Below are 72,089 nucleotides of genomic sequence, written 5' to 3'. Positions count from 1 at the left end.
TAGCCAAGATCGTCCTCCTAGCCAAGATCGTTGCTTCATTAAATCAAGAACTCCAAGAGTTTTCATACGCGTATGAGCTATCACGCACGGTATTTCAACCGTTTTTGCCACACGTCCTTTCCCTATTGAACCATACCTGACACGCGCCATTAAGTCGCGTCACATGTACGTGCACCGCCTGACAGACACATCATCCTAGGCACACTAATTGCGTTTTGCCGCCTTTTTCGTGTTTTGACAAAATCACTTCCCTCTCTCTATTCGCCGTTTCACTTTTGCATCTTCGTTTTTGTTCAAACTTTCTCTCTAAAATCCTCCATTGCTTCAAGCTCTCAAGCTTTGCAACCATTCCGTTCACCTCCTCCAGTGAAGCTCTTGCTGCTCCTCTCCGTTTACTGCCACCGTCTGACCTCGGTGTACCTCACATTGGCTTCATTTTCTTCGATGAGTTACTATTTCCCCCCCTTTTTAGTTTAAAACTCCGTTGTTTTTGTCTATTGCCATGGTGAATGTCTTCATGCTCTTCAATCTTTATCTGTGCTTCAAACTTTATCATGCGCGTGTTTTGAGCAAGTCCTGTCTTGTAATTTTTTGTGCTTGTCTAATTAGTTCTTGATTCTTGACCTTTATGTACAAATTGCACACACACTCGCTCCACTTTGCTACTATTCTTAGCCTTGCACACCTGCACAAATTTATTTAGTGTTCTTTGATTTCTTGTTTGTCTTCCTGAGTCTGAATCGTGCTTGTCTTTGTTTTCTGTGTCTTTTTCCAGATTCTTGACTTCAATCCTTATTTATGTAGTCTTAGGTTTGTGACTTGTTTCTAGAACTTACAAACTTTAGAAAAAATTGAAACAAATTCCTTTTAGATCCTCAAAACTCTTGCCCCAGCATTCGTTTAGGTTTTGCCGAGGTCCTCTAAACCTTAACAAACCACTTCTTTCTGAAATCCAACTCCCTCCCCACTTAACCAACATTATGGGAATGTTTAGGTGGAGGGTAGACACCCCAGAGAAGCTTGAACACTTTAGGCAGGAGTTCTCCATCCCGTCGACGTCCACCTTAGGTTGGCTGGGGATGAGGACTCAATCATGCCCAAAGACAATTTCATGCCCTTTCCAGTAGTAGCCTTTATTGAGTGCGGGCTCAGGTTTCCCCTTGACATCCTCTTCCGCCAAATCCTTCACTACTATAAGCTTAACCCGATGTAAATAGCCATCAACTCTTTCGAGTTATCAACGGCATAATTGCCTTAGCCAAAAAAGAGAACACTAGGATTACCCTAGCCGACATCTAGTACTGCTATAAATGTGTGGCCTTAAGTCAGAAAAATGCTACATTTATTACTTAAAGCCGAGGTCGACCGAATACAAACTCATCGCCGACCTCCCTAATTCCAACAAGGGTGCTGGAGATAATTATTTCATCATTTCGGGTAACTGGAAGTTCCCACCAAATGATGATCTCCATTTGTACCCTTTAAGCCAATCAGTATTCAGAGAGGGGGACGGTAAGAGCCAAGTGTCACTTTTTCTCGTTCTAAAGTTTTTATATTTTGATACTTTTGTATGTGCTAACGTCTGCTCGTTTTGTCTTTGCAGCTCTTCCTCAATCCCCAAAGGACTTTCGAAAGAACTTCTTTCCTAATAGAGATTTTAAGAGGTTGTTGGACTTGCCTGTTAATCAGCGCAAGGCTCCTTTGCTTCTGATTTTCATCCTAACATACAAATCAACTTTGCCTGACATCCCGAAGAAAAGTAAGTCCCCCCCTTCTGCTATAACTCCTACCACAACCTCGTCATCTCGGCCAGATCAGGGATCAACTTCTGCCTTAGTAGAACAGCCATCAACCTTACCTCCACAGCTGATTTCACCTTCTCAACACCAATGTCGACGTCGAGCAAGCTAAAGATGAAAAAGTGTTGAGGTGTCATCTTTCGACCCAGCAAATCCACCAACAGCTTTACCAGCAATTCATTTTGGTACAAGGGTCACGATCGCTGCCACTACCAATGAGATGGGCCAAAAACCTGCAGTTGTCGAAGACTTGCTCGCCAACCTTCCTGGCGTTGTCAATGTCCAGTCTTCTTCCTCCCCTCAGCCAACCCCTAAGCCAAAACGCATGAAGAAGGCCAAGGCCAAGGCTACAGTGACTCAGATTGATTCTGAGGACACTGTTCATATCTCCAAATTAGCCAAGGTTGAGAAGACCGCCCCTTCTGCCGAAAAGCGTCTCGCCGAGGACCCAAATTCCGAGGCCCCTTCTCCTAAAAAGCCGTGGTCAGACCACCAGGAGGGCAGTAGCTATCCCCGTGGTATGGTCTGGGCACCTGAGATCATGCTCGACGACAGACCTCTTACCGCGGGTGATAGTGCTGCTAATCTTGAGGTCGGCGCCGCCCTCTCCATGACAGTTCTTCTGCCCGAGGACATGAACAGAATGACCGAGCTTCATGAATATGAAGATTTTGCCTTCATGATGCAGCACTCGGTCTGGGTAAGCATTTTTCCTTCCCCTTTGTCAACCTTTCAATACTTCGTGAAATTTTGCTAATTTGTTTTTACTTCTTTGTAGGCCACTCAGCACACTCACTCCTACGCCACCAAGACTGAGATGATGAGGAAAGACTTGGCGAACAAAACAAAAGAAGCAACCAAGCTCATGTCCTCTCTTAACAAAGCCGAGGCCAGCAACCGCGCCCTTATGGACCAGGCCAAGGACGCCAGGACTGCTCAAAGCTTGGCTGAGGAAAAGGCCAAAGAGGCAAGAATTGAAGCCGAGGCTGCAAGGGCCGACCTTGATGCTGCTAAGGCCAAAGCAGTCGATCTGGAGGCCAAGTTGCAGGAGGCCATTGCAAATAAAGAGGCTGAGGTTAAGGTGGCCGATGAAAAGGCCTTCGAAGAGGGGTAGGCTGTCATTCGCAACCAATACAGCGAGCAAGTCAATCTGGGTTGCAACTGAGGTTACTACCTCGGTTGGACGGCGGCCCTTAACAAGTTGGATGTTTCTATGGACTCCGACCTTTGCGACATCAGTAAACTCCAAGTGCCATTCCCCCCAGAGAATAAAGAGGACGATGTTGAAGACGAAGATGATGCCAATGATGGCGAGGTCGACGAAGAGGATAGGGAGGCTGCCACTGATAATAAGTCTCCTACCCTCAACGAGCAAATAGACTTAACTCAGGATGAGGAGGATGACTTGGCATCCAAGGGCGTCTCCCCTACTCCAACAATTTCTGAAGCCGAAATACGTTGTGCCAAAAAGAGTCTTGACAAAATCTTGTAAGAGATTGATGTTGAGCTTGAAGCAGAGAGGATTGCAATGCTCCCCTCTGATCAAGCCAAGTCAAGTACTTAGAATTTTTTTTTTCTTTTTCTTGTACCTTCTTGAACAATGTTTTTCTTTTAATTGGCCGATGTGCCCTTTTCTGTAGTCTGAACAAGTAATCCTCTATAAGCCGAAGTTCCTTATTTCCTTTTGAATGCAAGTCTTCCTTTTTGAATAAGTGTTTGAATGCTTAGAATATTTTGCATGTCTTTAATTGATGTCTTTTAGCTGTATAATCTCCTCGGATTAACATACTTCGGATATTCATGCGGAATGCTTATCTCCGTGTTGTCTTAGTACTTGAAAATCGTTGTAAGAAAGTTTTCTCAAGTGTTTATCTAAAACATGCCACTTTACTTTCAGCTATCAAGACTTCTGTCTTCCATGGTAATCTCGGCAAGTACGTAGATACTTTTTTCAACATAACCTCGGCTTAACTTCGACTTGTAAATTTTCTTTAAAATTTCAACAAGTGTTTAAACCAGCTTTCTTTTAACATAACTTTGGTTTAACTTCAACTTGTAAATATTTCTTAAAATTTCAACAAGTGTTAAACCAATTTCTTTTTGACATGACATCGGCTTAACTTTAACTTGTAAATTTTTAAAATTTCAACAAGTGTTAAATCAAATTTAGCTTGTAAATTCCAACCTCCAAACATTATTCTCCAACTCTCTGCCCCCTAATGTGAACTTAAGTTTCACTTATGTTCGCATTAAGTATGTACCTATGGTCTTGTCGCCGAGATCAGATTTAAACAGAGATTGGCCGAGGTTATCAACCTCGGTCTCTGATATGTATTTAGTGTCATTCAAAGTTTTCACTCTGTTGATATAGCAAATCTAGGTTAATTCAACTTGGTTCAACTTGATTATATGCAAGTATAATTCAACTCTGCCATATAATAAATCTAAGTTATTCGTCATGTTTCAATCAGAAACATCGCTAACTTAGTTCAACTCTATTATATGCAAGTATAATTCAACTCTGTCATATAATAAGTCTAAGTTATTCATCATGTTTCAATCAGAAACATCGCCAACTTAGTTCAACTCTATTATATGCAAGTATAATTCAACTCTGCTATATAATAAGTCTAAGTTATTCGTCATGTTTCGATCGAAAATATCGCTAACTTAGTTCAATTCTATTATATGCAAGTATAATTCAACTCTGTCATATAATAAGTCTAAGTTATTCGTCATGTTTCAATCAGAAATATCGCCAACTTAGTTCAACTCTACTATATGCAAGTATAATTCAACTTTGCCATATAATAAGTCTAAGTTATTCGTCATGTTTCGATCAGAAACATCGCTAAATGATTGGTCAATCCTTTTACACAAATTTGAAATAAAAAATCGAGTAAAAATTTTATTAATTACTTCGGATGATAAAAAAAAAATTTAAAACAAAAGGAAATCTTAATAATAGAAAAACTTCAGGTTGCAAATATTTCGGGGTCTTGGCAACTCTTTGCCTTCACTGTCTTCAAGCCGATATGCCCCATTGCCTAGGACCGAGATGATTCTATAAGGTCCTTCCCAATTTGGGCCAAGCTTGCCCTCCGTGGGATCCTTCTTGTTGCCGACGACTTTTCTCAGGACGAGGTCCCCAACTTGAAACTCTCGTGGGTTGACCTTTTTGTTATAAGTCTTGGCAAGTTGCTGTTGGTATGCCCCCAGCTGAATTGCTGCTTTCTCTCTTCTTTCTTCGAATAAGTCCAAATCGCGGGCTAAAAATGTATTATTAGTTCCATTCTCTACTCCATGAGTTCAGATCCTTGGGATGCCAACCTCCAGTGGAATTATTGCCTCTGTGCCATAAGCCATCGCAAATGGGGATTCTCCAGTTGATCTTCTCGGCGTAGCCCAATATTTCCAGAGTACACTGGGCAACTCATCCACCCACTTTCTCTTTGCTACTTCTAGAATCTTCTTGATCCCATCCAAGATAACTTTGTTGGATGCTTCTGCTTGGCCATTACTCTAAGGGAAGCTTGGAGTAGAGTAATAATTCTTGATTTTGTATTTTGCACAGAAACTCTTGATTAGCTTACTGTCAAACTGCGTACCATTGTCTGCTATTATTACCCTTGGGATCCCAAATTTGGTGATGATGTTCTTCCATATGAAGTTCTTTACATCAATGTCCCGAATCTTTACAAGCGGTTCAGCTTCGACCCACTTGGTGAAGTAATCTGTTGCCACTAGCAGGAACTTCCTTTGTCTAGTCGCTTGAGGCAGTTGTCCAACAAGATCCATGCCCCATTGGGCAAATGGCCAATGGCTAGACACTAGGTTCAAGTCTACTGCTGGTTGGTGTATCAAAGGTGCAAACATCTAACACTTCTCACACTTTTTGACATAGGCTTTAGCATCTTTCTGCATATAGGGACACCAGCACCCCTGAGTAATGGTCCTATGAGCAAGTGACCTACCCCCAGTGTGGCTTCCACATACTCCTTTATGTATCTCATACAAGAAGTCTTCAATTTGTGAAGGATGCACACGCCTCAAAAGGAGACCAGTAAAAGATCTTTTGTAGAGATGCCCCTCTGCTGTCAGACTGAATCTTGCCGACTTCAGTCTGATCTTGTGTGCTTCTTTATGATCATCTGGCAGTTTCCCCTTTTTAAGGAATATTATTATTGCATCTCCACATACATATTGCTTCATGCTCTGTGTTCAGTGGTTCTACACTTGGACCTGATAAGTAGTCAACCATTATTGTCCTTGTCTCTCCTGGTTTTATTGCACTAGCCAGGTTGGCCAAGGCATCAGCATGGCTGTTGTCACCTCGGCCGACTTGCTATAGTCGGCAATTTTGGAACAATGCCATCAGTCTGCCCACCTTCTTTATATAGGCCATCATCCTTTCATCTCGGGCTGCATATTCGCCTATTGCCTGGTTGACGATAAGCTGGGAGTCACAGAAGACCATTACCTCGTCAGCTTCTATTGTTGCTGTCAATTTTAATCCTGCAATTAATGCTTCATACTCTGCTTTGTTGTTTGAGGCCTTAAACCCCAAATGAATGGATTGTTCCAGCATCTGCCCTTCCAGTGATACCAGCCCTACCCCTGCTCCTTGTCAGTTTGAACTTCCGTCAACAAACAGGTGGAAGGAGTCGCCGATGTAAATACTGCAGGGCCTGAGTTTCTCTTCTGTCCTCTGTTCTGTTATCCCTAGCTGGGTTTCTCTTTGTTCGCCTGAACATCGTATACCTCGGCTCAACGGAGCCCGATGTACGATGGCGCCTGGTGTGAACTCGGCCATGAAGTCGGCCAAAACTTGGCCTTTGATTGCTGTTTTGGGTTTGAGTTCTGGGTCATATTGGCCCAACACCACTGCCCATCTGACTATCCTTCCTGTTAGATCTCCTTACTGTAATAGGAACTTCAAAGGATGCTCTGTTAACACCACAATCTTGTGGGCTTGAAAGTAATGATTTAGCTTCTTAGAGGCCATTATTAGAGCCAGTGTCAACTTCTCTAAGGGCAGGTATCTGGTCTCTGCATCTGCTAGGGTTTTACTTATCTTCCCTGATTATTACTGCACTTACTGTATGCTCTGAGACCGCCAAGTATAAGAACAGCTCCTCTCCAGGTACTGGATTAGGGAGAACTGGAGCTGTGGTCAAATATTTCTTCAAGTCGGCCAAGGCGACTTCACACTCCTTTGTCCATAAGAAATCTGTGGCTTTCTTTACTAGACTGAAGAAAGGTTTGCATTTTTCAGAACTTCTGCTTACGAATCTGTTTAGGGCTGTAGCCTTTCCAGTCAACATCTGCACTTGCTTTGCCGACGTTGGGCTCTCTAACTCCAGAATGGCCTTGATTTGATCCGAACTTGCCTCAATACCCTTTCTGGTGACCAAATATCCCAGGAATTTCCTTGACCCAACTCCAAATGCACACTTCGATGCATTGAGTCAGAGCCGAAATGTCTTTAGGATGTCAACGACTGTCTTTAGGTTGGCCAGATGATCTTCAGGTTCCTTGGTCTTCACGACCATGTCCTCAATGTATACCTCCACAGTTTTTCCTATTAGATGCCTGAACATCTTAGTTACCAGTCTTTGGTAAGCTGCTCTTGTATTTTTCAACCCAAAAGGCATCACTCTGTAGCAATATATCCCTTTTGGAGTGATAAATGCGGTCTTCTCCTCATCTGGGGGGTACATGGCTATCTGGTGGTTCCCTCTGTAAGCGTCCAAGAAGCTCATCCTTTCATGCCTTGAAGTGGCATCCACCAATTGGTCAATTTTGGGTAGTGGGAAATTGTCTTTGGGATAAGCCTTATTCAAGCTGGTGAAGTCCACGCAGACCCTCCACTTCCTATTCTTTTTCTTCACAACCACTGTGTTTGATAACCATGTCGGGTAATTTACCTCTCAAATAACTCTGGCCTCCAAAAGCTTATCCACTTCCTCTTCTACTACTTCGACATGCATCAATGTCGGCCTTCTTGCTCGCTGGATGACAGGTTTAGCTGACCTGTCCACATTCATTTTATGGCAAGTGACCTCGGGGTCAATGCCAGGCATTTCCTATGGTGTCCAAGCAAACACCTCAAGGTTTGCTTTCAAGAATGCTTCTAATTCCCTTTCCTCTTCCTCGGCCAAGCCTGAGCCGAGGAGGAAGAAGCGTTCTTCATCCCCTTGCTGGACAAAGATTTTCCTCAAGGCTTCCTCACTTTTCTCGGCTGGCTCTTTGCCGGCGTCCTCAAGGACCTCAATGTCCTCATCTCCAATCTCTGTTGCTTCTGCTTCTCTTATGTTGCAGGTGGATTTCATTGCTGCCATGGAGAAATTCTTTGCCTATACTTGATCCCCTCTAACCTCCTCAATTCCATGCTCTGTTGGGAATCGTAACAACTGGTACAATGTTGAGGGAACAGCTTCCATTGTATGCAGCCATGGCCTTCCTAGGATAGCATTGTAGGGGGAGGGAGTGTCAATTATTGTGAACTCAGTTTTTACCTTCTTGGTGCCAGCCTGTACCTCCAAACTCACTGCTCCCAGGGGCTACGTCGGCGTTCCATTGAACCCGACCATTGGACCATTGGATTGTTCCAGATCATCTTGGTGAAGGCCAAGCTCCTTGTAACACCTGATATACATGATGTCATAAGAGCTACACTGGTCGATTAAAATTCACTTTACTTGGCACTCTCCAATCTGGAGGGATATCACCAAGGCATCGTTGTGTGGATGCTGCACTATCTCTAGATCGTCTTCAGTAAAGGATACCACTGGTTCCTGGCACTCGTTTGCCCTAGGTCTCTTCTGTCGGACCTGATACACATGTTGGAGGTGTTTTACCTTCTGAGTTTCTCCCCGTATTTCGTTCTCATTCACCTTCAAGTGAATCACATTGATCACTCGAGGTCTGCCTGTCTATGATTGTGGTGCTGGCGGGGGTGGTGTTGCTGGTGCCTGAGGCAATCTTGCTTGCTCTTTCCTTGTCCTGGTCTCATCTAGCAGGTCTCTTAAATGACCATGTCTTACCAGGTCTTCCAGATGTGCCTTTAGGGCTTTGCACCCTTGAATTAGATGCCCATTCTCATTGTGGTAGGCACAATATTTCCCCAAACTTCTTCCCATAAATTCACCAGCAAGCTTTTCTGGTGCTCTGTAATAGGGCTAGCTCCGAATTCTTTCCAGGACTTTGTAGACCGGAATTCAGAATACGGTTGTGACTGTCTGTGTAGCCCTTAGTCCTGTTTCTGGTTTATTGTATCCACCATTACCTTGGCCTCGCTTCGGCGAGCCGTTTTTCTTCTTTTGTTTCAACGCCTTTGTCCCCGGCGTGTCCTCTTCGACCTTGGCATACTTTTTGGTAATGTCTTTGCCAGTGATTTTCGAAGCAGACAATCATCTTTCAGGCCGTTCTTAAAAGACATGACCGCCACCTCTTGGTTATATCCTGGTATCCGGTTGAACACCTCATAATACCTTTTGGCATAGGCCCTAAGGCTTTTATCCTCGCCAATTCTCAGAGCCATCAAGGCGTCTACCCTCAATGACTGTAGTTTGTTTGTCACAAACCTGGCCACAAACATCTCGGCCAGGCCTTCCCAACTTTTCACAGTTCCTTTCGGCAACTTGTGAAACCAATTTGATGCAATTTTCCCAAAGGATGAGGGAAACACTTTACAAAGCAATGGCTCGTTCCCGGTGTACAGTGCTGTTGAGTTTAGGTATAAGCCGACGTGAAAGTTAGAGTCTGACTTACCATCGTATATCTAGAACCTCGGCATGTGAAACCTTTTTGGGGCCTCAAATTTGTCCAACTCCACCGAGAACGGCGTTCTTGGCTTGACCGGAGAGGTTATCTCGGCATCTTGTCGGTTCCTCTGGAGGTAATCCCTCAGATCCTCCTTGGTCCGTCCAGAGGCTCGGTTATCAACGGATTTCAGCCTTTTCGGTGCGCTACTCCCCGTGTCGTTATGAGTCCTCTTAGACTTTTCTCCATTAATTGTGTTGAAACATAGTTCCTTGCCTTGAACATGCCGATGTTCTTTGGGGCCAGCTTCCTTGGTACGATGCGTCCTCCGAGAATCTCCCCTTCTCGACTCTCCTCGCCCGACCTCTCTTGAAGGCCGGTGAGAGTGTTCCTTGGTCCTGGTGTGCTGGGGGACTGTAGGGACTGTTTTCTGCCCTCCATTCTGGGCATTGTTGTTGGCTTTTAGAATCGACGTGTCTTGTAACGGGAACGGTGGCTGTATGACGTTGTTCTGCATCATGAAATTGACAACCGACTACAGGTCCACCAATTTGTTCGCCCGTCCCTTCATCTCGCCGTCCCTCTGTAGGCATCTATCCTTCCATACCTGAAGGTCGTCCTCGTTATAATACCCGCCCCTGTCTGACTTCTTTGGTATATCACCCTCCTTACCGACGTCTTTCTCTCCGGGATTCTGATCCCGAGTTTCTTCGTTGCAGTTATCCTCCTCCACATTAGGGTCAATGTGCTTACCACTCCCAGTAGGGATGTCGTCCCTAACCTTTTCTTTCTATCCGTCGTTGGCTATCTATTATTCTTTCTTTCCCACAGACGGCGCCAAATTGTGTGTGCTATTTTCTAACCACACTGCCAAACAGGTACTCAGCTGGAGAACACTGGCAGAATAGATTGTGCCCAAACGACCTATTACAGAAACATAAAGACTCTGGCGGTGGTTCGTCCACCCGGGGGCACTCCGACGATCAAGTCAGTTATCTCTCCAAGATAGCAAAAGTGCTTAACTCACTATTCAGAATACAAAAAGCGTACCTTAGACCCACGAGAGTGCCTTACTTTTATATCCAACATTGACTTGATCCCTATAGAAGCCTAACTTCAATGGACTCTGGCTCAATGCCTATCCAGGACTCTTAAATAGATAAAGATAAACTCCCTAAGAGCTTTATCCTTACCCAGGCTGAAGTCCTCCCTCATTCTAGGACTCTTGTAACTTATCCGCTCATCTTGGATTTCGGTATCTCCGCAAATAACCTCGGCCTAGCCGAAATTACCTCGACATCAAGTCAAGGACACGTGGCACCTCAGCTGGCACTTCGGTGCCACCTTGGCCATGTGTTGCTATCCAAAAAATATGTCCCCACAAGAGGGTACCAGTGGTGCAGGCACATGCTATTCCTGTAAATGAGGGTCCTAGTATTATTGGTAATCGAAATGATATCGATGCTATTAATAACACTCTGGCTCTTAGTTCACAAGCAATGACTGTAGTTTTCAATATGGCGCAACGATTACAAGCAAGAGTATCAACAATGGAGAGATGAGGTGTGCTTGTTAAAATAACAACTGGTTAATATGTGCAAGAAGAAGAATGAGCTAAAAAGGAAAAATGCACAGTTGGAGAATACGGTGCAATATTGTGCAACGGTTATAATGCCAAGACTCACAGAAGGCGAAAATAGAGAGAGGCATGTACAAGAGGCTCATGAAAAATTGTTGAGAGAAGTGAAACGGAAAAAATCTGTGAAGCCTTTTGAAAACTTACATGTAATCGAGTAATATTTTCTCTTTCTGAAATAAAATTGCAAGTATTTCTCCTCTCTCTTTTTTTTCCTTTTTTTTATTTATATAAATTTTGTCTTTGCAAAAAAAAAAAATTGGTGGTGCAGATAAGTGGTGCAAATAAGGAAATATATATACTCCCTCTAAAATTATACACAGAATATACACACGTCCTTTTTATTTATTTATTAATTTTTTTATTTTTTTATTTTTTTATTTTTTTATAATAATTGTTAATATCAAAATATATGAGTCTCCTCCTAAATTAATGCACTAAAAATTATATAAATTATGAAGAAATAAATTACCAATCTATAATACCAAGGGCTATTAAGATCTGGCCATAAACAACTACACCAAGTGCACTAGCATAAAAGGAGAAAATAAAAATAAAAACAATTTCTTCAGACAAGGTAGAAGCAATCATTATTAAATCTAAGAGAGTTTGGAGCACATACAACAAGTAAAAAAATATAACATAGTGCAAAAGGAGAAAATCGTGTAGATCAGTGACAAATTTTTGTAGATCGACAATGGATCTTGATGGATTAGTCACAGATCTTGATGGATCGGTGATGAAACTTGATGAATCGGTAATGATGGTGATGCAAATTTTGGGTAGAGTAGTGATGGATCTCGATAGATTGGTGAGGGATTTGGGTGAATGATGGTAGTGACGAAAGTGATGGATGATGTTGTGGATGGTGGAGCTGGTTATAGACGATGGTGAGGATGAGGATGGTATCGGCTGAGGATGAGAGGAAAAAAGTGAGAGCGAGAGAGCAAGAGAGAGAAAATAGAGAGTAAGGGAGAGAGGAGGTGAGAGAGAGAGAATATATATATATATATATGTATATAATTTTTTTTATTATTATTTATAATGATAATTATTATTACTATAGTTATTTTATTTAATTATTTACAAAAAAAAATTTAATATAAACATTATATTGGAGTATTCATGATACCAAGCTCAATTCTAATATAATAAAATTGTTCTTCATTTAGAGGCTCGGTAAATATGTCAGCTAATTGACAATTTGTAAGCACAAATTCAAGTTCAATATCACCTTTGAGTACATGATCTCTTAGAAAATGATGCCTTATTTCAATGTGTTTAGTGCGTGAGTGCTGAATAGGATTTTTTGAAAGGTTAATGGCACTTGTATTGTCACATTTTATAGGAATATGATCATAGCGAAGTCCAAAATCTTGAAGTTGTTGAGCAATTGTGCATAACACCTAGCGGCGATAATGTATTCTACTTCAGCAGTTAACAGAGCCACTGAGTTTTGTTTTTTGCAAAACCAAGAAGTGAGTGAGTGTCCAAGAAAATGACAAGTGCCACTGGTGCTTTTTCGGTCAAGTCTATATCCCGTAAAGTCGGCATCTGAGTAACCAAAAAGTTCAATGGTGGTTCCCTTAGGATACCATAATCTCAAATTTGGAATGCCAACAAGATATTTGAAAATACGTTTGATTGCGTTGATGTGTAACTATTTCGGTGCGGATTGAAAACGTGCGTACATACAAACACTAAACATTATATCGAGTCTACTTGCAGTAAGATAGAGTAGAGAACCAATCATGCCTGGATATTTCTTTTCATCTACAGTTTTACCTTGCTCATCTTTGTCGATTTTTATTGATGTGCTTATTGGAGTTGCTGCTGGCTTTGATGATTCCATTTCAAACCTTTTGAGTAGATCCTTGATATATTTCGTTTGATTTAAATGAATCCCATTATTACTTTGTTTAATTTGTAGACTAAGGAAGTAATTTAATTCCCCCATCATACTCATTTCAATTTCACCCTGCATATCTTTAGCAAACTCTTTATACAAATTTTCATTAGTAGCACAAAAAATGATATCATCAACATAAATTTGAACAATTAGTATATCTTCCTTTTTTATTTTTATAAAAAGTGTTGTATCAATTTTTCCTCTACAAAAACCTTTGTTAAGTAGAAAATTACTCAATCTTTCATACCAAGCTCTAGGAGCATGTTTTAAGCCATATATGGCTTTTAAAAATTTAAAAACATTTTCAATATAAACTTCCTCCGAAATGTACCCATTTAAAAAAGCACTTTTAACATCCATTTGATATAATTTAAAATCTTTAAAACATGCAAAAGCAAGTAACATTCTAATAGCTTCAAGTCTAGCAACTAGTGCAAAAGTTTCATCAAAATCAATGCCCTCTTCTTGATTATAACCTTGAGCTACTAATCTAGCTTTATTTCTAGTAACAACTTCGGATTCATCCATTTTATTTCGAAAAATCCATTTTGTACCAATAACGGGATGATCCTTAGGTCGAGGAGTTAAAAACCAAATTTCATTCCTTTTAAATTGATTTAATTCTTCTTGCATTGCTAAAATTCAGTTTTCATCATTTTCAGCTTCTAAAAACGATTTTGGTTCAATTTGTGAAATGAACGCTAAGTTACCACAAACATTTCTAATAAAGGAACGAGTTTTTATACCTTCCGCCGCATCACCTATGATGAGGTCTTTGGGGTAGCCATGAGCATACTTCTATTCTTTTGGTAAATTTGAGTCGTTTTCTAGAAGAGCATATATTTCTTGAAATTTTTTCATTGTCATTTCTTCTTCATGTTCGCGTAATGGATTTTCTTTATTTTCTTTTATATAAATGTTCTCCATGCTTGGTTGTTTTTCTACAATGTCATTACTTACAAGATTCTTGAAAATAATGTTGTTAGATTCATCAAAAACAACATGCACAAATTCTTCAACAAGTAGAGTTCTTTTATTGAATACTTTATAGGCTTTACTGGAAATTGAATACCCAAAAAATATAACTTCATCCGATTTAGCATTAAATTTTCTTAAGTTATCTTTATTGTTATTCAATACAAAGCATTTACAACCAAATGCACGCAAGTGACTAATATTAGGTTTTCTACCTTTCCAAATTTCATAAGGGGTTTTCTGAAGAATAGATCTAATCATAACTCGGTTTACAACATAACATGCAGTGTTAACAGTTTCCGCCCCGAAATATTTAGGCAAATTATTTTCACAAAGCATAGTACGGACCATTTCTTCAAGAGTTTTATTTTTTCTTTCAACTACACCATTTCGTTGAGGAGTTCTAGGGGCAAAAAAGTTATGATTAATTCCAAACTCATCACAAAACATAACAAAATCATCATTTTCAAATTCTCTATCATGATCACTTCTAATATTACAAATATTAAGATTTTTTTCATTTTGAATTCTTTTAAAAGTCTTGAGAAATTATAAAAAGTTTCATTTTTGTGTGTTAAAAATAATACCCATGTATATCTAGTATAATCATCAATACAAATAAGTGCATATGATTTTTCTCCTAAACTTAATGTTCTAGATGGTCCGAATAAATCAATATGCAAGAGTTGAAGTGGTTTAGCAGTAGAAATGATATTTTTGGATTTAAAAGAAATTCTAGTTTGTTTTCCAAATTGACATGCATCACAAAGTTTGTCTATTTTAAAACAATTTTTGATAAGCCAATGACTAACTCATTTTTTGAAAGTTTGAAAATTAAATCAAAATGACCATGTTCTAATCTTCTATGCCAAATCCAACCATTATCATTTATAGCAGATAAACATTTAATGTTAAAATGAGAAGACAAATCATGTAAATCAAACATATATACATTCTCATGTCTATCAACTACAAATAAAGTTTTGTTTTTAGGGTGTTTTCAATAATTCAATGAGTTTTCTAAAAAATAACTCTATATCCTTTATCACATGATTGACTAATACTAAGCAAGTTACGTTTTAAACCTTCAACAAGTAAAACATTTTCAATAATAGGAGAAGGATCTTTACCGATACTACCTACACCTATGATTTTACCCTTGCTATTGTTGCCGAAAGTCACATATCCTCCATCCTTTGGTTGAAGTTTGGCGAACATAGATTTATTTCCGGTCATGTGCCTCGAACATGCACTGTCGAGATACGATCTATAGTTACTAGATTTTGTCTTGAAACATACCTACAAAAATTTGATTTTTCTATTGGTACTCATATTTTATTGGGTCCATAAAAGTTAGAATTTGACACTCTTGAAATGTCCTTAGGGACCCACATTTTTTTTTATTTTAGCAAAATGATTTCTTTTAACGGGACATGAAGGTGAAATATAACATTTTGTACCACAAAAATGACATGTGAGATGAGAGCGATTAGAAGATGCATGCACAAAACCATTTTTGACAGTTTTTACTTTTAAAAAAGGTTTATATCCAATTCCGGCTCTACCAAAACTACAATTTTGATTTTTAAGAATTTTATCTAAAGCCTCTCTACCTTGAGTGAATTTGGAAAGAGTATTTTTTAAGTCTTCGATATTTTCTTTCAAAACAATTTGCTCATTTTTAAAGACTTATTTTCTTCTTGCAATGCAACTAATATTTTTTCAGAAATTGAAGACTCTTTTCGAGTTAAAATATTATTTTCCTTTTCCATTTTCATGGTTTCATTTTCTAAATCATTTATTTTGGAAATAAAGGATTCATTTTCTTTTGACAGTTACTTTTCAAACTATGCTTTATAAATTCAGCATATAATTCATCAAAAGCTGATTGTAATTAATTAAATGTAACAGATTTTTCATTTACCTCATCTTCGTTTCTAACTACCATTAAGCATAGGTTAGCAACCTCTTTTTTGCAAATTTCGGTTTCTGAGTCGCTTTCATCACTATCTTCTCCCTATGCTGCAATCATGGCTTTCTTCTTGTCCTTCTTAAATTGTTTCTTAAGTTCCGAACATTCTGATTTATAGTGTCCATGTTTGTTACATTCGTAGCAAGTAACTTTAAATTTTTTGTGATTTTCTCCCTTTTGAAAATCCCTATTATTGAAATCTTTTCTGAAAAATTTTCGCACACCTTGTTTCTTTTTCACAAACCTTTTGAACTTCCTAGTGATGAATGTTATTTCCTCATCATCATACGAATCATCTTCCTCATCCTCTTGATGTTTGGAGGTGGATTTGAAGGCTATTCCTTTCTTCTTGTTGTTGTCCTCCTCTTCTTTTTCTTTTTGCATTATGAGCTCATGAGTTAAGAGAGATCCCATTAATTTATCTAGACTTAGCTTTGATAAATCCTTGGCTTCGATAATGGCAATGACTTTTGTCTCCCAACTTTTTGGCAATGACCTAAGCACTTTTCTTACAATTTCAGCATTAGTATATATTTTGCCAAAAGAAGTTAAACCATTAACAATATCAGTAAAGCGAGTAAACATTTGAAGAATAGTTTCATCAGGCTTCATTTTAAAGAGTTCATAATTATAGACCAGCAAACTGATTCTAGATTCTTTAACTTGTTCGGTTCCCTCATGAGTCACTATAATTTTATCCCAAATTTCTTTTGCGGTTTTACATGTGAAAATTCTGTTGAACTCGTTGGCATCTAAGGCACAGTACAACGTGTTTGTGGCTTTGACATTAATTTGGGTCATTCTAGTATCTGATTCATTCCACTCATCTTCAGGTTTGGGAACCCTAAGTCCATCTACGGTTTTGGTAGGAATTTTTGAACCATTGCAAATAATTTTTCAACATTCATAATCATTAGATTGAACATGTATGGTCATCCTAGTTTTCCAATAGCTAAAATTTGTGCCGCTAAATAGTGGTGGCCTATTGGATGCTTGTCCCTCAGGTAAGAAATAACTAGTGGTTGCCATAATCTCCTCTAAGACGGTTAAGTCACACAGACTAGAGTCTAGGCTCTGATACCAATTGTTGTCCTAGGTAGGCAACCCAAGAGAGGGGCGGTGAATTGGGTTATTTAAAAAAAATTTACAATATTAAAATTTATAAACACAATATTCAGAAATTTAACAAATAAAAAAGGAGAAATTATTGGAAACTCCCATTTGGGAGAGTTTTAGGCTAACAGATCCTCTTTTTATATTAATACACATCAAAGTCCTGATTTTTTGGTAACGTGACCCGAAGGGTCCCACTATATGGTTATAGAATGGATTTTGTGACTAATGTACCCTTTCTTTTTCTTTTTTCTTTTTTTGTGGCTGGAAACGTTTTTTGGAAGGGTGTTTGAATTCTCTTGATTACGTTGATCTCGGTGTGCACTATATGGGAAGATCATATATGGCTAGATTTTTAGGGATGATGAGGGTCATTAGTATTTGAATGCTGCGTGGGAGGGGGGGTTAAGGCGTGCGCGTTGTGTAGTGGTGTAGTTAGCTATCTGCTTCAACGTTGAAGGCCATGGTGTTGTGTTCTTGGATTGCGGCAACGGTAATGTTGTTGGTTATTTATTCGTTATGTTAATGGATTTAGTTTGGGGGAGTAAACGTTGACATGTGTTCGCGATGTCGGCGGTGTGTAAACACATGTATAACGTTGCGATGGTTACACCCCACAAAAAAATCGATGTCTTTGATACGTGTTTGCGGAAAGCATAAACAAAATGCACTGCTGATTTGGAAACTCCAATCTGACATATCTACGCCCAAAACAGCAGCGTCATAACAGTGCAACAATTTCATTGGAAAACCCTAGACCAGTCTCACCACATCATGTTAGCCACCGAATTCCTAGGTTGTGGGGGATCACAATTCAAATTTGAGGTGCTGGCACTTCACAAAATGGTCAGAATGTGGGGCTTCAGAGGCTGGTTTTGAAAACTGATATAGTCCATCAAAATGTGGGTTTGCAAAATAATGTGGTCCATCAAAATGTGGGTTTGCAAAATGATGTGGGCCAACAAGATGTGAGTCATCAAAATGTGAATCACCCAACATACACTATTAAACCCATAAACCTCTATAGTACGCTTTTTTCAAACGTTACGTACACATACATCATTCAAACATAATATCATAAAACAAATATAATACATAAATGGGCAAAACTGTCAACCACCAAAGAATGGGACCTTTGGCTGTACGAAATTAAATATGGGACTGATTAGATTACAATTTCACATTTTAGGATTTATGGGTCAATTCTCCAATAAAAAATAGAATAATAATTATCAAAATGAAAAATAAGAGAGATAGGGAGAGAAAATCAAACACTGAGATTTATAGTGGTTCGACTCGTCAGGCCTACGTCCACTCCTCAAGGAACCTCCTTGAGAATTTCTTTACTATCAAAATAAATTAATAAACCACCAAGTTTTCACCAAGCTTGTGAATTTTGCACAAGATTTACTCTTATCGATTGAGCCTCACTCAACAATAAATGTCTCACCCTTACAAAAATCTCTCACAAAAATAATGAAAAAAATAAGTAGTACTTAAACCCTCTTTTACAATAATTCTCTCACAAATAGTAGATATGAAAGTGTAAGAACAAAGGTTACACTTAGATCTGAAAGTGAAAGAGCAAAATATAATACTCAAAATTTTGAAGCACACAGAATTTTTTCTCTTCAAGTTCTTGATTTTTCTCCATACACAACACTTTTATTTATACCAAAAAATATACTTGTTGGAAGACAAGACGCTTCTCGACAGCATATCTTTTTTTTTTTCTTAGTCCACTTTTCCTTTGTCCAACTTTTACACATTTTCTTTGTCCACTTTTTTCTTTGTCAAACATTACACATTTTCTTTGTTCACTTTTGCAGGCAAGTCATCATAATTTTGAGTATAAAATTCAATTCACACTCATATATATATATATATATACATATCAGATAATATATATATATACCCCTCTTAAAAGTTTTGTAATTATTGAAGAGATTATAAATACACTTAAATAAAATAAAAATAACCAAACTTCCCATGTGAGTATATCAAAAAGAAATAATTCATTAATATCACATTTGTAAAAAAAAAAAAAGATTAATCAATTTTAATTTTGACAAAAAGTGAATAGTGACCAGTCAACCAATCAATCAATTTTGTCAAAATAATATAACTAATCAATTTTAAATTTGCCAAAAAGTGAATAGTGATATTTTCAAAAAATTTCCATTTAAATAATATTTTTAACAAATATATCATACAACCTATATTTTAAACAGATTATATTTTGTGTCAAATAATATAGAGTATGTATAAAAAAAATTCGAATTTTTCAAATAATCTTTTAGACATCATCAAAATTAAACAATATGATTAACAACCCGCAACTGTAACACCCCAAAATTATAATTATAATTATAGATAACCTCATAGCCCATTCATTAAGACAATATTAGCAAAACATTCTCTTTCATTAATTCTTTTAATGTAGTACAAAGGTGACATCACATGCATTAACACATTCATTGACCCGAAGCTATGAATATACAGCATGTGATGGATATACATAGGACAAAGAAGAAAGGAGAAGTTCTTGTCCAAAGGGTTATATATTTCTAAGACGATACTTGGTTATAATAAAAGTGGGTTAAGCCCAATACAAATAAAAAGTCGGGGTTTGTACAAAAGATATTTACAACACAAATAAATGAGCTTTCAACTCTAAGATCCTCCCATGCTAAGTTCTTAGCGGAGGCATACCATCAGTACCTGAAAGTTGGTTTCCACATAGAGTGAGCTAAAACCCAGTAGAGATTATTTTAATACACCGCATGATGCTTAACAGAGTCATATGGTGAATGCACATGAATGCCATTTACCAAAATGTTGTATTTTCCTCTTTCAAAATGATACAATGCCATGTTTATAAATCAATTCATAAACCGATACTTTTAAATCAAAAAACAGGGTAGTTGATACACAATACTGGGAATCTCTAGGTATGTATCTGCCAATAGGCTATACAACCACTATCAAAGCCATTTTACCGGCACTAATCGGAAGGATCAACACCTAACTGCACGGGTTCCTAGACTTTCACCAAGGATACGCAGGCCAACATAGATAATACCACAACCACATTTCCTAACCAGACTCACCAAGGTATTCACTAATTTTTTTTTTCAAACGATACATTTTCAATGTATAAATATGAAACGATATTCAATGCAAAATGTATGAGTAGTTGGTTTCAATTAACCTAATCCTCATGCAATTTCTACAATAATCAAAGCTATCATCCACTAATAGCCCAAAACAAATATCTTTATACAAGAAATAAATTATAACTAACAGAAAGAAACTTCGAAATTTCAATATAAGAATAACAATACATATTTCATTCCACTTTCCAACTCAACAAGAGTCCAAACATATCCCCATCATTCATATCCATATTCAAAAACAATGATTTCTAAGATTTTCTAACAAAATATCTGTTTCCTTTAAAAATTCATTTAGAATAGAGATTTTCAAGATTTCAACTCAATTCATCAATACAATTATTCCCACAGCATTTCTTATGAACTCATTTGAAAATCCCTCTTTTATACTCCTAAAATCAACCCAAATCAAATCCTAAATCAAATTCACAACTCCCAAAAAACTACTCTTTTCAAGAAACACATAATAAGATTAAATACCATACAAGATGCTAAAGAAATCCCTATATCAAGGTATGAAGAGAATATGAATAATTTCCAAAAATTTGACGGAGACCAAAGCTTGAACTTCTCCGATTAAAACGTTTACCTCTACGAGCTCTACACTTTATCCTAAAACACCAGGATGGTGAGATTAGCGGATTAGGGTGTATGGGAAGATTTGTGTGAAATTTTAAAGAGAGAGAGAGAGAGAGAGAGAGAGAGAGAGAGAGAGATATTGGCTAGAGAGCTTTTAGAGATAGAAAAATCAATATGTAAAAAAAAAAAACCTCTTTTCCCCGTACCTTTATACGCACAGATCGCTCGAGCGAATAAACCAAACTCCTAGAACATCAATCCTACTGAACAAATCGCTCGAGTGAAGAATGCCCCCCTCTTAGAAGTTCAGACTTGAAAACACAAATTCTGGGAGAAAGGAAAGACTGCTCGAGCGAAGAAATGACAGCTGGAGTGAACTCTACAAGACAAAATTCATTTAAAACACTAACTCCCAATCTGTTCAAAACCAAATCTAACAACTCCAAACAGCCAATCCCAATTAACAAGAAGACAAAAAGGAGTATAAACAACAACAATAAGTACCAGATCCCGAATCAAAGAATATAAAAGAGTCGAGTCTTAACCCAAGTCACTATAGCAACCATGCGGGTTGAAAAAATTGGACCTACAACCGCCCGCAATGCGGTTTGCGATTTGTGTGAGGGGTCAATCGGGTGTACAGGTGGGTGCATTTGGTTGTGCGGATTGACATTTTATTATAACCACAATAATAATAATAATAATAATAATAATAATAATAATAATAATAATAATAATAATAATAATAATAATAATCGAGCTATTCATGAAGCTCAATAATTTGTAGCTCATTCAAACTTGTTCGATTACTAAACAAGTCAAACTTGCGCTTTACTTTCAAGCAATTTTTATTTGTAAATTTACAAATAATTAATACATTGCTTATTGCTTAAAGGAAATTGATAGGATGAACACACTTTTATAAGCGTTAAGAATTGTTCAAGTATTCTTTCTTTCTTTTTTATTTATTTATTTTATTTATTATGTGGAACAACCACAGGTACTTAAATATACATATATATATATATATATATAAACAAACATTATTTGGTCTTAAGTTTTCATTTCTTTGCATAGCACATTGTTTTTTTAGTACTTATAGGCACAAAGACTTCATATAAGTGGGAAAAGATAATGAAGTTGAGATAAAAAGGTTGGAGAAAATGAATAACCCATGTAGGAGGTTAGAGAATTTTTATTTATTTAATAATGCGGGCGGATTGAGTGTAACCCGCACGCCCGTAACTCACAATTTTATCTGAAACTCAACCTACATCCAACCCTACCTATCTCTCGATAACACCCAATACCTTGCAGTTAGGGTGGGATTGGGTGAAACTGGCATGTTGACTTGTAAGATGAAATATCATTTGGCCCCTCACACTTTTAAGCGTTTTTCAATTTGACCTCCACATTTCATATAATATCAATTTGACTCCTACCATCAGATTCTGTTTACAATTATATTGAATTTATTGACGTGACACCAAATTTCATTTGGAATGAATTTTATTTTACCCTCCAAATTATACCTTAAAAATCTATTAGCCCTCCAAATATTAAAAATAATAATAATAATATTTAATTAATAAATTTTTATCTCAAAAATGAAAAAATTAAATAAAAAATTGAGCATTAGTCTTGTTGAGTATTCTTTAGACAATAATTGAATTTTAAAAAATTTTTCCCATTCAATTTTGAAATTACTATTAGTCGATCAATTCTGTTAAAATTAATTTGGGGAATAAACTAGTTACAATTGCGCATGCGCACACACATAGAGTAGCCAATAAATTTTCAGCTCAATAAGTTTCTCCAGGACCAACTCAAGATAATTTGAGACTTATGAAGCACAAGAAGGGGTATGAGTACTGGTACTAGTACAATACGAGCACGTCGATACAATAAAATCCAAAAAAAGTAGGGTACAAATACGGCTTGATACATTTGTAAAAAAAATATTTATTTTTAATTTAGAGTAATATAAAAATTGATTAATAGTTTAATTTGTCGAGATCCAACATACAATTGATATTTATTGCCAACAGTACAGGTATAAGATAAACCAAAATTAAATGTCATTATATTAAATAACTTACAAACCATAACTTAATTTTAAAATCATACTAAGCATAAATCTTAAATGAAAAAAAAAAAGAGTCTAGTAAAAAGAATTTTATCTCTGAAGTAGAAGAAAATATTATTTCGATTAAAGTACCACAAAGTACATATGCAAAAATATCATACGTCGATAAGTACCCAATACAAGTACGATATGTTTGTCGAAGTATCCATACTTTATAGTTTCCAGATAATTCTAAATGAGGATTTATATGTATATATATATATATATATATTGCAAAGCATATATTAATTTAATATTAATTTTTTCATTATTGAGATAAAAAATCATTTATTAAATATTTATATTTAATTTTTTATATTTGGGAGGCTAATTGATTTCTAAGATATAATTTGGGGGTAAATAAAATTTGGTGCTATGTTAGCAAGTTCTGTTTGATTGTAATCTGTTTGATTGTAAATGAAATGTGACGGCAGTAGCCAAATTGATCAAAATTTTGAAAGTTTGGGGGGCAAATTCGTATTATACAAAGTCTAAGGATCAGATTGAAAAATGCGTGAAAATTTGGCGGACAAAATAATATTTCTCGACTTTTAATGTTGTCCAAGCAAAGCTTTGGTAATTAGTTCATAAACTGACTCTAGCAAATTTATCTATCTATTTATTTATTTTAATATATAAAGTGAAGACACTAGCAAGTTTGTGTCTCATATTTTGGATTTTCCCAAAATATCTCTATAGTTGATTTCTTTATAATTATTCTTATACTATTATGTTTTTTTCAATTACACACGCTGCAATCCGCTAATTTATTTATATTAATAAATTTTCTATAAGTAAAAAGGGCTGTAGCTAATCATTTGTTTGGAGCATATCACCACACTCACTAAGTTGCCTACACAACATTCCCACCAGAGGAGAGTTGAGATATTTGAGGCTAACGAAAGAATCCGGTACCTCCCAGAAGGTTTGAGAAAATGCAAGAATATAATACATCACTTTAGAACTTATATTAAACACTTTAGAATAGATTATAGATAGTTCTAATAAGGTGGTGGAAGGTTCCAAGAGAATTTCATACACTACATTAATTGTACATTCTAGAATAATTTTAGAAGGCTAGCCTCCTATATAAAGGGGAGGCCTCATTTAGCCAAATCATCCAAAGAAAGTATAGAGGGAGTATCAATGTTTAAACCAAGTGAATCCAAGAGCTTCTCTCTAGAAAATGTTTCTCTGTGTAGAAATTTCTTGTGTGTGCAAAGTTTTCCTGACTCTTTTCTAAGCAGGCTGACTAAGGTGCAAATTAAGCAAGTTGACAAACATCTAAGGTTGCACAATTTATGCTAGTAAGTGATCATATGATTAGATATATTTAAAATCTTTATGGCATTTAAGTTTGTAGCCTCGTATATATGTTTGAAATCTTTATGGCAAAATGTTCGCACAACCCTTGATCTCAACGCCTAACTAGAGGCTAAATTTTTCGACACGGACTATTGTGGAGGGAAGAGCGTTTGTGTAAGACATATATAATAGGCTCTTAGGGTTCTAGAGAAGAAGGGAAAAAAAAATAAAAAAAAATCTCACCTCCCAGGTTTTGGTCTTTAGTTGCAAACAAAAAGATATGGTTCTTGGACCATGGAGAATTTCATTTATCATTTTTGTGAAGGTAATGTTTCGATAATGGCACTGCATAGAATATTTTGAAGTTAGGAAAAAATGAGACTGAGGAAATATTTGCCAAACAAATTAGGTTTTCTCAATATCATGCCAAAAAAATATTCATTATAAATCTAGACACTTTTTTTTTGAATTTCCAAAAACTAAATAGCCTCCATTAAGGTACATCAACTAAACCGGAAATAAATCACTACTATGTTTTACTTTGCATACATCCTGCAAGTCAGATTGTTGTGATATCTTGTAATTGTTGTAAGGTGATAATTACAAAGAATATAATGGTTCTCCATTTTAAGTTAATAATCTAGAAAGGAAGACAATCAAATATCCACATGAAAACCAAGTGAGCAAAATTATTTGAATTTATCTACTCAAATTATGTCCCAATATTTTTAATCTATCTGATGTCTAAATTATTTTAACCTATCTGTCCAAATTGTCTAAATTATTTTAAATTTGCTAGTGGATAAGAGCCCTCAGTTGGATTCAAGTTTACTGTTGTGAGTTACAAAATCAAAACATCCCTGTGATACGGGGCACTTAAATAATTTGAACAATTAATCATGCAAATGCTTCAGTTATAAGATTTCCGGTTATGCTATTTCTGACTTTCCATTTAAAAAAAGTAGATTGTTGAAACTAAAATAATATTGAATGCACTCTGTTTAATTCCCAGTCAAATTTTGTACCCAAATGAATCAGAAATTCTAGTAGTTTTTTGACCTGTCATTCTTGTGCTTATCTCTCCAAATCAAATTTATCTATGCTAATATTTTTGTTTATCCATCTTAATATTTTTTGTTCTTATCTGTCCAAATTTTTTGCTTATTCAAATCGGTCATTGTAATCACTATTTGTGTTAAATTTCTGATACCAATGTAATGGTCACATGGTTATTCAACAGTTGATTTATTTTGATTCATAACAGAGGGTTTGGAAACTTGTAATCAAGCAATAACTCACAAACCCACAATTTTTCTCTTCAAAATCCAGAAATCAAACAGACTGATGTGACGATCACTTGGTACCCGCTGGAAACTGGCATTTTTTCAAAAATAAATGCTCAAAAACTTGCATTGGTAATTTTAGATGGATAGATCTAAAAAAAAAAAAATACATGCAATAAAAAAAATTCATCCAAAACAAACTACTGAATATAAAGTTATCATATGTTCAAGTTTTAACGCCATAAATAATTAAACAAATAGCTATTTGAAAGTGCATTCCCTTATGGCCTTAAAAGATTAGGACCAGGACCTACAGTTAAATAAATTTTTTTTAAAAAAAATTATGTCTTGAGCTCTTTTTTTTTTTACAATAATTTATATCAATCACGTTATGACACATTTGTTAAAACACCCATAAGTATGTTAAAACTTACTTGGATTCCAATATAATTTTTCTTTAAATTCAATTTTCTATTATTACTTGGTTTCAAAAAATACTTTTATTTTTTGTTCAAAATCGAGGATAACATGAGTTTTACGCTTCTTGTTATCTACATCAAACTCACCATTCACTTCTTCATTATTACGAGTAAGGATCCTCTAGAGTTTTTTTTTCCTAAAGTTTCCTAGAGTGGTGTGTTGTATGGTTGAGATTTAATGACAAGTCACATCAATTTTTTAGTATTAAATCTCACCCATACAACACACCACTTTAGGAAACTTTAGGGAAAAAAAACTCTAGAGGATCCTTGGTGCATTATTACAACATCAACAGCAATTTTGTGCCGTAGTTACAAAAGCATAGATATGAGAGAGAATTTGTTCACACAATATAAATAACGGTGGCACTACACGTACTAATTGGTATGCCAATTAGTGTAACATATGTCATGATATTGTTATTTCAACACTGACCCCATCTATTATACAAATTACAAAGACCTAAAACGTCTAAAATTATCTCACGTCATTTGTTAATACACTAATTAATATACCAATTGATGTATATATCATTATTCATTATTCCAGTTTATACTTTTGGTGAGACCATCACATTGATTCGACCAATGAAATATTGTGTACTATTCACATATATGTAAATAAATTTGCACTCCATCCATCTAGACTCCAAATATGAGATTTAAACCTTTACACCAAGCAGTGATGCCAATATACAGAAAATTTTACATTTACACAAAACCGCTCATATACAGAAAATTTTACCTTTACACCAAACTGCTCAGATCATTAATTTTAGATAAGACGTTAGAAAGAGAAATAAAAAATAAAAACTATTTCATTCATATTTATCTCACCTTTTCTTTTTGTCTAAATTCTTACCCAATCCAAAACCATTATTCAAACACAACCTTAGTTTTTTGCACAAACTAAATCTGTGTTTTATGGACTTTGAACTTTTTTCCCACAATAACCAGTAAATGTGTTTTTTTTTTTTTAATAATAATAATAATAATAATAATATATATATATATATATATATAAGGTTTAGGAAGAGAAATACATTTAAATTTTTCCCTAAAACCTAAACCCTTAAATATAAATATAAGTAGATTTCCAGTCATAAGAGTTTCAACATTACAATCAGTATTATGAAACCCAGTATTCCCAACTTGAGAATGGTTCCAGTACCGGCTCAACCCCCTTCTTCACAGGAAACCAAAGGTTTATCGCTTGGGTCAAGTGCCTATACATTCGCATTCAAGAAAAGTCCCTATACATTCTTACTAGACCTGACACTCAATTGGCAACACCTATTGATTTATATTTCTATATATTTATATATATAATTTGCCCCAGTGAATATTTGGGAAACATAATTTTATTTGTAGTTTAATTTTACATATGGTTGGTTCTCAATGTGAGGTTTTGCACCGTGACTAGACAAATCATCCTGGCTCCTGGCTCCTGGCTCCGCAATTTACTTGGCAGGGCAAGTGAGCAAACAAGGTAAAACTGGTGGAGTTCATCCATACAATGAAGATGGATAATAGCAGTTTTGAGTTACAATTAAAATAGGCACTAGCCAGATATACATTTAAGTCACAAATATTATGAAAAATTGCAGTGAAAATAGCAACCCTTAATATTGAGCTAAGGCAACTTATCCCTTCGGTCTGGTGAAAGCACGAATGACATTATTATAATCATCAGCTGAATGTTCGATAGAGGGCCTGCACTAGCAACATTGCTCAACCCTAGAGCCAGTCATACACTTGGGTCACTATTCCTTTGTTCACAACATTCCGAGTCCCTTATGGTGCCTTGAAAGAATTCAGAATGCTTTGGAGTGACTTCTGAGAGTTGCATAGCCTCCAATAGAAGAAGAACAAGCTGAGCACCCCAAGAACACTAAAGTAAAAACTAGGCAATGTTTTTATCCAAATACATCTCAGCACAGCGTCATAGCTAATATTCACTCCATGCACGAGCTCATCAGCTCCCTAGACTATAAAAATTGCTTTAAATCTTCTGCACATTCGGCCTTGTAGTACCCTGGTTCAGGTTTAGGAATTACAACAATCTTTATGATTCTTGAAGAAACACACCATGGCTATTCAAACATTTCTTTAGCTTAGTGAGCTTCTTTGTTGGTTTTTGTGCCCCAGCTAGAGTAGACAAACGAGCACCTGTGTCACCAAGAACATGGGAGAAGTGTAGAAGTTCCGCTAAGATGGGTTGCAATGGATTGATAACCAAGTCGTGCATCGTTGGTGATTTCATTCAACCCCAACTTCACCAAAGGACTCCAACTCTCGAGTGTGCAATATTCGATTGTTACCAAGTTAGTCAAAAACTTCTCAGTATCAGTTACTGACTCTATCCTATACTCTGGTTTTACCAATCACTGCAAGTCCACAACACTCCTGATCTGTTGATGACGGCGTTCTGTAATCATTCTTGGCTGTCCCCAAACCCTCCATTGCCTATGTGGAAGGTAGCAACTGTGTTATTAGCTCTTCATTATCATCATATAGAATGATTACCTTTCTGCCATCCTATTTTTTCAGCTGAGAAATACCAGAGTGTTCTTTGATAGGATGGTCCAATGCTCTTTGTTCTTTATCTCTTGCTAGTAGCTGGGCAAGAATCAGTAAAGGAACCTGAGCTAAATGAATATCACCAGAAAAGCACTATCAGATGATTAGTTTAAAGATTTGTCTTCTTGCTCAAATCTCACCTTGCCAATGCTTTCCCCTAGGCTAACCAAAGTACTGTGGGATCCGATAGTGGGGAGTTTAGGAAGAAGTTGATGACAAGGAAAATACAGTACAAGGGAAGGAATATGGCTCCTATAAAAAAAATAAGTTGTCTAGCTTCCTCACTTATTTATGTCCAACTTTATTCTCCTTATCTTGGGAGAAAGAAGACTAGAAAAGTTGACAAAAGACCTCTCGTTAAGTGGTATAAAGGATGAGGATTAGCCATTAAAGACCCGAAGTTGAATAAAAAAGCCTTGCATGGTAAATGGTTGCAGGGATACTCCTCTGAGGTCAATAATATCTAGAAGAAAGTGGTTGTTTAGAAATTTGGGGCATCTAGGGTCCTTGAGATATGGGGGTGTGGATAAGAATTATGAAGGTATGAAATGACTTTCAGAAGTTTACCTCTATCAGAGTGAGATTTTGTCATCATGATTGTAATGAAGAACATGGAAGGAAGTAAAAATGGCAAATATGAAATTTCACATAAAGCATGTTTAAGGGATCATGAAGCAAGTTTTTGAATAATTTTTGGAGTTTTATTTGTGTTTATTTTAATAACTTGATATGTTGTCGATCAGTTTTTTAGTATATTAAGTCTTAACCGTTCGGGGTATTTTAGTAATTTTAATAATTGTTAAATGTTAAAACCTATCACCTACTTCACCCACTTCACCTACTCCACTACACCTACTCCACCCACGTCACCTACTCCACTTCACCTACTCCACCTACTACCTATTCTTCTCTTCTATATATAGGAATTGTAAACATAATAACATACATCAATCAATAATACATCAATTCTAACATGGTATCAGAGCTATAAGATTTAGGCCTATACTCCTTTCTTTCCGGCGGGCAGCCGGCCGACAACCTTGCCTTCGCTGCCCGCTGAAATTTTTCAACACATACCACAAACACATACCAGTCCCTCTTTTTCTTCATTCATATACTATTCCATCGTTTGCCATGGACAAAGAGTACTTTCTCAGTGCTGGTGTGCATTTCGAACCACCGCCGGTGCAAAACTGGCAGTCTCTGTTTTCATCCCAGGAGATGAATTGCTCGCCGGAGCAATCTTTGGATTGTTTCCTCAATCCCACATGGGATAAGTCAACGGACCAGTACGCAAACTTCGAGTCTGCCCTGAGCTCAAAGGTCTCATCTCCCGCGGCTTCCAATTCGTCAGTGTCCAACGACAGCTTCGAAATCCCTGAACTGATCGGAAAACTGGCCACTATTTGCAACTCCGGCGAGATCTCCCCGCAGTCCCACCCTTTGCTGGCGGCCACGGCAGCCTACATGTTCTGACGCAGTAGATCCCCGCCGTCCCCGCAGTCTCCACCACCAGCGAAAGCTTTTCCCGGCAAAGCAGTTACTTCTACGCAGTAGATCTTCATGTTCTGACGATCTATCTCCATAGCCAAGAAACTGAATCAGAAAGCACACTGCCACCTCACTCTCTCTCTCTCGGGTTAGGGAGGGAGAGGGCCATACACACACCTATTTTAAGAGCCATCCATCCACACCACACCCCAGACTCATTATTACGCATCCCACTATACTTTTTATTTATTTTATTTTATCTTTCTTCTTTCAAAAAAAAAAAAAAAAGATTCATCCCTCACTTTCTTTAAACCGCTCTTTCCCTCACATGGGCTTGTCTCCTCTCTCTCTCCTTCGTTTGATTTCAAAATTCATTATTTTTATTTATTTTCTCCAAACCACTTTCCTTATTTCTCCCATCTTTCATTTTGATTTCAAATATATTTTTATTATTTCTTTCTTTCTTTTTCTTTCACATTATTTTTTACTCTTTTTCAAATTCCATTCATACCATCTAGTTTTGCACACCAAACCATATTTTATTCCTCTCAAGGATCAACCCCGATCACAATTTTACACACAAAAAAAAAAAAAAAAAAAAAAAAAAAAAAAAAACCAACAAACCAAAACACAACACCAAAAGATTTGTTTTCTTTTCTGCAGACGGCCACCCACCGACCTCACTTCTTCGCCTATTCCGCCGGTCTTTTCTTCTTGCCTCCGTCCTGGGCGGCCCTTGACGGTGTCGGTGTTGTCTCCATGTTTCCCACGCCACCGAACACGTTCACTCCACCCTGCTCCTCCACTACAGCATTTGGCGGACCTCCAAATCGGAACATCACGGTAGCCTTCCGCTTCAGCTCCTTGTTTTCCGCCTTTAGCACACTTATCTCTGCTCGCGCATCCTTATACATGCGCTGGAGCAGAGCCAGTTGGGCGTTTAACTGCTGTACCTCATTTGTCCTACTCTGAAGCCGGTGCGACAGGTTTGTGACTGCAGTTATGGTCTCCACGCATAACTTCAATGTATACTGATTGGCCTCAATATCCGTTTGCACTGCCATTTTTTGCTCCACCGACCGCATCGGAAAGTTCAACGGAGCAAAACCAGAGATGTTTGGTTGAGGTTCACGGGCCCCCGCACCAGTTATCTCTCTTGTTGACTCGTTGAGGTCTGGAAAGAGAGTGAGCAGACCACGGGAAGAAGAGGCCATTTTCTGAGCAACAGAGTGTTACAGAGTATCTCTCTCAGAACACGAAGAGTTTTTCAAAGATTTTTAGCAAGTTTTTGTCTCAGCCTCAGCCTCAGCCTCAGCCTCTGTCTTGGTTAAATAGCCAAGGCAGCCACGCGTATCGTGCGCCGCTCGGCGCTAGACGACAACATGGGCGCGCATGCCAATCACGCGCATCGCCATAATGTCCGGCACACCTTTTTATAAATTGGGCACGCCTTTTGATGGCACGCTTTTTGAAAGATTGGGCACACCTTTTGAGGGTGCGACTCTTCCAACGGTCCGACATGACCCCATAAACTGTTCCGACATTGATTCCGGTTAGCTTCTCCATCGGTCCGGTGTGACCTCGTCAACTGTCCAGACTTTATCTGCTACAACGGTCTGCCACAACCATCCAGTGTCCTCTACAACGTTATGACACAACCATCCAGTGTCCTCTACACCGTTATGACACACCCATCCAGTGTCCTCTACAACGTTATGACACACCCATCCAGTGTCTTCACCAATGGTCTGACACGACAATACAGTGTCTCCTATCCTCTTTTATTTTATGTATTAGTCTATTTTCTTGTTTTGTTACTCTCTCCAAACTCAAGTTGGTTAGTTCCTATCCCCCTTGAGTTTGCGGGGGGCTGTTAAAACCTATCGCCTACTTCACCCACTTCACCTACTCCACTACACCTACTCCACCCACTTCACCTACTCCACTTCACCAACTCCACCTACTACCTATTCTTCTCATCTATATATAGGAATTGTAAACATAATAACATACATCAATCAATAATACATCAATTCTAACATTAAATATGAGCAGCTTTTTTTATCCCATACCATACCAACTGATACCAGTCGATATGTATTGCTTTGGCAAAATAGTACAAAGGCAGGTCAACACCATTACTGCTATTATCAGTGGATTCCAACAAATTTCGCACATACCAGGTAATGTCAGCTGATATTTACCGTATCGCAATCCATTTGGTACTAACTAGTCATGTGCTTTTAATAAAACTTCAAGCCCTTCTCTTTTCACGTGTTTATATTCGTTACCCTAAGTTAAGGCAGCTTCTAAATGCATCCCAAAAAGTTCTTTGGACATCTAATATTTTTTCAATTTTTTTAATACCATTATACCCTTGAGTGGAATTACATAAGAACACTAAAATTCATGTCTCCCTACACCCACCTTCAGCCACCAAATTCTCCACCTCCATCCAACACCAACACTGCCTCCTACCATAACTCTAGTCCTTACCTCTCCCTTTCCTGCCACTCATAGTCCTTCCCCCTCCGTCCCTCCCCTGTCACACCCCAGGCCCACCCATTCCCATTCAAAATGCAAATTCCAAATTGATCAAGAAAATGAATACATAGATACCCAAATGTATATATGTATACATAGATGTATGATATGCATATGATTTTGTGTTAGTTACATGGCCATTTTATTTAAAAAATTACTTTCCTTTGCTTTGATTTGTACGATTGTTTTAGGTTAGGATTGTGTTGCTATAGAGGTCATCGATGTGTGTGTGTGTGTGAGAGAGAGAGAGAGAGAGAGAGAGAGGAGGGGGGTAAGAAAAGGGAAAGGGGTGACAAAGGATTAAGGGAAGGGGATGGGGGTCGCGAAAGTGGGGCGAGGGAGAAAGGGAGGGGCTTGAGCATGGTTATCAGAATCCCGATCCAGATCGTAGAATCTTAAGATCCCAAGACTCTAGTTGGGCTAAACAATCCGGATCGCACTAGGATCGTAAATTTAGTAGGATCTTAAAGTGATTACGATCCTAGTCATAAAATCATGTAGAATCGCACTACAATCCCGATTCAACTACGATCCTAATCCTACCCAAAAAAAATCTTATTATTTATTTCTTATATATGTATGTATATATGTATATCTATATAAGAAATTTGACTATAAATTCTTTCTACAAGCATCTCTTCGAATTTATGATAACATAAAATATGCATTATATCAAATTAATCATTTTTCTTTAGTGATTTACAATTATTTAACATACATTATCATTATAGATAATTTATCATTTTATTTTACATTAAAAATAGATTCTTACGATCCTTGATCCGATTCTATGATCCATGATCCGATCCTACGATCCAATCCACAAGTCCCTCCCAACGATCCTACCTAGGGTCCCCATTTTAACAATCTTGGTTAAAAGTAAAGAAATAAAATAAATAATGCTAAGTATTGCTTCAACGATTCATCAAATTCATTTTGCACTTAAGAGATTCAGAAATTTTGTACGAGTTTTCTGGCAATATGCACCTATCAAATGTGGTGCAATATTTTGTAGTGATCCTTCAGCAACTTCATTTTCCACATAAGTTAATATTGACTAGGGCTTGAATGAATTGTGGAAAGTTTTTCCCCAAACATCAATAGAAATATTTCATAAGGAAGATATATCTTGTTTTTCTTGTTTACGTTTTCGCAACTAATTAGATCCTTTCTTTCTGGTCTAGCTTCTAATACCATTTTGTTTTAGAACAAAAAAGAAAAAAAAAAAAAAACCCTAATGTTAAGTTTCTACATCTACCTATTAAAAATTCACCTAAGAAGCATAGACACTTTTAAGAAGGTGGCTTGTTTTGTCTGATCCACGAAGCTACCTTGGAAGGAGCCTTGGTGCACCACAAAGCTTTCCAAGGAAAGACACCTTCCCTTTTCCCATTCATACCTTGATAAAACGATGTCAATGAGAAGACCCCATTCGAAGAGCCATTCCAGACCAAGGAATCCGCCATCTTAGTTTTGAATGGGGTGGCTCGAGAGCAATCCAAAGAATGGCTCAACCGATTTGACTTCCCCATCTTGGAGGGATCTTCTGAACGCCAACCTCGTATGAAGCATGGGTACTTTGACAAACAGGTTGTATCCGTACTGGGTACTTATTGGGTACTGGTAATTCGTGCGATCGTTCTGTATATATACCGAGTACACGAAATACGTATCTAAATTTTTTCTTATTAATTTTTGACATACCTAGAAATACGTACCTAGATCTACTCAAGTTGTACCCTAGCTCAATCGAAACATTATTTTCTTCTAATGTAGAGGTTAATTAATTTTGGTGGACTTATTTTTTATTTTTATGCTTTGCATAATTTTAAAAGTAAGCTATGTGTTATAAGTTATTTTAATATGATGACATTTGATTTTGGTTTATACCTTTCCTTTTGGCATTAAATGTGAATTATAGGTTTGATCTTAAGAAAGTAAACCGTTAAACTAAATTTGGGATTACTCCAAATAAAAAATAAATATCTTTCTCACAAACATACCCAATATAAGGAACTTTTTTGTTAGATTTTACCGCATTGACGTACTCTCGTACATGTACTTTATAGCTTATGAAGCATGGGTACTTTGAACTGTGAATTTTTTAATTCTTCGCACAACTTTAGGAAAACATACTGATACACGTGTTTTTATTTCAAAATCACATTCAGTGAGGTTCAAAATGCATTTTAGTATTTTCGTTTAGTTTCAAAACAAGATTCAATACATACATATACCACATTTTATATTTGTTATAATTTGCTATGGAGAATTTTCCTATTGTTGGATTTATTTAATTTTCTTTGCTTTAGTAATTATACTTACGGATAACTTCCAATTTGTTAAGAAAAAGCATTTAGCATTTAGTATAATAATCTCATAAACATAAGTTCAAAATACAAATAATAATATAAAAATACATAACATAAAATCTAAATTTTGTTCAATAAATTTAACATAAGAGAAATAGATATAAGTTAATATTCAAATATAATTAAGAGAAAAAGTAATGAAATCTTATAGAACTAGAAGATTGGACATTCAAAACATATATAGATAAGATTTTTACTTAAGTTCTATGCAACTAGAAGATAAAAAGAGAAAATTGTATTAATATTACATGCAAAATTTATTAAAACAAAAATTAAAATATAGAAGCTCAGTGCCTTTATCTAACGGTTGCAGCCGTTATGGTTGTAAATTTCTATCACACCGCTATAGTGGTTGTAACAAGTGACAGCCACTACCACAACCGTTACGTAACGGCATTACATAACGGTTCCAATTGCTTTTTAAAACTTTGGATGCACTCAAGTTAGCCCAGGATATCCTACGTATAAATAAAAATTTTAAAAAAATATTGGTTTTTATTATTTTTTTGATTTCAAAATTAAGCAATGATTGGTAAGTTATTTAATTTAATATAATGGTATTTAATCTTTGTTTATACCTTTATTTATTTATTTTTCTAACACCTACTTTTTTTTATTTATTTTTCTAGCACCTACTTTTTTGTAAAAAGATTTTTTACCATATCAACGTACCTCCCACCACCTCCGGCCACTACCCAAGCTAACTAATAGTTTAGAGTAACAAAACAAGAAAGCAACAAAAACACATACAACAAAACAAGGCACACAAGATTTAATACACAAATGCAAACATATATATTGAAAATCAATCATTCCCAACAATCCACTTCAATTAGCATTACTCAACCAAACAACGCACCATTGATAAGTATTACAAGAGTAGGAAAAATGAATAAGTGACTAAATCCACTATGATTTTTGAAAAATCAAAGATTTATTATTACACCTACTTAAGTTATGGATGGCTTACCTTTACAGGTGAAAAGCTATAGGTTAGTCTCTACAAATTATCTCCATCAAATTCTTCACAGTACTAGTCATGCTGAGACAGATAGTACATTCACAATTACAATATCTCCGAAAGTAAATAAACTAGCTGTAAAATAAAAGCAAAGAAAAAATAATACTCACTGAAATTCCTTTGTACAATTGTAGAAATAGTACACCACCCCAAAAAAGATAATAGGCAGGCACTGCTTCAGGAAGTATTCTTTGAAAGGCGTCCTCGATGTCAATGAACCTAACATCGGGATACTACAACAGAAAATAATAACACAAATAACATAACATATTTATAAGAAACAACTACTTATAAATAACTGCATAAAGAAAGTTTAATATTGGTTAACATACATTTTTTACACAATCAGAATACATGTTCCTCATATAGGAAACGACACCTTTACGTGACTCATAGATACTTGTAGATCGATAGAAAGTTCTCACAACCTCGAGAAATGACGCATTCCCAATTTTTGCCTGTTTTGTGTTCCAATCAAAGTAAGGGCACCCCACATCAAATACGACTGACTCACATTCCGATTGATTCTTTCTCCGTATCGTGTCAACTTTAATGCAAAACATGTATCGCATGTTTCCGTCCCAAAATATGGGATTGCAATACATGTAATACGCAAAATGCTTGCAATTTGCATCACATAAAAACAATAATACGTGTATATAAATACTTTATTTTTGGGGATTACAGACAACATTTGCATACCTTAGAGACTCCAAATTATCTGCAGGAAAATATCTTGATTGAACCTCTAGTGGCATCAGATCCCTCAATTGAAGAAATAAGTTCATGGCAACTGAGTGTCTAGCTTTAGGACACCTCTTCGCAGCTGATTTTACAAGATCCACGAATGCAAGAATATATTTTTCAATCCCTACCGTCACATCAGCATGTTCTTGGAAATTGAATAAAGTAACACGATTTTCATTATCAATTGAAACTTCATGGAGTAAATTTCATTGGTACTTCTCATCTTTATGCAACATGCATAAAGTTCCAATAATATCACTACCTAAAACAAAATTCAAACAACAATTGGAATATGAACACTAAAAGCAATTTATAGAATAGGTGAAATAAAAATATCTTATATCGCAGTCACACAAGCAACAATAAATCAACCGGCTGGGAACATGGCAAAGAGAGGGTGCCAACATGGCGCTTATTGCCCAAGTCAGTGTTATTTAGGGAAAGAGGAGCCACGGTCTTTTGGAGCCTACCGTTTGATTTATTGTTGCTTGTGTGACTGCGATACAAGACATTTTTATTTCGCCTGTTCTATAAATTGCTTTTAGTGTTCATATTCTAATTGTTGTTTTAAATTTTGTTTAATGTAGTGATATTATTGGAACTTTATGCATGTTGCATAAAGATGAGAAGTACCATGGAAATTTACTCCATGGAGTTTCAATTGATAATGAAAATCATGTTACTTTATTCAATTTCCAAGAACATGCTGATGTGACGATAGCGATTGAAAAAGATATTCTTGCACTCATGGATCTTGTAAAATCAGCTGCAAAGAAGTGTCCTAAAGCTAGACACTCAATTGCCATTAACTTATTTCTTCAATCGAGCAATCTAATGCCACTAGAGGTTGAATCAAGATATTTGCCTGCAGATAATTTGGAGTCTCTAAGGTATGCAAATGTTCTCTGTAATCCCCCTTAAAAAAGCATTTACATACACGTATTATTGTTTTTATGTGATGCAAATTGCAAGCATTTTGCGTATTACATGTGTTGCAATCCCATATTTTGGGACGGAAACATGCGATACATGTTTTGCATTAAAGTTGACACGATGCGGTGAAAGAATTAATCGGAATTTGAGTCAGTTGTATTTGACGTGGGGTGCCCTTACTTTGATTGGAACACAAAACAGGCCGAAATTGGGAATGTTCCATTTCTTGAAGTGGTGAAGAACTTTCTATCAATCTGCAACTATCTGTAAGTCACATGAAGGTGTTGTTTCCTTTATGAGGAGCATGTATCCTGATTGCGTAAAAAATGTATGTTAACCAACATTAAACTTTCTTTATGCAGTTATTTATAAATAGTTATTTCTTATAAATATGTTATGTTATTTGTGTTATTATTTTTTGTTGCAGTATCCCGATGCTAGGTTCATTGACATCGAGGACGCCTTTCAAAGAACACTTATTGAAGCAGTTCCTATTATCTTTCTTTAGGTGGTGTACTATTTCCACAATTATACTGAGGAATTTCAGTGAGAAATTATTTTTTCTTATCTCTTATTTTACAGCTAGTTTATTTACTTTCGGAGATATTGTAATCGTGAAGGTACTATCTCTCTCTCAGCATAACTGGTACTTTGAAGAATTTGATGGAGATAATTTGTCAAGACTACCCTATAGTTTTTCACCTTTAAAGGTAAGTCATCCATAGCTTAAGTAGGCATAATAATAAATTTTTGATTTTTGATTTTAAAAAAAAATCATAATGGATTTAGTCTCTTTTTCACTTTTCCTACTCTTGTAATACTTATCAATGGTGGGTTGTTCGGTTGATTAATGCTAATTGAAGTGGATTGTTGGGAATGCTTGATTTTCAATATATATGTTTGCATTTGTGTATTAAATCTTGTGTGCCTTGGTTTTGTTGTATGTGTTTATGTTGCTTTCTTCTTTTGTTACTCGGTGAACTATTAGCTAGCTTAGATACCGGTCAGAGGTGGTGGCAGGTATATATCGGTAAAATCTTTGTTACAAGGTAGGGTACAGTTCGGTATGTTTGTAAGAAAAATAAAGGTATAAACAAAGATTAAATACCGTCATATTAAATTAAATAACTTACCAACCATAACTCAATTTTAAAATCATACTCAACACAAAAAATAATAAAAAAATAAAACCAATGAATTTTTCTTTTATATGTAGGATATCCTGGACCAACTTGCTCGCACCCAAGGTTTTAAAATGCAGTCAGAACCGTTATGTAATGTCATTACATAACGGTTGTGGTGGTTACCGTCACTTGTTATAACCGTTATAGCGGTGTGATAGAAATTCACAATCGTAGCGACCACAACTATTAAGTGAACGTCGTAACGGCTGTTACAACTGCTACGCTTCTATATTTATAATGAACTTCATTAGATCAAAGGGTTGACATCACATTTTTAAAAAATGAAAAAGTCTAGAGTCCCAGACTTCTTTATTTTTGGGTGGGTAAGAGTCCAAGATAACCACCCAAATTTTCTGGATGGATTATTGTGTGGTGAAGAATTTCAAGAGAAGTCCTTGAAGAGTCGAAAGAAAAGGGTCCCAACTCTAAGGAAACTTGATGGTGGAGGGATGAGTTTTAAGTAGTAGTAAAGACGAAAAAATAGTGCTTTAAAAAGTAGTAGAATGATAGAACTGAGGAAAACATTAAGAGCTACAAATTGGCTAATAAGGAGGTTAAAAAAGTAGTGAAAGAGACTAAGTTGAAAGCTTATGATGACCTATACACTAGACTAGATAATAAGAAGGGAGAGAAGATAACATACAACCTTGCTAAGATAGAGAGAAAAACAAGAAATTTTAATCAGGTTAAGTAGAACTATTTTGAGAAGTTAAATGAGGAACATCGAGGAAGGTCAAAAGGGGAGGAATTAGCCAGTAATAAAGAAAACCAAGACTACAGGTTCTCTCGCAAGATTAGAAACTTTGAAGTGGAGATAGCACTTAAGAAGATGAAATTGAATAAGGCTTTAGAACCCGATGATATCCCTATTGAAGCTTGGCAATGTTTGGGAAAGAAGGGGATTGCTTGGTTGACTAGGCTATTTAACAAGATTTTATTAACTCGAAAACAGCCAGAGAAATAGAGGAAGAGTATTTTAGTGCCAATCTATAAGAATAAAGGAGACGTCTAGAATTGCATCAACTATAGAGCAATCAAGCTGATATGTCATGTAATGAATGCGTGGGAGAGAGCGATGGAATGCCGATTATGAGATTTAACAGAGGTATTAAAGAATCAATTTGGATTTATGCCCAGTAGGTCAACAATAGAAGCGATCTATCTTTTGAAAAGAGTAATAGAAAAGTATAGAGAGAAGAAAAGAGACATTCATATGATTTTTATCGATCTTGAGAAAGCATATGATATAGTGCCTCGGGATGTAATATGGTGAGTATTAGAGGAGTAACAAAAGGCTATATTAATGTGATTAGAGACATGTATGAATGTGTGGTGACCAGTATTAGATCGCCGGCTGGAGACAAGTGAATTTCCAATTACTGTGGGGTTACACTGAGGATCAACCTTAAATCCTTATCTTTTTGCTTTAGTTATGGATGAGTTGGCGAGAAATATTCAGGATGATATGACATGGTGTATGCTTTTTGCATATGATATTGTGTTAGTAGATGAGACTAGAGAAGCAGTGAACACTAAGTTAGAGACTTGGAGAGAAGTACTTGAATGTAAAATATTTAAGATAAACAAAACTAAGACAAAGTACATGGAGTGTAATTTTAGTAACAGTAACAATGGAACAGAGGAAAAGTGAGGATTGAGACCCAAGAGCTACCTAAGAGTGAACATTTTTGTTATTTAAGATCGATTATCACAACAGCTGGTGAAATTGATGTGGTCCATAGAATTAAAGGCGGGGTGGTTTAAATGGAGGAGTACGTGTAGAGTACCGTGCGATAAACGAGTACCTACTAGACTAAAAGAAAAGTTCTATAAAACGGCTATTAGACCAGTGATCTTGTATGGGACGAAATGTTGAGCAACTAAGAATTAAAAAGTAGATAAAATGAGTCTTGATGAGATGAGGATGCTAAGGTGAATGTGTGGCAAGACTAGAAAAGACAGAAATGAGAATATTTGTGAATAGGTAGGAGTAGTACCGATAAAAGATAAGTTGAGAGAGAATATATTGAGATGATTTGGTCATAGACAACGGAGACCAAAAAAAGCAGTAGTGAAGAGATGCGATATAGTGACGGTAAACAGAAGTGTTAGGAGACGAGGCAAACCTAGATTGAGGAGAGCTAGTATAGTAAATAGGGAGAATCTCCTTAATTTGACTAACCAAATGGCCATTGATAGAGTCGAGTGGAGAAAAAAGATTCATGTAACCAAACCCATTTGATGGGACTTAAAACTAGGTTTGGTTTGGTTTGGGAGATTGTGTGGTGAAGATTAAATTTGTATAGTGTGGGATCTATATGTAGAATAAATTTGAACCATAAGATAATAATTATGGATACTTTCAGGGTACTTAAGTCTGGATTTGTAGTATTGCTGTTAAAAAATTAGGCAAAATAGAAAAAGATGTGTGCAAAATAGAAAAAGATGTGTACCTCACATACATCCTTTCTTTCACATAAAAACTAATTATTATTTCATCCTTGAGAAGGGCATTAGTCTCATTTTGCTGGAGCGATTAGTAGCTCCATGGTGGTGGGGATCAATTGCTGGCAAGGTATCCCAACCATTGTGTTAAACAACCCTCCTTTCCAAAACTCTACAAAAAGTTTATGATCTTGTTTCATACTTTATGTGAGATTTTTTTGAGTGATTTTCTTCCAAAAAAGTCTTCATTACACATCATTGCATTGTTCTATCACCCAGGAATCGATTGGTAATTTAAGGCGTTTGAGAACAGAGATTAAGGCCCTTTTTTGGAAGATAGCTTTGGGCTAAAATAGCCAATAAAGACAAAATGCCACATCCAAATCATAATCATTTCACTTTGTCTCTCACAACTATCAAATCAATTACAAAAAAACTAGCCAACTTCCCAAACACAACTTTTTTAGCTAGGCTAAAATAGCCGAAAAGCCAACTAAAATAGCCAACTTCCCAAATGAGCTCTAAGGCATGGATTTTCGTGGTATCTAGTGGATCGAGAAGGTTGAGTAGGTCAAGCTGTGCTCATGGAACTTCTTCAAGACGTCAAAGGAGGCTGAACCTAGGTGATTGGTTGTAAGTCCTTTGTCCATGTCTTGTACTCTAGATTCATTTAAAGAATTTTGTTTGGTGTTGGGGCCATGGTTTTTTTCTCTCTAGGAGATTTTTCCAATTGGGCTTCCCACGTTACTTATTGTGCTGTTGCATTGAATACTATTTTGATTAATTTAGTTCACAGCAATTTAAAATTGGGAACCAGTTTAAGTAATCATAATTTTGTGACATTGGCCTATTCACCACCCTCTAGGCACAATATATTCGAACTCCAATTATTCAATTGGTATCAAAGCTTTGTTGCTCATTGACTTAGCTTAGCTACTGGAGTTGATCTTAGGTTCCACTGCAATGGAGACTGAAGTGAATAGAAGAGCAGCTTCCTATACTAGACCACCTTTGTTTACTGTGAGTACTTATCCCTACTGAAAGCCTAAGATGAAATAGTTTTATATCACTTGGATGTGGAATTTGGGTTCGAACCACCTACACACTATGATTTAAGAAAAAAATTGAAGACACTCACACAATGGAATACAATTGATATAAAGAATATTGAATATAATGCCAAAGCACTCTGTGCTATTCTCAGTGATGTAACTGGTAGTGAGATTGAGAAAGAAGCCTGGGATATTCTTAAAATCACACACAAGGGCACAGAGACAGAAAGGCTCAAAACTGCAGATTTGACCACTAAATTTGAAGGATGTAAAACGATGAAATCTGGGACCTTTGACCAATTTTATTTTAGGCTCAATCATATTGTCAATTCAACTTTTTGGCCTAGGTGAGACTATACCAAAGGGTCGAATTGTCTGATAAGTTCTTCGACCTCTTCTAGAGCATTTTACAGCCAAAGTTACGGCCATAGAGAAAAGTAAGAAACGTAGTGACATGCAAATAGATGAATTGATATGGTCCCTACAGACTTATGAGCTGAGCATGTGTCCTTCGAAAAACCCTCAGGTAATTCTAACAAGGGTATAGCTTTAAAATCCATGAAAGAAAATAAAATTGAGGCTAATGAAGTGAGATGAAGAACATGAGGAAGATCTAGAGTTCTTTGCTAAGAAATTTGACGGATACATGAGATTTAGAAAAGGTAACAATCAAAATCAATCTAAAAAATCATAAAGCTATCAAAAATCTGGTGGGGTAAGAAAATATAAAAAGCATAAATTACAATTATAGTCCCTAAAGTTTAACAACTTTTTTTTTTAAGTCTCTAAAATATTAAATTCGAATTAATTTAGTCTTGAAGACAATATAAAAATAGAACATAAGTCTAAAGGTTATATAAAATTGTGATCATTCCCATATTTTAATTTATTGTTAACTTAATTATCTTCTACATGTGTTTTTATAATTGGTATATTTCTCCCAGAATAATTAATTCTAATTGCTCATATAGGTCTTTTTTTATTTCTATTTTACTATTATTTATTTCATCTAATACACAATTATTCATTTTATCTACTTTTTTTGCTATTTCTAATATTATTTTATATTTCATTTCATTATCTTTTTCTTGTTCCCCCATTATTTATAATTCTTCTAGACTATAATTCCTTATATCCATTTTTTTCATTTCTTTGGTGGTATTAATTCAAAAAGATTCACTTGGAGAGTTCCCTTGTAAGGATAAGGATAGTTATATGTATTATTTTTTACAATAATTGATTGCTTTCCTTTATCTAATAATAGATGTCGAACTTCATGTATAATTTCTATTTGATTTTTTTAAAGATTTTCGTTAAATTCTTTTAATAACCTAATTATAGTATTATTTCGTTCGATAATTATTTGTAGTACAGTAATATTATTTAAATTGCCGCATTATATCTAATGCTCATATATTAATATTGACAAAACTAAGATACCAAACTCTGGTATCAATTCTAAAACACACGCACGGAGGATATTAAGTAAACAACAAATTAAAATTAATTAAAATTTGGGCCTTATAACAATTTTATATAACCTTTGGACTTCTGTTTTATTTTCATATTGTCTTCAAGACTAAATTGATTCGAATTTAATACTTTTGGGACTCAAACGAAAATGTGTTAAGCTTTAGGGACTATAGGTGTAATTTATCCATATAAAAAAGAGCTTTCAACCTACACCTAAAAACTGGGAATTCAATGTCATGAGTGTCATGGTTTTGGCCACGTGCATGCTGATTGTGGCAATGGGAACACCAAGGGTATGGATTTGAAAGTAACTGGATGATGAGAGTAATAGTTATCAAAATCAGTCTGATGATTCTGAGTCTGATGAGAGCTGTGTAAATTACACAGTTCTTATAGCTAATGTGAAAACTTCAAGACTCACAGAGCCTGATGTGTGTGAGGAAGTTGAAGTGGCAGTATGACACTGTTAAGGAAAGTGAGACTGGTAAGGCAGATTCTGACAGAGAGGCTGAAGATGCCTATAAAGGGTTGTATGATGAATGTCTGGAATTGAACAAAGGAAAAAATAATTATGAATGTCAGTCAAGAAATTAAAAAAAGAAAGGGACACTCTTTGGGCTAACCTAAATGAAAAGATAACAACTATTGAATGTCTTAATAAGTTGGTTGAATTAGATAAGGAGAGGAGTGACTTGAGAGAGAAACTGAGTAATGTTGAGTTTAAGGTTGGAGACTGGAAAAACTTTCGAAAACCAAAGACAATCATGATGGGGAACTAGAAAAGATGTTAAGTGGACAATCTGACAAAGATAAAACTGGTTTAGTGGTAATGATACAAAACAAACCAAATTTGTCGATGACAATCACGATGGGTCAAGTAGCACTTACAATCGTACTCTTGAACACCCCCCGAAAACTAAGTCTAGGAAGGAAGTTCAATTTGTTGTCAAACCCTTCCCCATGTGTCATCATTGTGGAGTAAAGGGCCACATTCGACCCTTAGTTGCAGGAATCGTGCAACTAGGTGGCGATTCTGAGTAAGAATTGCAATTTCGCGTTTCCTAGAAAGAAACGTGTAAGAATCGCGTTTCTGTGTAGAGAGAAACGCGATTCAGTCCAAGATGAAATCGTAAAGGGGAGAGAGAGAAACCTGGTCTCTCTGTCGCCTTCTCCTTCGACATCGACGTCGACCTTCGACATCACCTGGACCTGCGACATCGACCTTCAACGTCAACTTCACCTTCAATCTGCTCTCGCCTCGCAATCTGCTCACCTTCTTCTTCTTCTTCTTCTTCTTCTTCTTCTTCTCTCTCTCTCTCTCTCGTCGATTTGTGTTCTGTCTCCCCCCTCCCGTTTTTAACATATAATAAATAATATAATTTGTTATATAATAATAAATCTAATTAAATCAAATATAATTAAAAAAAATCAAATAAAATCTATAAAACAAATCATCCAATTTTTATCTTTTATTTATTTTAATGTATTTTATTATTCCTTATTTGTTATATTTTTTATTTATAATATATATCAATTAAAAATAAAAATAATTATATAAATAAATTAAAAATATTATCAATAAAAATAATACCTAAGATAAAAATAATAAATATATTTAAAAATAACTATTTAACTCACCTTTATATAATAAATATATTTTTAAAATAACTATTAAAATATATATATATATATTATCGTTCCTCGAGGCGCTCCCAACCTAAGAAACTTCTATCGGCTCACGCTTCCCTGCTCCTGCTCCCGCTTCGTGCAACTAAGATTTGACCAAATTGTCACAAGTCGAACAAGGATAGATTCTCTAAGTCTCCTTCTAAAGGTCAGTTAAATAGAGGTAGTTCTGGTAAGTCTAGTTTTTTTCACCATTTAGAGTTTGTAACAAATCAATCTAAGAACCTTAGTCATGAGGTAAATAAGTTGCCTTATTATGCTGCTAGAATTGGCAGGATAGATCATATAATAAGTATTAGTTCGTCAATCGGAAACCTACGAATAACAAAAAAGGAAAGAAAACTGGAAAGAACAACAATTGACAAAATAACTCATCTAAACCTAATAAACTAAAAGTCAAAAATGTTTGGGTTAGAAACGTGAGTTACATTGTTATGTGGTACACAATGCACTTCAAGTACACCATTATTCTACGTGGTACTTTGATAGTGGTTGTTTGAGACACCTGACTAGAGATAAGTCATTGCTTGGCTTTTCAAGAAAAATCGTCAAGGAATTATGTCCTTTGGAGATGGCAATCGTGCTCAAATCCCAAGAAAGGGAATCGTTAACGTTCTTGGTCTACCGAAATGGAAGAATGTCCTCTATGTTGAGGGTTTGAACACTAATCTCCTGAGTATTAGTCAAATTTGTGACAATGATCACCATGGGGAATTTAATAATAATGATTGCTCTATTCTTGATGATTTTAGTGCATGCATAATGAAAAATGCTAGGACTTCTAACAACCGTTAATTTGCATTATTTCTGATAAATCTCTTACTTGTAAGAGGGTAAAGTTAGACGCAGTAGAGTTGTGGCACCAGAGGTCGGAGCAAATTAATTTTGGTGATTCGTTGAAAATTGCAATGAGTTTGTGAAGAGTATAGCTGGAATGGGGAATGGTAAAGGTCAAGCCATTGAACCTTGTCAAATTAGGTAGCAAATCAAGTTCAAACACAGAAAGACTCATGAAATCACACTACTACTAAACCTCTAACTTGTTACACATTGATTTCATGGAACCTTCTACGATAGAGTCTAAATGGAAAGAAGTATATCTTAGTGGTGGTTGATGATTGCTCTAGGTACACCTGGGTTGGATACCTTAAAGTAGGGAGTGGACAAACCTTGGGCCAGGCCAGGCCAGGCCAGGCCAAGTCGGGCTTACACTATATAGTAAGAGAATATGTGTCATCTCAAACCCGGCCTGGCCCAACATTGGGCCTAATCTAACCATTCCAAGCTTGGCCGCAAAAAAACCTTCAAAATCCCAAACCCGCCCCAATAGATATGGACTGCTAATTTTTTAGATATGGATAACAAATTATTTAGATCCTTTTAATTATTATTTGAATTTAAAACATTAACAAATCCAATAGTAAAATAAATATGGTCTCCTAACATATGTTTTAATTTAAGCCCTAAAAAAAGTATATATATACCTTTTTTGCCTTTTATAACTTTTTGCTTTATTTTATACCTAAAATAACAACAAATATTCTACAAATAGGCAGGCCAGGATGGGCTGCCCTAGAACTCCTTATCCCAAGCCCAAACCGAATATTAAATGGGCACAAAATCTCAGTCTATCCTGATTCTATAAACTAAATATTTTTTTCAAACTCTAAAAATAGCAGCCTAGGTTGGGTGGGCCATCATGGCCACCCCTACCTTCAAGAAAAGTTTAATGTGTATGGTCATTTCAAGACCATCAGTCAAGAATCCAAACAGAAAAAGGGTTCTCAATCTCTAGGGTGAGAAGTGACCATGACAAAGAGTTTAAAATTCTAATGTTGCCAAATATTGTGATAATAGAGGGATCAAGCATGAGTTTTCCGCCTCACACACCCCACAACAAAATGAGGTTGTTCAAAGGATGAATTGAACTTTTCAAGAGATGGCTCGAGTGATGCTACACTCCAAGAGAGTTGTAAAACATTTTAAGGGTCAAGGTCATGAATACTACCTACTACACTGTGAATAGACTTTACCCTAGACTAGGCACCTCTCAAACTCCTCATGAGTTGTAGAATGACAGAAAACCAAACAAACTATCAAGTAGTTCTGAATCTTTTATAGTAAATGCTATATAAAGGATGGTGAGTAAATTTGACTTTAGTAGTGATGAGCAAATCTTTCTAGGGGAATTACAGTGACTATAGAGCTTTCAATCTTCACACATCCACTATTGTGGAGTTTGTCAACATTATGGTGGATGAGTCTTGTCTAGACTTACCCATACCCTGGCTATAAGGCTTGTTGCTCAAGGTTATACCCAAATTGAGGATATGGACCTTTGCTCCTCCCATGGCTCAACTTGAGTTTATTCAACTGCTCTTTGCCATTGTTTGTCATCTAATATTCAAGTTTGTACCAAATGGATGTCAATAGTGCCTTTCTCAATGTCCTTCTACAAGAAGTCTAAATGGAGTAACCAAATATTTCAAATATCCACAAAGTCCTAACCATGTCTAAACGCTTAGGAACACTCTGTATAGCCCAAAACCATGACCGGTTAACCAATTACCTCTTGAACTCCGGCTTCATTCAAGGGGGAGTTCATAGGACTTCATTGATTCACAAGGATGAGCAAGATATAGGCATAGCTCAAATATATGTGGGATACATTTTTATTGATTGGCACCGGGGTGTCCAGATCAAAATTCGACTAATCCTTAAGAGTGCATAAGCTCTCGGCAAGGAGTTTTCCGCAAGTGTACCATGGAGAAGAAACGAAAGAGGAGAGAGCAATGAGAGAACCTGGTTGCCAACTTCAAAAGAGCAAGACATCGATCCCTCTGTCGCCGACTTCGATCCCTCTGGTCACATCCTTCAACTTTGTCATCGTGGACTTTGACTTCGTCTAGCGCCCTTTGATTTCGACTTCGACTGCAACTTCGTCTTCGACGAGCACGACTGTAAGCCCCTCTCTCTCTCTCTTGCTCTTCCATTCCACTGACATTGATCTGCCTTTTGATTTGCCCCTCTTTTATTCTTTATTTATTATATTTCATTCCTCTATTTTATCCTTTTTATAAAAATATTTATAAAAAAAATTGGGCTAAACCAGATAAATAAAATAAAATTTTGGGCCTACTAAAATTCTGGCCTAATAAAATTTTGGCCAACAAATCTTTTAATATCACAGGCTGTTATGTAGCTAATTTATATATTTGGCCCATAAATTATATATAAAAAAATTATTCGGTCAACTTTTCAACTCATTTTTATATAAAATATATATTTAAAAAAAAATATAAGACGTACTCTCGTATTCGTATCCAAATCCAAATCCGGATCTACGTATCATTCATTTTTAGTTTTGAAGTGTCTGACCCTTAGATATGCACCTGCACCTGCACCCGATACTCGCACCCGAGTCCGTGTAACATAACTTGTGGAATGTTGTGAAAGCTAAATAGCATATTGCACACATCCACTAGATAAAAACTTTATTTGTGTTAGAAGGCTACACGTTCCTATAGAAGTTGATCAGCATGTGCTTGTTTAACAACTCGGGTTTGTGCTTCAATGCCTTAGGTCCAAATGATGGGCTTGACTTGTGTATTCCTTGTCCCTTGGACATTTCATAGCACCTTGAGATATTTCTGCATTCTAGATTTGCCTGACACTGTGCTCACTTACACATTTTGCGAGTGATAACACAAAACTTGATTGTTACATTGGATAAACACTTGTTCTTGTCTATGCTCTTAGTCTTATGTTTCTAGTTGAATCTCATTCAAGCATGTTGATCATCTTAATTTATAAACGAAGATATACATAAAATAAGCTATACAGTTTTCTCATTCTTTTCAAGATTCTGTGTATCCTAGGGGGAGGATTTTTGTGCACAAGTTAATTTCCTAAGAAGAATTTGGAAAGAGGAAAACGATTACCTTGAAATCGCAGCGATCTATTGTTGTTCCTACCATGCCGATCAACCACTGCCATTTGCAACCTATTGCCATCTATGCATTTTTGATTGAACCCTCTTCTCATCTCCTGTCCGATCACTCCATGTTAGCCTGTGATCTTTATCGTTCATCACTTCACCCTTTTACTTCGGTTCAACGATTGATACCTACAATATGGCAATTGTAATTGCTCCAGTTTCTTTAAAGACACTTGCTAATGGCTCATTTCTATGATCGATCCCCCTATCCTTTGCAACCTGAAAGACTAGCACGTTAGCTTATTATCTTCATCTAGAAAGCCTTTTTTCTTTCTTCTTTTTGGATTACTTCAGCTTGTTTGGTGTCTCTGCCGAAAGCCAGACATAATTTAATTTGGATTTTTGAATTTCTACCCAAGCCCGCACCAAGTTCAAAAATATGTTGCACATACCGTAAAAAATTTTAGGCTGGGATTGGGATGAGCCCGCCCAAGTTGCACCCCTACTTCTCAGTCTTTTTTCCCCGCTAGTAAGTCCTTAGTCTTTCTATAAAAATGTTTAGTTTCTACTTGTGTTTGTTGTTCTCATGGTTGGTGGGCATCTACATCCAAGACCAAGGTATGCAGGCATCCCCATAATCTTTCCATGCACTGAGTAAAATTGCACCATCCCACTGATTTGATATTTTCTCTAAAAAATAAGTGTATAAAAAGGTATAAAATTATGTATTGAAAATGTATTTTTTTTTTTTTTTTTTGTGGTCATTATGTGATTTTTAAACAATACATGGGCAACCAATATACATTCTATTGATCAAATTAATTTTGATATGAAGAATTTACCAAAAAATATGTCAAACATGTGTATCAGATTTTAACCTAAAAAAAATACATTTCTAATGCAAAGTTGTTTAAAGGTAAATACACACACAAAGTCTATTAACCTAGGCCTTAGATGTCAGCCTACTATTAACCTGGGCCTTAGAAGAACACACTAGGCTTGCACTTTGTGAAATTACACAGAGAACAAAGTCTATAAATTTCATAATTGTTAGTATTGACAAGTAGAATGAGACTCTTATCTTTATTCTCATCCAATTAATCAATGCTTCAAAGTTCTAACCATCTATTAGAGACCAATAAAATAACAAATCGATCGTGCAGGATTCCCAAGAAATTCTTTTTTCTCTTTCAAAAGCAGATGATTAATCAAGAACATGAATATTGAAATAAATAATAATACAAAACAAAACAATGAATAGACATATGCAAGTGAGATACAAATTGTGACACACATGCTAAATGAGAACATTATTTAACGTGGAAGTAGTAAAATGTGAGCTCAATATTGCTGATCAACTGACCAAAGGTCTCTATTTAGAAGCATAGAACCAGATCTATAGAGGGAGGTGGGCTTAAGTCCAACAAGAAGTTAACTGGGGAGGTAACCAAACTTTGACTAGAAAAACAACTCTTTACCGTTTTCAAATCAATATAGTCTCAGATCTATGTAAATTCTTCACCATTTTCAATTTTGTAACACACTAATATAGTTTAAATTTCTATAAGTCATATTTTGAATTTCTGATAATTTTTGTTAGTGAAAATTAAACGCTGATGTTATATGCCAGCGTTATATATATACCATCTCACACACCATCCAATTTCAGATATCAGATCTACACAAGAGCTTTCTACTCTATGTAACTATTTTCAACTTCACTATCATATAACAAGCTCTAATTCCATTCTCACCCGAGTCACCGTCCAATACATTATATTTCAAATTTCTTGGCCAATCTAGGTTCAAGACAAGTTCATATCCTCATGGTGAGGCTAGACTGCTGGATGAGAAAGGCTGTGAGCAACAGGGTTGCATTTTAGAGTCACAGCGGTCTGTCACCACCTTCATGTAGGGAGGATTTGTGGCTTTAGAACAGTGATCACGCACCTCCCATTCTTATACTCAAATTTCTATGTTAATTTCTACTACTCTACTGAGCATATATGTTGTTTACCATTTCCCTCTAATTTATTGCATTGTTCCATATTATTATGTTTTGATTGTTGTTATCAACTTAGTATATTGTATTTGTTCCATAATCTTTTACTCAACTCAACATTTGTTCCTTAATCTATTTATTTTATAAACAGATAGATAATTTTACATTTTACTTTTCTGTACATGCATTTTATAAGTTTGTTATACAGATTTAATAGCCCAAGCTGCCCACTAAAATGTGGAAGAAATTTGGGGGAAAATCTAACAAGTTTCAGTAAACTTAATTTTTTCAGATCTTTTTCCATTTCCAATAGTTCGCCATCATCATTAAGCTTCGAAAGACCATCATCGCATTTTTTTGCTTTTCTATCCAAGCTAAACGAAAATGGCCAGCTCTTCTTGAGAATTTGACTCCTCGTATCCATTGTATTGTAGACTTTACTCCACTTCCAGATTCCATATGATTCCACAGTTTCATAGCCAAGAGTCTGTCAAAATAAATCAAATAAAATAGGAAAATTTGGCTATAAACCCCCTTTACCTTCCTTTTATTGTTAAAAGGACTAAGAAAAAAATTATACTTTTTAAACCCCCTCATAGTTATAAAGTCTTGCATAAAGGACAAAATTTATAATTTAAATATTTTATTAGACTATTATACCTTCAACTAAATTTTCCCACCTTTTCCACCCACTTTTTCCCCACCTTCTCTGTCTCTCTCCTCCCTCTTTCCCTTCCAGATCTGAAGCTCTATTTCTCGACAATTTTGGTAACTTCTTCTTCTCCGGTGATGATAGCAACGTCATCGTCATCACTCTCCTAGCCAAGTCCGGTCAGTTATCAGGCGAAACTCCAGCGATCAACAATGCCGAAACTGATCTCTACGATGAACTCATCAAGAACATCGGGAATGAAATCAACTACGGGCCGGAAATTTGTCCTCCGGTGCCGGAATCGAAGGAGATCGTCTACGAGGAGAAACAGATCGTCTCTAAATTGAGGCATGTTTGGTGGAGTTGTTTGGTTATACGTATTTTTTTAAACACATATTTGAGTTTTGAATATATGTGTATATATATATATATATTTGTGTATGTGTTGTTGAACACATGTATTCTTTTCATTGAGATTTGTGATTGTTGAACGAGTTTTAGAAGTTTTTCTTCTCAATTAGATATGTTGATTTGTTGATTAATTTGTTTTGTTTTTGTTTGTTTGTTTGTTTTTTATATATTTTTGTTGTTTTGTATCTAATTTCATTTGACAGAACCAGAGTAAAATTTTACTTTTATACAGAGTAAAATTTTACTTTTATACAGAGTAAAATTTTACTTTTAGTTTCAGAGTGTAACATTTTACTCTTATTCAGAGTAAAATTTTACTTTCATACAGAGCAAAATTTTACTTTTAGTTTCAGAATGTAAAATTTTACTTTCATAGAGAGTAAAATTTTACTTTCATACTGAGTAAAATTTTACTTTTAGTTTCAGAATGTAAAATTTTACTTTCATACAGAATAAAATTTTACTCTGAAATATATAGTGAAGATGACTTAATAGGAGAGCTGATAGATATGAGGGTAATATAGTAAAAGAAACAAGTTTTAAAATATTAGGGGGTTTTGAAAGTACTTATATAATTCTTGTCCTTTTGAAAGACAAATTAGATAGTGAGGGGGCTATCACCAAATCCCCCAATAAAATACATAATAATGACAAAAATAATCCATGATCAAAAACCAAAAACAAAAACCTTCTTAATTAATTCCATTGTCACGATCTGCCTCAATATGCAAATGATGAACAGAAACAACTTCGCATACTTAGACCGCATCTAAACATATGCCAACAAAACAAAAACTCTCAAAACTTAAATCATATTTACCTTCCAAATAAATAATCAAATAATTTTCTCAACAAACAAACCAAGTGAAATTACTATGGATTTATGGAAATTATTAGATAAGTATTTTACAGAGGACAATTAGGTGCCGCAACAATCGCCGAAGTCGGAGTGGAATCCCCGTTGACGATGCGAGAAAGGGACAAACCAACGCCGACAACCGTCGCAGTGAATTCGATAGGTTGACGAGGTCTCGTAGATGGGAGTTGAGAGTGTGTATTCAAAATGAGGGCTAGGGTTGTCTGATCGGAAAGTAAGGGCTGGGTAGGCAACCTTTTTCGCTATTTTAACTTGATTAAAAATTTGAGACACTTGCCAGCCAATCCTATTGGTCAGACTTATTTATTTATAAGTCCTTCATCTTTTTTCAATTATTAATATCTCAAAAATATCCTCACCTTATCTCATTCAACACTCAACCACAACATTATTGCTATCATTAACCGTTGAGCAATTCCCTCCGATCACCAACGACAACCTCCGACCTGCAGCGATGGTTTTCAGCGACCACCTCCGCCCACTATCTTTAATTATTGGCAACCACCTCCAATCTCCAATGACTTCCGGCTACATTTTTCCTGCCATTTTCTAACAAAAGTATGTTTATCTCCACCACTACCTACTCAAATTTGGTAGCAATAACACACACAGAGATGAGGAAAATAGAGAGAGATGAGAAGAAAAAATAAAAATTTTACCCAAAAAAATGTTCATAATCAGTTTTCACCACCATAGATACAAGATCAAGAAAATAATTAAAGACACATTCAGTGATAATTTTCACTAAACATTTCAGCGATAAATTTATCAGTACGCGATTTGTAAAAAAATTACATATGTCAAATCTGACCAATTCACTCAGTCACACTCATTACTCACAAGACACCTCCTTTTATACATATACATAACAAAATAGACTGATAAATTTGTCACTGATAAAAAAATATGCAGTAGATCTACTTTGAAAAATAAAGAGAGACAAATGGAAGAGATAAGGAACAAGATCTTAAAAGAGTCTTGATCTCACTAGCAACCATGTACAGTACCAGATTGGAGCTGAAGATAGTAGATTTGCATTGAAAATACCTAGATTTGAAGCCATTAACAAAGTTTGTCATCCAAGACAACAGATTGGTAATGGAGGATTGTGGCAACGGCGGTGATGTCGATGGCAAGCAACGAGGGAGGATGATAGTGGTCTACGGTGAGCGATGATGGCAGCGAGGGAGAAGGACAAGGGCGGTGGTTGAGGTGAGCACCATTGATGACAACAGAAGGGGACGTTGGTTGAGGCGAGCAATGGTTGCTGACGGTGGATAGTGGCGGTAGGTATAGTGACAGTGGTGGTGGTGTAGAGAGATGATAGATGAGAGAGAGAAAAAAAAAATTCTTTGCAAAATATTATAGAAAGTAGAGAAGATATGCAATGAGGGTAATATGGACAGTTGATGAGTTATCAATGTATTTAAAAAGTTAATTTAGTTTGTTTAGTTCTGGGTTTTAGAATATAATTTTTAAAATATTTTATTTTTTTTATTTTTCATATTTTAATGTTTCTAATGGATTTTTTTTAATATTTTAGGTAATTTTTTAAATTTTTAGATACACTTAACATAAATACACTTAAAAAATATAATATTTGTGAAAAAAATCTTTAAAAAATATACTAAATACTAAAAAATATAAAAAAAGAATATGAAAATTCAATATATTTTTCGTATTTTTGTATATTTATTAATAATTTAAAATATTTTTTCACAAATATTTTACTATTTAGATACATCTAACAAATGTGCATTTAAAAAAGTAAAAAAATTGCTTAAAATTTAAAAAATATTCACTAAAAATAAAAAAACACGAAAAATAAAAAAACTTAATTTTCAGAAAACTAAAACCAAACACACTGAGCAGGACTTACGAGTAATTAATTTCATTTAACAGGACTGGCTGGTAGATATTCCTCAAAAGTTTTATATTTAAAATGGTAATGTGTTTTTTTTGTCAAATTATATCGATAGTCTTTATGTTTTACGCTTTATATTATTTTGATTATTACATTTTTAATTGACTTAATTTTTATTTTTAATTTTAAATTTTGTGTTAATTTAATCTAATTGATAATATCATTATGTTTTTTTTAAAAAAATAAATATATCAGTAAATTTGTTGAGGGAAAATGATTTGGACCGCTAATTTTGAACAGTTAAACCAACTACAAGTAACATGTCATAAGTCACATTGATAGGGGTGTAAATCTGGCCCGACCCGGCCCGGCCTAACCCATGGCAGGCCTCGCGAGCTCCCACCAAAATTCGGGTCAGGCCGGTCCGATCCATGGACCAAAAAATTGGGCTCAAGCTCAGGCTGAGGCCTAGGGGTATTCGGGCCGGTAAGCCTAAGCTTGACTATTTTTTTTGTTTTTTTAAATTTTTTCAACAAAAATTTTATTATTTTCCACTAAAAAAGACTGGATCTCAGGCGGGCCGGGGCTTGAGTGGCTTCAAAATGATGGCCCAGGCCTAGGCCCAGGGCTCAAGCCCCAGCCCAAACAAGCCTAAACGAGTCGGGCCCACCTCGGACCGCGGGCAAGCTAAGGGCCATTTTTATACTCCTACTTAGAAATTCCACTAAAACATAAAAACTATCTAATAAGTGTTTGCTATGTCATTAAGAATTGATTTTGGGAGTCTAAAATTGGTGGGGTGTAGCATAACTCTTTGTTAAGGTTAATTTACAGCGTTGCATTAGGTAAATTTATAATTTTGCTCTTAAAAATACGGCATGTGATACTTATATTTTCATAATAAAAAAAAAGGTAAAAATCATCACTAATTGGACTAAATTGAGACAATATCATAAATTCAATGTCAAAATCGAGCCAATTGAAATTATAGGGACTAAAATGACACGAGAACCAAAACATAGAGACTACTATCATAATTTGTCATTTTTTTAAACTTAATTTGATAGTTGTGAAAGAAAGAGTGAAATGTAATTCTACTTACACCATCTTTTTATCACCTTACACTCATAAATGTTTATTTTATTTTATTACGATCTTACCTTTATTTAAAATTACCAAACAATCCCTCAAATCCTCACCCTAATTACTACCTAACCCAACCTTTTCACCAACTTCTCCACGGGCAACCACCACTATCACTACTACTGGTTACCCACACTTCCATTTTTGGTGACTCTGCCACCTCCAACTCACTCTCTCCCACCGGTAGGGATGGCAATGGGGGTTAATGGGGTGGACATTAATTCCCCATCCCCATTCCCCATGGGTAGTGGTGGAGATAAACATATTTTTGTTAGAAAATGGCAGGAAAAATGTAGCCGGAAGTCATTGGAGATTGGAGGTGGTTGCCAATAATTAAAGATAGTGGGCGGAGGTGGTCGCCGAAAACCATCGCTGGAGGTCGGAGGTTGTCGTTGGTGATCGAAGGGAATTGCTCAATGGTCAATGATAACAACAATGTTGTGGTTGAGTGTTGAATGAGATAAGGTGAGGATATTTTTGAGATATTAATAATTGAAAAAAGATGAAGGACTTATAAATAAATAAGTCTGACCAATAGGATCGGCTGGCAAGTGTCTCAAATTTTTAATCAAGTTGAAATAGCGAAAAAGGTTGCCTACCCAGCCCTTACTTTCCAATCAAACAACCCTAGCCCTCATTTTGAATACACACTCTCAACTCCCATCTACGAGACCTCGTCAACCTATCGAATTCTCACTGCGACGGTTGTCGGCGTTGGTTTGTCCCTTTCTCGCATCGTCAACAAGGATTCCACTCCGACTTCGGCGATTGTTGCGCCACCCAATTGTCCTCTGTAAAATACTTATCTAATAATTTCCATAAATCCATAGTAATTTCACTTGGTTTGTTTGTTGAGAAAATTATTTGATTATTTATTTGGAAGGTAAATATGATTTAAGTTTTGTGAGTTTTTGTTTTGTTGGCATGTGTTTAGATGCGGTCTGAGTATGCAAAGTTGTTTCTGTTCATCATTGCATATAGAGGCAGATCGTGACAATGGAATTAATTAAGAAGGTTTTTGTTTTTGGTTTTTGATCATGGATTATTTTTGTCATTATTATGTATTTCATTTGATTTATTTTGACAGACTCTTGGCTATGAAATTGTGGAATCATATGGAATCTGGAAGTGGGGTAAAGTCTACAATACAATGGATACGAGGAGTCAAATTCTCAAGAAGAGCTGGCCATTTTCGTTTAGCTTGGATAGAAAAGCAAAAAAATGCGATGACGGTCTTTCGAAGCTTAATGATGATGGCGAACTATTAGAAATGGGAAAAGATCTGAAAAAATTAAGTTTACTGAAACTGGTTAGATTTTCCCCCAAATTTCTTCCACATGTTAGTGGGCAACTTGGGCTATTAAATCTGTATAACACACTTATAAAATGCATGTACAGAAAAGCAAAATGTAAAATTATCTATCTGTTTATAAAATAAATAGATTAAGGAACAAATGTTGAGTTGAGTAAAAGATTATGGAACAAATACAATATACTAAGTTGATAACAACAATCAAAACATAATAATATGGAACAATGCAATAAATTAGAAGGAAATGGTAAACAACATATATGCTCAGTAGAGTAGTAGAAATTAACATAGAAATTTGAGTATAAGAATGGGAGGTGAGTGATCACTGTTCTAAAGCCACAAATCCTCCCTACATGAAGGTGATGACAGACTGTTGTGACTCTAAGATGCAACCCTGTTGCTCACAGCCTTTCTCATCCAGCAGTCTAGCCTCACCATGAGGATATGAACTTGTCTTGAACCTCAATTGGCCAAGAAATTTGAGATATAATGTATTGGATGGTGACTTGGGGGAGAATGGAATTAGAGCTTGTTATATGATAGTGAAGTTGAAAATAGTTACATAGAGTAGAAAGCTCTTGTGTAGATCTGATATCTGAAATTGGATGGTGTGTGAGATGGTATATATATAATGCTAGCATATAACATCAGCTTTTAATTTTCATTAACAAAAATTATCAGAAATTCAAAATATGACTTACAGAAATTTAAACTATATTATTGTGTTACAAAATTGAAAATGGTGAAGAATTTACATAGATCTGAGACTATAATGATTTGAAAACGGTAAAGAGTTGTTTTTCTAGTCAAAGTTTGGTTACCTCCCCAGTTAACTTCTTGTTGGACTTAAGCCCACCTCCCTCTATAGATCTGGTTCTATGCTTCTAAATAGAGACCTTTGGTCAGTTGATCAGCAATATTGAGCTCACATTTTACTATTTCCACGTTAAATAATGTTCTCATTTAGCATGTGTGTCACAATTTGTATCTCACTTGCATATGCCTATTCATTGTTTTGTTTTGTTGTTTTGTATTATTATTTATTTCAATATTCACGTTCTTGATTAATCATCTGCTTCTGAAAGAAAAAAAAAAGAATTTCTTGGGAATCCTGCACGATCGATTTGTTATTTTGTTGGTCTCTAATAGATGGTCAAAACTTTGAAGCACTGATTAATTGAATGAGAATAAAGATAAGAGTCTCATTCTACTTGTCAATGCTGACAACTATGAAATTTATAGACTTTGTTCTCTGTGTAACTTCACAAAGTGCAAGCCTAGTATATTCTTCTAAGGCCCAGGTTAATAGTAAGCTGACATCTAAGGCCTAGGTTAATAGACTTTGTGTGTGTATTTACCTTTAAACAACTTTGCATTAGAAATGTATTTTTTTTAGGTTAAAATCTAATACACATGTTTGACATATTTTTTGGTAAATTCTTCATATCAAAATTAAGTTGATCAGTAGAATGTATATTGGTTGCCCATGTATTGTTTAAGAATCACATAATGACCCCAAAAAAAAAAAATTACATTTTCAATACATAATTTTATATCTTTTTATACACTTATTTTTTAAGGAAAATATCAAATCAGATGGTGCAACTTTACTCAGTGCATGGAAAGATTATGGGGATGCCCGCATACCTTGGTCTTGGATGTGGATGCCCACAACCATGAGAACAACAAACACAACTAGAAACTAAACATTTTTATAGAAAGACTAAGGACTTACTAGCGGGGGAAAAAGACTTTGAGAAGTAGGGGTGCAACTTGGGCAGGCTCATCCCAATCCCAGCCCAAAATTTTTTACGGTTTGTGCAACATATTTTTGAACTTGGTGCGGGCTTGGGTAGAAATTCAAAAATCCAAATTAAATTATGTCTGGCTTTCGGCAGAGACACCAAACAAGCTGAAGTAATCCAAAAAGAAGAAAGAAAAAGGACTTTCTAGATGAAGAATGAATCTAGAAAGATAATAAGCTAACGTGCTAGTCTTTCGGGTTGCAAAGGATAGGGGGATTGATCATAGAAATGAGCCATTAGCAGGTGTCTTTAAAGAGACTGGAGCAATTTCAATTGCCATATTGTAGGTATCAATCGTTGAACCAAAATGAAGGGTCAAGTGATGAATGATAAAGATCACATGCTAACATGGAGTGGTCGGGCGCAGGAGATGAGAAGAGGGTTCAATCAGAAATGCATAGATGGCAATAGATTGCAAATGGCAGTGGTTGATCGACATGGTAGGAACAACAATAGATCGCTGCGATTTCAAGGTAATCGTTTTCCTCTTTCCAAATTCTTCTTAGGAAATTAACTTATGCACAAAAATCCTCCCCCTAGGATACACAAAATCTTGAAAAGAATGAGAAAACTGTATAGCTTATTTTATGTATATCTTCGTTTATAAACTAAGATGATCAACATGCTTGAATGAGATTCAACTAGAAACATAAGACTAAGAGCATAGACAAGACCAAGTGCTTATCCAATGTAACAATCAAGTTTTGTGTTATCACTCGCAAAATGTATAAGTGAGCACAGTGTCAGGCAAATCTAGAATGCAGAAATATCTCAAGGTGCTATGAGATGTTCAAGGGACAAGGAATACACACAAGTCAAGCCCATCATTTGGACCTAAGGCATTGAAGCACAAACCCGAGTTGTTAAACAAGCACATGCTGATCAACTTCTATAGGAACATGTAGCCTTCTAACACAAATAAAGTTTTTATCCAGTGGATGTGTGCAATATGCTATTTAGCTTTCACAACATTCCACAAGTTATGTTACACGGACTCGGGTGCGAGTATCGGGTGCAGGTGCAGGTGCATATCTAAGGGTCAGACAACTCAAAACTAAAAATGAAGGATACGTAGATACAAATCCGGATTTGGATTTGGATTTGGATTTGGATATGAATACGGGAGTACGTCTTATAATTTTTTTTAAATATATATTTTATATAAAAATGAGTTGAAAAATTGACCGAATAATTTTTTTATATATTATTTATGGGCCAAACATATAAATTAGCTACATAACAGCCCATGATATTAAAAGATTTGTAGGCCAAAATTTTAGTAGGCCCAAAATTTTATTTTATTTATCTGGTTCAGCCCAATTTTTTTTATAAATATTTTTATAAAAAGAATAAAATAGATGAATGAAATATAATAAATAAAGAATAAAAGAGAGGGGCAAATCAAAAGGCAGATCAATGTCAATGGAATGGAAGAGAAAGAGAGCAAGAGAGAGAGAGGGGGGGGCTTACAGTCGTGCTCGTCGAAGATAAAGTTGAAGTCAAAATCAAAGGGCGCTAGACGAAGTCAAAGTCCACGAAGACAAACTTGAAGGATGCGACCAGAGGGATCGATGTCTTGCTCTTTTGAAGTTGGCAACCAGGTTCTCTCATTGCTCTCTCCTCTTTCGTTTCTTCTCCCGTATCCATTTGTAAAGAGCCATATTCCGGCCGTATCCTGCACCCGTACCCGTATCTTGTCAACACGGGTACCTCCCAAAAACCGAAGAGTTCATATAACATAGTCCATAAGTGGCCATTCATGTTTTAAGAATACCTCTATTGGGGGAAAGCTGCCACACGCAAGCCTCAAATATGGATCAATCCAATTCAAGTCTAAAGGCCTTTCCAAAGCAACTAAAGATACTTTCGATTATTACAAGATTCTCTAGAAACTCAATACTCACTGTGTATGTGCAATGATATCTGAGTACAGATGAATTTTAGAGGACAGGCATATATGCATGTAAAAACTCTTCATAATGTATCGCAATTAACTCAAATTTTGCACAAACACCAAATTAGTTTATACACAAGAATCCATAGTAAAGCTATAACAACACCCAATGCTCAAGAGATTCTAGTATCTCACATAAGCATGCAACTTCACATAAGCATGCAATCAAACAAATCATGTCAACTTCTAAAATCATACAAATCATGTCAACTTCTAAAGATAGATATAGTGAAGAACATGAGTGACATGATGCTAGACAGTTGATAATTGCTTATACATCCAATTCCAGTTGATAATTGCTCTTTACAGTTGATAATTGCTTATACATCCAATTCCAGTGTACATCACAAGTTTTTGGTTCATGCATTGAAACTAATTTTGAATATTCTAGAGTTGCTATGTAGTTTTCTGTAGTATCTCACAGCCCTTACTTTATATATGCTGATTTTTTAGGGTGCTAGAGTTGCAGTTGCTTTAATTTGTTTTGTGGGAGCTAACAGTAACTTATGGTTTTGGTTTTCCGATATTATTCGTCATTTGTTTGTTTGTTTATTTAAAAAAGAAAAAAGAAAAAAAAAAAAAAAAGGCCCTCTTCTGGTTTGATATCAAACTTCCTCCTACTAGCTGTGCATATATAGTCAGTTTGCTCTCTTTCAGAATGCTCTTTGAAAGCTCAAACTAGGTTGTGGTATATAGTCAGGTGCAAATACTGCAAATAGGAGGATCCTTAATTGTATTTAGTTTTAATTGACTGCCCTATCTGTCCATCTCCACTTCCAGTGACCATTCCCTCTTCCCACTCCTCCTCTCCAAGAGCCTCCAGTCATAACCATGAATCATTTTTTACTTCTTTTTCTTCTTCTTCTTCTATCGTTGCCATTGACCGAACGTGCTCTTTCTTGTTCTTCCTCTTCTTCTTCTAATGTCATTCTCATTCCTTTTTACATTATTGAGTAAAAATAAAAAAAGAATGAATTTAATCATTTATAAACTTCTGCTTCTTCCTTAAATTCTTGAGTAACATAAAAAAGAAAGAAAGAAGGAAAAAAAAAAAAAAAAAAAAAAGGAGAAAAGGAGGGAGAATTTGATGGTTTATAATGGCTTCGGGCAAGATTTGGTTAAATTCCCTCTTTACTTTGTTTATCTGTGTCTTCACACCATTATGTCCATTAATTCCAATCACTTTACCTTACTAAAAGAGATGTCGGTGTAATTACACTAAAAATATGGGGCTTATTATTTCTTTCCTTCATTATTTTATTTTATTTTTTCAGATCTTAGGAGAATGGATCCATTCTTTTATTAGTTTACATGAACAGAGGAGCATTAGCCAATTCAACAGCTGATCAACACAACAAAGTGAAAATTCAACAGTATTGATCAATATTGATGAAAGTAAAATTGAAAGATTGGAATAGTACCTGAAACAATCCCTAAAATCCCAAGACTCTCTTTCTCTCTCTCTCTCTCTCTAAAAACCCCTATTTATGTCTCTATAAGCTAAAAGGGATCAACTTTCCACTCAACATTCTCTTCTCTCTCTCTCTTCTTATTCAATGGAAATGTTAAAACACTCATTTTTTTTTTGACTATATAAAGCAACCAATCATCAAAACAGAGATGACCTATTTGCTTAAAAAGTTAAGGAGTAGCTATATTGATCTTGATCATTTGAAGAGGCAATTGCCATTTTTGTAACAAAGCTTTTATGCAATCCATTTTGACCCTGAACCCTTTTAACATAACATAACATAGCAAAGTCCCAAGAAAATAATAGACAGTAAATCAATTTCATCTTCCACATGAGAAATCAAAGCTAACAATTTCCAAATGCGTCAGAATTCACAACTGATTTAAATCCATAGCTTTAAACAACATTGAGTTAAAATTTCCATGAATCAAAGCAACAACTCTGTGAAGCTAACCGTATTTTCTGCTGATTGATGCGTAAGTCTCTTCGACAGGTTTCGCCAATTGCAAGAGTGCCAACAACTCTGTGAAGCAACAACTCTGTTTGGAAGTTGAGAAAGTAACGAATAGATGAATTTGTAAACACACACAGAACAAGAGAGAAAGAGAGAACGAGAGAGAAAGAGAGAACGAGATAGAGAAACTCACCACGCTGAGAACCACCGTGGTAACGCCGACGGAGATCGCCGCCGCCAGATCGTTGCCTTTGCAAAACCTATGGAGATTGTTGCCTTCGCTGTCTGAGAGTGAGATTGAGAATGAGAACCCTAACATATGGGGAAATGGGGGGTACCCATTCCCGACATTTTAAAAACCCACTTAATTAATCCTATGGTAAAAAAAAGGGAAAAAATCCATATATTTGGGCTGGATCTCTACAAACCCATAGGATCCCCATTGCCATCCCACGGCCCAAGCTTTTATGCCCTCTTCCACCACTGATAGAGCGTGAGAGAGAGCCCCACCGCTCCATCGCGAACATCCTCGACACTCACCCCGCCATCGCGTCCAGCCATTCTGCCAACTACCACCGCCGATGAAACACGAGAGAGAGAGAGAAAGAGAGAACCCAAATCTGAGAACTCATATCTGGAAAAATAAGAAGATGATGAAATGGAAGAGAAAGAGGGGTCACAATAGTTGGAGGTTATAGGGTTGGTCGCCGATAAAAGCAGATTGGGGTTTAGCTCAGAGGCGCGTCCGGAGTGGTACCGGAGGTGGTGATTGGAAGTGGGGTAGGGTTTGGGATTGAGAAGATGAGCGTAAATTGGATATTATAATAGGTGTAATGAGAAAAAATTTGGAATGGTGTAAAAAGAAAATGAGTGTAAGAAGTCCATTTTGTGGTGTAAGTAGAACTGCTAAAAAGTAAAATAATTATACTTTACATGTGTTATTTTATCTTACTAGTGGTAATCTATTCTATACACGGCAGGTAAGAAATTAATAATATATTTTCTTATAAAACATATAAATTGTTAAATTTTTGTATGTAAATTAAAAAAGATTAAAATTTACAATTTAAGTTCTATAATTTTATAACAATTTATTTATTAATTTTTAATTTGTCACAAATTCAATTATATCTGTTTGGTAACGTTTACTTTTCCAGTTTATATTTATAAAAATTTTATAAACTGATTTTTGTTTATTTTCAGAAAAACATAAACTACAAACGCGTTTGATAATTGACAAAATGTTTAAAAAAATTTTAAAATATAAAAAAGAGTGAGAAATGGCAAGTGGCAGCGGAAGACGGTGGTGGAAAGTGGTGACGGTGGGTGGTGGGTAGCGGGTGGTGGTGGGTGGTGGTGGCGGGTGGGTGGGTGACGGTGGCGGGTGGTAGCGAGTGGGTGGTGGTGGATGGGTGGGTGACGGTGGCGGGTGGTAGCAGGTCGGTGGTGGTGGGTAGGTGACGGTGGCATGTGGTGGGTGGTAGTGAGTGGGTGGTGGTGGTGGTGGTGGTGACGGGTAGGTGGTGATGGTGGGTGGGTGGGTGACAATGGCGGGTGGTAGCGAGTAGGTGGTGGTGGTGGTGGTGGTGGGGGCGGGTGGTGGTGGCAGGTGGGTGGCGGATGGCGGGTGATAGTGGCAAGTGGGTAGCGGGCGGGTGGGTGGTGGTGGTGGTGGATGGGTGGGTGACAGTGGCGGGTGGTGGGTGGTAGCGAGTGGGTGGCGGTGGTAGGTGGCGGCTGGCGGGTGGTAGTAGGTGGTGGTGGTGGTGGGTGGGTGGGTGACGGTGGCAGGTGGTGGGTGGTAGCGAGTGGGTGGTGGTGGTGGTGGTGGTGGTAGTAGTAGTAGTGGTGGTGGTGGGTGGTGAGTGGTGGTGGCAGGTGGGTGGCAGATGGGTGGTGGGTGGTGGTGGTGGTGTGTGGCGGGTGGTGGTGGCAGGTGGGTGGCAGGTGGTAGGTGGCTGGTGGTGGCGGGTGGTGGATGGTGGTGGCAGGTAGGTGGCGGGTGGTGGATGGTGGTGGCAGGTGGGTGGCGGGTGGTGGATGGTGATGGTAGATGGGTGGCGGGTGGTGGTGGCGGGCAGTGCATGGTAGTGGCGGGTGGTGGGTGGTGGCGGGTAAATGGGGTGGTGGGTGGTGGTGGTGGTGGCGAGAGGTGGGTGGTGGTGGCGAGTAAGTGGCTGGTGGGTGGTAGTAGCGGGTGGTGGTGGCATGTGGGTGGTGAGTGGTGGTGGCAGGTGGTGATGGGGGGTGGGTGGTAGGTGGTGGTGGCAGAAGATGGTGGTGGAAAAAGATCGCGGGTGGTGGCTAGTGTTAGGTGATAAAAAATAAAATAAAAAAACTCAAAACTCAAAACGGAAACACATTTTTTAAGTTTACATTTTTTGGCCAAATTTATAAATTGAGACCACTGATTTATAAATAAAAAATTTACCAAACAAATTTTTATTTGAGTTTTTTAAAATTTTTGTAAATATAAACAGAAAACTAAAAACGTAAGTGAACTTAGGTGAGCTCAACTCAACCAACTCGAGTTAAGCTTGAAATTTTTTAAAGATTGGACAATATAGTTTTTAATCAAGTAAGAATCTATGCAAAAATTCAAAATTCAAGTTAAATTTGATTAAATGTGGACAGAAACACCAAATAACCTGAGCAACTAAAACAAAATTGTATATATAAATATATAAAATTATTTTGGTAATTTTTTTTAAATAATAAATAAAATTAATTAAAAATTTAATATTAATAAACAAAAGCAAAAGTAATATACTTAAGATTTTCTAATAGATTTTTTCTTGAAAATATCTTTAAAATGCATCTTTTACAAGGGGATCATTGAATAAGTTGATATTAAAAAAATTACTTTTTATAATAGCATAAAATTATTTAAATATGAATTTTCAAAAATTCTTTTTAATTTAAAAATTACAATAAAATATTAAATAGAATAAAAATAAACTTCTTAAAAAATAAAATTATTTGAATAAAAAATGGGTAGGAAGAAAATTTAATATAGTATTCTCATTTAATTTGAAAATAGTTCTAAATGAACAATAAGTTATCACTTATAACTCTCTCTTTTTTATTAAAAAAAAATTCACAAGCCATCCCTTTTAATAGTAAAATAACGTTTCTTTTTAATTTATTTTAGCAAAAGCTACTTTTTAGCAATTTGAGCCCAAAATATTTTTATTTTTATTTTATTTGTTTAATTGACAATTGAGATTAAAAAAATTAACAAGATCCATCATGTTTGAGAAATGCTAAAAAAAGTGTAAATGAACTATAAATTATCACATGTAACTCTCATTTTTTTATTTAAAAAAAATAAGTTTTACCAACCATCACTTTTAATTATAAAAAAAAGGCATTTATTTCTATTTGATTTTAGCAAAAGTCACTTCTTAGCTATTGAAGCCAAAAATATTTTTATTTATTTTTATTTTTTTAATTGACAATTGAGATAAAAAAAAAATTAACAGAATCCACCATGTTTGGCAAGTGTTAAAAAAATTATTCATTTTCTTAATATTTTTGTCTTTTGTTACAAAAAAAAAATGTACATTAAAAATTATTATTATTCAAGTCCTTATAGTTTAGAAAGATATAAATTTTTTTACAAAATTTAAAACCAAAATAATTAAAATAAATTTTTTTAATAGCAATTAATAATTTGAACACGTATATTTAAAACAAATTATGTTTAGACCAATAATATTATGACACATCATCATGATGCACGTGAATATTGATCTCATTTAATTGTAGTGATATAATTTGAAGAATAATTTAAATTTGAAATTTATTTTATAATTTAATAAATGATGCATAATTTAAGAGACAAATATTAATCTCATTCCAATTATAGCACCATAATTTAAGTAAGAATCTAAATTTGAAATTTTATTTTAAGAATATAAAATTTGTTAGTTCTAAGTCCTGGGTAACAAAATTAATTTATAAACCAATCATATTGTAACAAGTATTAACAAAATTTAAAAAAAAAAAAAAAAAACTAGAAAAAATAATTGCAACTTTCAACTTTAATGAGATGACAACATTTTGCAATTATAATAGTATATAAATTGACTATTTTAAACCTATTTTGTTTTTATTGGCTATTTTAGCCCAAAAATACCCCATAAATGTGGGATAAGAGACTTTTAGTTGATAAAATATGCTTTTTTTGTCATTTTAATTTTCAAAGTTGTCACTTTGATTCTATCTCTAACGTTCGTTTACTTTGATAACAGGAAAAATATTTATCTTTAGATTGTAGATAATTTTGGTCCCTAAAATATGAGTTTCTTATCATTTTAATCCCTCAAGTTTTAAATTTTGTTATTTTGATTTTCAAAGTTGTTAATTTGAATTATTACTAACTTTGCTCAAATTTGAGAATCAAAATGACAAAATTTAAAACTTGAGAGATTTAAATTACAATAAATGAATAATTTAGGTACTAAAATTGTCTTTTTATCCAGATTCATGTTATCAATGTAGACAGAAGTTAGACCTAAGACCATATTGACTCAAATTGATAATTTTGAAGACAAAAATGACAAAAATGAAACTCAAATGACTAATATGAAAAATAATGCATAGGATTAAAATTGTATTTTATCCTAAAATATATTAAAAATATTAGTATGTTTGGAATGATTTTTTGACTTTTTATGAAAAATGTGCAAAAAAGTAGATGGAAAGGGAACCTTTGACAATCCCCTGTTCATCCTTAGCAATTAGCAATGAAGGTTGTTTATCTATTAGTTTATTTGACTACTATTCTATTTACCTGTCCACGTTAGCTATTTGTCTACCTACTTGTCTAGTGTCATCTATTTGTCCAAGCATTACTTATCTATTCACGTGTCATCTATCTATCTACTTAATCTACCTATATGTCCATATATTACCACTAGTCACCAGCTACCTTTGACGACTTTTTTTGGGGCTGACAACTTTTTTTGCGACAATGAATTTTTGACAATTGACAGCTGTGGGTAATATATATATATATACACATATATTTCAAAATAATAATTTATGTTTCTCATAAAACAATTTCATTAATCATGTAATTACATTCAAAACAAAATAATCACTGAACAGAGTTAAATACCTTTATTTATTTATTTTCTTTCATTTCATTTTCTATCACTTTTATTTTCTACTAATTTTCTTTGTAATTAAACAAAGCTAAGTGAATGGTTTTGGAGTCCCTTTTTTTTTTCTTTTCTTTTTTTTAAGGTAAATAACACGTCATTTAAACAAAACCAATGATTGTTTCAAATAATAAAAATGCATCTACTGATCAAAACTTTCTGGAAAAAAAAAAAAAAAAAACTTCACACCTTCATATAATACAAGTCCCACTGACAATTTCATGTTATTATTTGTTTTAGTACAAAAATTGTGTTCGATTAGAATTACTTGTTCTAGAATCAAATTGATAAGCATCTATATAAATATAAGGGATAATTATTGGGAAATCCCATTTGGAAGGGTTTAGGACAAAGAGATCCTCATTTAATTTTAATACTCGTAGAAGTCCCGTTTGTTTGGTAATGTTATCCAGAAGATCCCATTGGGTGATTTTGGGTGGATTTTATGACTGTTTTGCCTTGTGATTATTCGTGGTAATGTTTTTGCCTGGTATGCCAATCCCATTGATTACGTTTTGGGTGGTGAAGGACGATTTTTGTGGGGGCACAATCTTCTATATGTATTTGAAGGCTGCGTGTGTGCGTGGTTATAGTGTATCAAACCTTAAAGATTATTTGTGCATGGATTTTTCGCTGAGAGACAGCGAACGAAAGGAATTGGTGATCGTAATTGCACACATGTAATGTTTTTGGTGTTATGGTTGCTTGTTTTTTTACAATAGTGGCGTGTGTGGGGGATGGGGATGGGGATGTGCTGTGTGGTCAGATGTGATGTGAATGTGAAGGGAACTAGATGGGGTGGTGGGATTATATTTGGTTCTCCATAAGTCAATGTCATTTGTATTTGTTTTTCAAAGGTTTAATCACATATGTTGTTGTTTTCAGTTGCAGGTATGGGGGATAATTTAATGTTGTTGTGTTTGTATGGTGGTAATAACGTTGCCGTCAAGATTGACGCGACATTCACATATGGTAGACTTGTTAATCATCTTTGTGAATGATTCGGGGGGCTATGTCCCGGTTCAGTGTTTATGTTTTTCAGGATTGTCGGGTACAATAAATTCAACATGGAAAACGAATTGGATTTCCAAAACATGATGTGCCTTGCCAAGTCTTTCTGGGTGGACCACGTTGACGTCGTTGTGGAGTTGTGCAAGGAGTTATCGGGGGACAAATGTCACCGGGCCGTCAGTGATAATGAACAACTCGGACGTATATCTGGGGAGGTAGGTGATATGACAGATAATGTTGATGAACATGTTGACTAGTTACCCAATTTTTGCATGCACACACGGAGGGTGTTGTTGTTGGAATCATGGGCATTTGGCACCAACAATGTAGGGTAGTGTTTTCAAAGAGGGGCAGCGAAATTTCAGAAAGTTCTCAGCAAATATGCTATTGAATGTAGGTTCCAATTTAAGTTTAAGAAAAATGACTCGGTTAAAATTACAGCGGTGTGCATTTTTAATGAGTCAAGGGGATGCCCATGGTCTGTCCATGCTAGAGGGATGAATGTGAATGGCTTTTTTTATTTGAGGAAATGGAACAGCAGGCATATATGCGGGGTTGCTGTGCGGACTATAAATAATCCCGTGATGGGTTCCGAACTGGTTGTTGATGTCATGGCAGAACGTGTACGTGAAAAACCGTTGACTCGCCCAACGAATGTCAAGTTCCATTCTCAGAAAGATTATGGTTTGCAAGTTAGTTATCGCGTAGCTTGGTTAGGTGTTGAGAAGGCGAGAGGTGAACTTTTCGATGATCATTCCACTTCGTTTGACCAATTACGGTGGTATAGCAATGCCGTTATGGAATATAATCCGAGAAGTTATGTAAATCTAGAGTTCGATGGGAGCAACACACGTCGGTTCAATAGGCTTTTCATATCATTCAAAGCATGTATAGACGGGTTCAATTATTGTCGCCTGCTACTGTTTTTGGATGGTACTTTTCTGAAAGAGAGATTCAAGGGCAACTTGCTCGCCGCTACTGCTAAAGATGGGAACAAAGGTTATGTGTTGTTACCATTTTAATTACCATGCTATAATGTTCCCATTTCTTTATAACACAGGGGCTGCTATGGAGTGACGTGCATGCGTGTTGAGTTATGTGGGTTGGTAACGTATGGGAAATCTAACAATGGGAGTGCCATACACACACTTTTTATTATTTTGATTTTATGTCTTGCAGGGTTATTTCCAATGGCCTTTGTGATTGTTGATTCGGAGAATGCATCAAATTGGAAATAGTTCCTACAAAATCTTGCCAACATAGTTGATGGGTCTCGGTCGTTAACGTTTGTTTTGGATCGTCATGTTGGCCTTTTGGAATCCATACCAGTTATATTCCCCACATCACACCACGCATTCTGTATGCAACATTTACAAAGGAATTTGAAAGACAAAATGAAGTATGTCAACCATCCATACCGTTTGGGATTGGTTAGTAAATTCCGTCAATGCGCATACGCACCAACGGTGGCTGACTTCAACCAAAAATTGGAAGAATTTACACATTCTGGCCGCCATTTTGCAATAAATTTTCTAAAGGATTTGGATCCACGTCATTGAGCCAATGTATATTTCAGGTATTAATTGATCGGCCTTTGGCTAGTTTTGTTCATCCACATCACTGTTTAAAAATTAGTTCGCATACCTAACATTTTCACACGACTACGCAGGGGAAATCGGTACGGAGAGATGTCATCCAATGCAGTTGAATCATTCAACAATTGGATAAAGGAAGCACAACATTTACCAATCACAAGGTTGGTTTACGCGATCAGAATACAAATAATGAATCAACTGGCGGATCGTCGGGGTGCATCTAGCACATGGACTGGAATAATATGTCTGAAAATGGAGTCCAAGTTGGATAAGGCATACAAGAAGGGTAGATTGTGGACAGTCAGCCAACCAAACAATGACGTATACGAGGTCCACTCACACTCATCTACGTTGGTAGATATTGGGAAGCGTTCATGTTCATGTTTTCAATGGTAGATAAATAGGTTGCCTTGTGAACACGCAATGGTTGTTATCCAAAATAGTGACGCAGATTTGAATGGGTTAGTTGATCCCTATCTCCATGTTGTCAACTACCGAGTGTCATATTCTCACACATACTCAATCCCAACAGTTGAGAAACCAAAAATCACCCTAGATAAATTTGTCATACTCCCTTCCACTGTTCGCCGACCAACCTGGAGGCTAAAGAAGAAGAGGATACTGTCATAAGAGGAGGAAGTGCAACAAATCTGATGTGGGAGATGCGGCCAAATGGGAAATCATAACAGGACGACATGCACGGAACCAATGTAGCTTCACTTTCTAAGATAGAGTTGTCGTGTAATTATGTTTAAATTCGTATTACTTACATTTTAGATAATAAAACATTTGATGT

At 35.8% G+C, this 72,089-nt stretch overlaps 2 protein-coding genes across 15 annotated transcripts; one reads left to right on the top strand and one right to left on the bottom strand.

Annotated features, from left to right (window-relative positions):
- Positions 1-19,574: 19,574 nt before the first annotated feature.
- Positions 19,575-64,466, bottom strand: LOC114281515 (uncharacterized). Of its 14 annotated transcripts, XR_014332741.1 has the most exons (5): positions 63,716-64,466; positions 63,523-63,607; positions 61,418-61,433; positions 28,674-28,731; positions 27,596-28,578 (listed from the first exon to the last, which is right to left on the bottom strand). XR_014332741.1 is itself a non-coding variant. In XM_082874376.1 (4 exons), the coding sequence occupies exons 1-4, from the start codon at positions 63,839-63,841 to the stop codon at positions 28,547-28,549; spliced, it is 330 nt and encodes a 109-aa protein (XP_082730502.1). In that variant the 5' UTR covers positions 63,842-64,466; the 3' UTR covers positions 27,596-28,546. The 14 variants fall into 14 exon arrangements, 3 of the variants coding, with proteins under 3 accessions (XP_082730502.1, XP_082730503.1, XP_028079798.2); XR_003635935.2 differs by having other exon boundaries at positions 27,596-28,731; XR_014332738.1 differs by lacking the exon at positions 61,418-61,433.
- A 5,816-nt stretch (positions 64,467-70,282) lies between these two features.
- On the top strand, positions 70,283-70,936 carry LOC145793472 (uncharacterized). Its single transcript, XM_082876304.1, has 2 exons — positions 70,283-70,697; positions 70,878-70,936. Exons 1-2 carry the CDS (start codon positions 70,283-70,285, stop codon positions 70,934-70,936), a joined length of 474 nt encoding a protein of 157 aa, XP_082732430.1.
- The last annotated feature ends 1,153 nt before the right edge of the window (positions 70,937-72,089 follow it).

Source organism: Camellia sinensis, chromosome 6, assembly GCF_055761805.1.
Source record: "Camellia sinensis isolate YWXY chromosome 6, ASM5576180v1, whole genome shotgun sequence".
NCBI classification, from domain to species: Eukaryota; Viridiplantae; Streptophyta; class Magnoliopsida; order Ericales; family Theaceae; genus Camellia; species Camellia sinensis.
This window is presented reverse-complemented; position numbering and strand designations above follow the sequence as displayed.

What these genes read in the sequence shown, in the direction of transcription:
- LOC114281515 (XM_082874376.1), bottom strand. Translation starts at nt 63,841, where the DNA reads ATGTTAGGGTTCTCATTCTCAATCTCACTCTCAGACAGCGAAGGCAAC. An exon ending in CCACGGTGGTTCTCAGCGTG is followed by an intron (nt 63,608 to 63,715) that starts GTGAGTTTCTCT and finishes ACTTCCAAACAG; the next exon opens with AGTTGTTGCTTCACAGAGTT. An exon ending in ATCAATCAGCAGAAAATACG is followed by an intron (nt 28,761 to 63,522) that starts GTTAGCTTCACA and finishes ATATTCATTTAG; the next exon opens with CTCAGGTTCCTTTACTGATT.
- LOC145793472 (XM_082876304.1), top strand. Translation starts at nt 70,283, where the DNA reads ATGGGTTCCGAACTGGTTGTTGATGTCATGGCAGAACGTGTACGTGAA. An exon ending in TGCTAAAGATGGGAACAAAG is followed by an intron (nt 70,698 to 70,877) that starts GTTATGTGTTGT and finishes TATGTCTTGCAG; the next exon opens with GGTTATTTCCAATGGCCTTT.